Raw genomic sequence first — 72089 nt, 5'->3', positions numbered from 1 at the left:
TTTTGGGGATGTTAACAAAAAATATAATTTCTTCAATAAATATTTTTTTTCGGGGTTTTTGTTTTTCATGTCAAAAGAGATAATTTTTTTAATGGTTACTTTTTATTTTTTTGGTCTGGTTAAAAGAGTCAATTTATTCAACATAAATTTTTATTTCTTGGTCCAATAAAAAAAAAAAAATTATTCAATTAATTTTTTGTCTTGTCAAAAGAGACCTAAAATAATAAAGATTAGAGATAAGGAGAAAAAATTTAAAAAGACAGTTTTGTCATTTAAAAAGTGATAATGATTTACTTGTACATTTAGGATTAGAATTACAATTTCATTTAAAATTGTAATGTAAGTGTTGAGAAGTGGAGTGTGGATATCGCCTCTCGAAACAAAAACAAAAAAAAAATTATTATCTCTATATAAGGATTTGAAAAAAAAAAAAAAAAAAAAAAAAAAAAAAAAAAAAATTTGTGAGAGGAGTGCATAAAAAAAATTATATCTAGAGAATTTGAGGTGAACATTATATATGATGAACCAAGAGGCGAAGGGGGTGAATTTGTTCTTCCCTTCTTATCCTAGTTTTAAACACTTTGAACAATTCTATGAAGCTCCACAACTTGATGACAATGCACACAAATATCAATAGAGTGATGAAACCATAATATGTCACTGATGATTAAAGTAACTACATCGCCACAAAGACACAAGGATTTTATAAGAAAAACCCCTATCAATAGGGATAAAAAAAACCTTGGTTCTTGGGTACACACCCAATGCAAATCCACTAGTTGTAATACACACTTAGTTGTCTCTCACTCTGCATACACCCTAACTCATATTTGTGCACAAAACACTCCCCCTGTCATAAGCACCCATGCTTGGACCCTCAAAGCTCTTAATAGCATCTACAACACAATATAAAGGATGTATAAACATCATACAATGGACGTTACAAAAGATAAGAATCAAACTACAGCTCAAGGATGAAAACAGTGTTCAAACCCTAACATGTTTCTATAGAATTGAGGTATGAGATGTTAAAATGTAATGCAATTGATGTCCCCATTCTTTAATCAACAAGATACACTTGATTAAATGATAAACTCAAAGTATATAGCAAGATATAACCAATTTTGTGCCATACAATACTGGTTTCTGCAGAAAACTAATTCTGGCAAGGTCTCAAAAGTGAAATCTAGAAATGACCACAGCTTAGCCCAACCAATGGCATACACATCTCCCAAATAACAATATATACTTGCTTAGATGATAAACAAGTTATACATAGCAAGATATCAAAGTATGAAGCTCAAATCAGAAGCTTATGTAGCAGAAAACCTTAACTGTCAAAGTATGAAAGACTATATCCAAAATGACCATATTTCTTTTGAAAACTTAACTTGTATAACCTCAAATCATCAAACCAAACTTGCTCAAATGTTGTTCATGAAGTTCAAAACAAGATAATACAATGTATTACTCATATAAGAAGTTTAAACCAGAAACTAACTATAATACCACTAATTTTAAAATGATAGTCTCGGTATTTATTAATTTATTTTTATTGCATTTGTAATTGTTTAATTGATTATTTGACTAATTGTTTATGTGTTTAATTGAATTAAGTGTCACTTGGTTAATTGATTATTTGTCTATGTGTTATTTGTATTTTGTCTATGTGTTATTTATATTATTTGTTTAATTTGATTATGTACTTAAATGATGTGTTTGATTAAATATTTTATTTTATTTTATTGTATTTTATTTTATGGTTATGGTTAGTAGTAATGGGCTAACTAATTAGGTCCCATTGACTACTTGGATAAGGAGGTTTGATGGGTATGAATAATTACCCATGGATAGTTGTATATGTATAAATATAAATATATATGTATATACATATATAAAAGGGAAAGTAATTTATTAATTACTTTTATGGTAACTTTAGTATTAATATTTAATCTATGTATATCTTTATTACCATGTTCTAAATTACCTTTCAATATTATGGTAACTTAAGTGTTATTAAATAATCTGTTTATAAATAATCTGTTGTATATATTTTATTTATTTAATAAGGATGTACTTGGATTATATACGTATTAGTTACCTTTTCAATATTTATTTATTTTCTTTATTAAGTTAACTTGGATTGGGAAAAAGAATAAGGTTATTATTTGGCCTATAAATATATAACTATAGGTTGTAAAAAGGGGGTTAAACATAATATATTCTAGAGAGAGAGAGAGAGTTAGAGAGAGAAGGAGGAAGATGAAGGAAGGAGGAGAAAAACCTTTAGAGAAGAAGATCAATAAAGAAGAAGTTTAACTTTCGATCCGAAAGTTAAAGGCAAATTCTTCTTCTATCTCTTTCCCCTAGATTTGTGTTTCTATACATACCTAGGAGATTCCAAAATTCTTAAACACATAAAACTAAATAATTATATTTGTTTAATTGGATTAGAACATAAATTTTATGAAATTGGTTCATATTAGTTCTTGTTGTATGAATTGTTAAATTCAGGGATTTAATCTGGTTTCCTTTATGAATTTTTACATGTTTAAATGATGTATTTTCATATCTGTAGATTGATGGAATTTAGAAACATGCCTAGGAATCCTTAAACAATGAAGATTGAGATCATAGTAGAAATTCTGGGCAGATTCACATAACAGTGTTCGACCCGCTGCTATAGTGCTCGAGCCTTGGAGGTAGTGTAATACCCCTAATTTTAAAAGGATAGTCTCGATATTTATTTATTTGCTTTAATTGTATTTTTAATTATTTAATTGATTATTTGACTCATTGCTTATGGGTTTAATTGAATTAAGTGTTACTTGAGTATTTGATTATATGTCTATGTGTTATTTGTATTTGTCTATATGTTAATTGTTTAATTAGATTATGTACTTAAATGGTATTTTGATTAATTGTAAATTAAATGTTTTCTTTACTTTTATTATTTTATTTTATTTTTCTTTTATGGTTATGGTTAGTAGTAATGGGTCAACCAATTGGGTCCCATGAACTACTTGGATAGGAGGTTGGATGGGTATAGATTATTACCTATGGATAGTTATGTATATACATATATATATATATATATATATATATATATTATATACATATATAAAAGGAAAATTAATTTATTAATTACTTTTATGGTAACTTGGGTAGTAATATTTAATATAATGTACATGTTTTATATTTAAATAATAAAAATATACATAGATTTGATACGTGTTATGTTTTAAGTTACTTTATAATACTATGGTAACTTAAGTATTATTGGATAATCCATTAATAAATAATGGGTAATTTATTAATTACTTTTATGGTAAATTGAGTAGTAATATTTAATCTGATGAATATGTTTTATATTTAAATAATAAAAATATGTATAGATTTGATACGTGTTATGTTTTAAGTTACTTTATAATATTATGATAACTTAGGTATTATTGGATAATGCATTAATAAATAATGGATAATTTATTAATTACTTTTATGGTAACTTGGGTAATAATATTTAATCTAATGTATATGTTTTATATTTAAATAATAAAAATATACATAAATTTGATACGTGTTATATTTTAAGTTACTTTATAATATTATGGTAACTTAGGTAATATTGGATAATGCATTAATAAATAATGGGTAATTTATTAATTACTTTTATAGTAACTTGGGTAGTTATTTTTAATCTGATGTATATGTTTTATATTTAAATAATAAAAATATACATAGATTTGATACATATTATATTTTAAGTTACTTTATAATATTATAGTAACTTAGGTATTATTGGATAATCCATTAATAAATAATGGGATATGTATAATTTATTTATTTCATAAAGATATACATAAATTATATACGTAACATATTTTACTTACCTTTTAAATATTTTTATTATTATTTTTTTAAGTTGACTTGAATCGGGAAAAGGGTTAGGGTTATTTTATTTAGCCTATAAATATATAGCTATAGGTTGTAAAAGGGGGTTAGAAATATTCACGTGATGTATTTTAGAGAGAGAGAGTTAGAGAGGGAAGGAGGAAAAGGAAGGAAGGAGGAGAAAAACCCTATAGAGAGAAGATCAAGGAAGAAGAAGTGTAACTTTCGATCCGAAAGTTTAAGACAATTTCTTCTTCTATCTCTTTTCCTTTGATTCGTGTTTCTGTACATGTCTAGGAAATTTCAGGATTTATTAAACACATAAAATTAAATAATTATGCATGTTTAATTGGATTAGAATATAGGTTTTATGAATTTGGTTCATATCTGTTCTTGTGTTATGAATTAATAAATGCATGATTTTGATTTGATTTCCTGTGTGAATTTTTACATGCTTAAATTATGTATTTTTCATATCTGTGGAATGATGGAATGTAGAAACATGCCTAGGATTCCTAAACATTAAATAAGAACTAGGTTTAGGTTTAAATAAACTCAATCATAATGATGTTTGCTATTTGAATGTTTTAAACAAACAAATGGATTTAATCTTTTAAAATGTTTTAGCAATTGAGATTAAATGTGTAGGTTGAATTGGATATGGATAATGCTTATTTGATGGTATAATAAAATATCATCATGTATAAGATTCAGTTTGTGTAGGACATATGATATAGGAAGTTTAAATAAATAATAAGTTATTCATATTTTGTGATAACTTGATATCATATTATCATAGTTATTTCTGGATTGTTTGATGTATTTCCTTAATCGTTACATCAATTGTTGGATTGTGTGCTTTAATGCACCGGTATGGGACGGTGGCATTTTAGGGACGGATTAACTTATCAGTTAAGTCCTACCTATTTTATATAAGGGAATGGATTAACTAAAATGTTAAATCCTACTTATATTCAAGTCAGGTCAGCTGAACAAGTTGAATGACTTATGGAGGATTAATTTATTATATAAGGGAATGGATTAACTAAGATGTGAAGTCTTACTTATATTCAAGTCAGGTCAGCTAAACAAGTTGAATAGCTTATGGAGGATTAATTTATACTGGATAGGATGGTTACTAGATTATATATATATAAGTATGGTGTCATGATATGAGCTTCAGTCTCAGGATCAGTGGTTAGGGCGCGTATATCGCTAGGGATGTGTAGCTAGATATAGTGTAGTTGTGTACCCTGGTAGGTCTAGGTACTCATGCCCATTATATGTGCGTTTTGCATGTTGCCTACTATTCAGGTTAAGACAACCCTATAGTCTAATGAGGTTCCTTTAGTGTGTGTGTGTGTGTGTGTGTGTGTGTGTGTGTGTGTGTGTGTGTATATATATATATATATACGGCCTACTAGTTACTGTTGGATTAACTAGGATGTATACGTGTATCGGATCTCTACTTGGACTGTAGTAGAGTAGAACTTATTTGTGGGCCTAACCCACAATTTTTTTTCAGGTGTTCATCAGGAGTAGAGGTTGTTCGTGCTGAGCAGGGATCAGTCTACTTCATTCTTCCGATGCTACATAGGAGTTTCTTTATGATTCAGTTTCCTGATTTAGACAGTTATTGCTGTCATTTGTTTAGTTTGGATTTTTTTTAGGGTTCCACACAGTATGGATTCCCGAGTTGTATTTTGGAGGATCAGTTGTATCAAAAGAGTTTATTAATTAATGGAAATATATTCTGAGGTTTATTATTAGATTATCATTTTAGTTTCTTGTCAGTATTTTATTTATTCTTTTGTACTCTGTGTTCGTTTATTGCCGGTTTTGTTTTTTTGATATCCTCAGGTATTCGGGGCGTGGGCCTGGCCAACCCGCATTCGGGAATCTGGGGGTATCACAGGTAAAGCTCGAGCCATGAATGTAAAGCTCGAGCCTGAAACGAAAAGCTCACGTCATAGGTGAAAAGATCGAGCAACGAATAGGAAGCTCGAGCCTTGGACAGAAAGCTCGAGCAATTAGGATAAAAGCTTAAGCCTTACATGGAGAATTTATGTAAAAGCGTTTAAATTCATCTTAATTGATTTTGAAGGGTCCTGGACATTAAATAAGGACTAGGGATGAGTTTAAATGAATTTTAAACAAACTTAAATGCAACAGTGCATGCTATTTGAATTCTTGGAGTAATGAATGGATTTAATCTTTATTTTGTTCTAACAATTAAGATTAAATGTGTAGCATGAATTTTATATGGAGAGTGTTTACTTGACTGTATAATAAAATATCAACATGTGTAAGATTCAGTTTGTGTAGGATACAAGATGTAGGATGCTTAAAGAAGTATTAAGTTATTCCTATTTTGTGATAGCATGATATTCTATTATTATGTTAATTGTTGGATTAATTGATGTATTATTGTATTTGTAACATCGATTATTGGATTGTGTGGATGTAGTGCACCAGTATAGGATGGTGGTACTTTAGGGACGAATTAACTTATCAATTAAGTCCTACCTATTTTGTATAAGGGAATGGATTAACTAAAATGTTAAGTCTTACTTATATTCAAGTCAGGTCAGTTGAACAAGTTGAATGACTTATAGAGGATTACTTGTAGAGGATTAATTTATACTGGATAGGATGGTTACTGGATTATATATATATAATTATGGTGCCATGATATGAGCTTGAGTCTCAGGATCAGTGGTTAGGGCGCGTATATCGTCAGGGATATGTAGCTAGATATAGTGTAGTTGTGTGCCCTGGTAGGTCTAGGTACTCATGTAATACTCATAATTTCAAAAGGATAGTCTTGGTATTTATTAAATTATTTAAATTGCATTTTTTTTATTGTTTATTTTTCATTAACTTGTTTTCTTTAATTGTCCTTTTATTTGAATAATTGTTAATTGTTTTATTTTGTTTGCATTAATTGGAATTATTTGTTTAAGTGGTCAATTGTATTTTCTTGTATTAATTAGAATTAATTGTTTAAGTGTTTTTAATTAATGAGTTGTCTTTTACTATTTTACCTACTATACTTATTTAATTGATTTAATTACTTAATTCAGTGTGTATTTATTTAAATGCATAAATTAGGGTTAGGGTTTTAGGTTTCATGGTAGCCGACTTAGTATATGTAGGTTTCTTTCTTGTATTACAACTAGAATTATGGTTGTGTATTACAAACACCTATAAATATACATGTACAAGTTCTACCTAGGGTTTTAAAAATAAAACCCATACACATAGTGGAAATACAGAGAGCAATAGTTGTGGTTTTGAGAAAACAGAGAGTGGAAACTTGAGAGCTTATAGAAAGGGATAAAGGAAGGAAGCTAGGGTTGTGAGCTTCAACTAAGACTAAACCAAGAGTGACGGAGGTGGAACAACAGTCGGAAACTTCGTCGGAAAATTCAGGAGACGACAGTTTGGAGTTTCAAATTTGAAACTCAAAGGCAAGTCATTATTCTATTCCCTCTCTTTAATTCGTGTTCTGTGCATTCCTAGTAGACTCCAGGGATTTATCAAGCATTAAAATAGATTAAATTGAAGTTAATATTAAGCTTGAAAGCATGTTTGAATCAGTTGTTGAAACGTTGCATAAATCTGTTTTGTGTAAGAAGTTGCTCTGTTAATTGTTCCTTTCATTATTATGTATAAGCTTTGTTTAATAGGGATTAATGATGGATTGGATGTCTGGTAGCTAATCTAAAACTGAGTTTAAACCCTAGAACAAGTTCTTAGATCAGTTTTTGTTTTCACTAAGTTAATTTGTATGAATCTGTTGTAAGTTGCTTAAACTTTCTAATGGAGGTTATGTAATCGGGCTTAAGAACTTGTGTTTCTTTACATGTTAGGATTGGATTTCAGTGGTTTAAATTTGTCTAAGACTAAGATTGAACCTAGGATGAAGATTAAAAACATTACAGAGGCTTTGAGCTTCGCCGGAGGCAAGGAAGTTGATCAGTTTTCGCACAAACGGATCACATGGGAGTAGAGCCAGCTCACCACAAGGGTGGAGCCGCCTCTACAAGGGGTAGATCCGGCTCCACTTGTGGTGGAGGCAGCTCCACTTGTTGTGGAGGCAGCTCCTCCCCTTGTTTTGTGATTTTTTCGTGTTCTGGGTTGATTTTGGGCTAGTAAGGATTGGTTTAAGGGTTTTCAGTTGTTATGAATGGTGTATATACCTGTTACAGACATATAAAGATTTCTGAGAAGCTTGTTAATCACTGGTATGTTGAAATATGAAAAGTTAAAGGGTTAAACAATAATACATGTATGTGGAAGGTTGGATAATAACTTGAAACTTCTTACTGTTTTTCTAAACGAGTTTCTCAGTTGTGTTCTAAACATATAGTTATTTATTTGGAAAAAAGTATGCTTAGATGGACGTAATTGATATTTATTTCTACTGTTTGATTTCATCAAATACGATACTGCTGTAGAGGCGTTAAATGTGTAAATCTTATTTTAGTTATATCAAAGACTGGAATAGGAATTCTAAATGTTATATTGAATGCATAATTTTGTCATACACTTGCTAGAATATAATTATGCTAATTCTGGAGAAGGGTTGATAAGTAGCTATTACCGTTTTTGTCAACTTGATTAACTGGAGGATTGTATGTACCGGTATGGGACGGTGACATACTAGGTACGGACTAGTTCAAACACTACGTCCTACCTACTTTGGATTAAGGTACGGATTAACCATATAGGTTAAGTCCATCACCTACTTGTGTCATGTCAACAAAATAGTTGGATGACTTAATATGGTTTCAGGACGGATGATTATACATATACTAGACCACTACACAGATGGATGGTATTTTGTATTAGGAGGAGTACGAACTTTATATATTTATTATATGGTACCATGGTATGAGCTTGAGTCTTAGGACCATGGTTAGGGCACGTATATCGCCTAGGATGGATAATTGGACATAGGTGTTATTCCCTGGTAGGTCTAGGTACACATGACCACATTATTGTGCAATTTGCATGGTATCTCTACTTAGGCTGAGACAGACCTACTGGACTAGTGAGCGTCCTATAGTGTGTACTATATATATACATATGAACTACTCTAGATATTGTTGAGTCTTCCGAGGATGTATCTGCATATCGGATTACTGTTTGGATCGTAGTAGAATAGGACTTGCATGTGGGTCTAACCCACTCTTTTATTTTTCAGGTGTTCGTCAGTTCTAGGGTTAGAGCTTGGACGTGCAGAGCAGATACGGATATTCATTCCTTCGACTACGTAGGAATCTTTTCTATGTTTACCTTTAGTTTCTATTTCAGATGTTTTCTTTTGGGTTTTTTTTAATAAGGGGTCCATTGGATGCATTCCCGAGTTGTAACTTATGGAGTTTGGAGTTTGGATTTAATAGATTTCAGTAATTATATTTTGAGGATTTTAATTTAGCATTCCTTCTGTTATTAGTTTATTTCTTATTTCGTTTTGTATTCTGTGTTCGGGTACATATTAATTGTTTGATATCCCTCGGGTTTGGGCCTAGGCCTGATCAACCCGTGTCTCGAATCCGAGGGGTATCACAACTCATGCCCACTATATGTACGTTTTGCATGTTGCCTACTATTCAAGTTGAGGCAACCCTATAGTCTAGTGAAGTTCCTTTAGTGTGTATTTATATATATATATATATATATATATATATATATATATATATATATATATATACGGACTACTAGTTATTGTTAGATTGACTAGAATGTATACGTGTATCGAATCTCTTCTTGGACTGTAATAGAGTAGAACTTGTTTGTGGGTCTGACTCGCCATTTTTTTCAGGTGTTCGTTAGGAGTAAAAGTTGTTCATGCTGAGTAGGGATCAGTCTACTTCATTCTTCCGATTCTACATAGGAGATTCTTTTATACTTTGTTCTTCAGTTGTAGACAGTTATTGCTATCACTTGTTCAGATTGGTTTTTAGGGGTCCACACAGTATGGATTCCCAAGTTGTATTAATGGAGGATTTATTGTATCAAAATGATTTTATTAATGGAAATTTATTAAGAGGTTTTATTATTGGATTATTCTTTTAGTTTTCTTCCAGCAAATTATTTATTCCTATTTATTCTTTTGTACTCTGTGTTCATTTATTGTCGATTTGTTTTTGATATCCCCGGGCGTTCAGGCGTGGGCCTGGCTAACCCGCATTCCGAAATCCGGGGGTATCACAGTTGGTATCAAAGCACTCCAGGTTCAAGTGTCCTTAGGAGTGTCTTTCGTTATGTGACTTCCGCGTTGCACCTTTTAAAACTTAGAGCCCATATTAGGATTCATTGTACTCTATTTACGGTTCGTTAAGAGGAGCTGATGTCAATTATATTATGTAGTTACAAAATAGTTGGCACTGGGAAGAGGATGGGGTTTAAGGCGAAAGCGATAAAGACCCAAAGGAGTAAAGGAGTACGTTATCGATTTCTTTGCCAGAAGGCAGAATTTGAGATCGAAGGTTTAGTTCTGGGTTGGCGTTATTGTAAAAGTATAAGCCAAGGAAGGATTTAGGTGTACTTGATAGGTCACCACATATTGGGGCCAACACGACTTTAGTTAATCTCAAAAAGAGACAAACGAGGAGTAGGAGCCCGAAGAGGATCCTAATGGAGGAGATTTCAGAGTATCCAAGAGAGGGGGTACTAAATCTTGAAGATGGATGATCGCGTGAGGGTGGTCTTATTTGCTGGTAGTATAGCAAATGATATTAGTAAAAATGGGGTTGATCAATCTACAAATAATTAAACTTTCTTTTCATCTCTAAAAAAGATATATAACAAGTACTCTTCAGGAGTTTAGGGATTTGATGGAGTTCTTATCAGAACGAAAATGTATGATTTTGTATCACGTTCAGGAGAGTATGTGGATTATGTTGTAAAGTTCTAATTCACTTTATAATGCCAAGTTAGACAGTTTACATCTGCGTATAGGGAGGATGGGGGTTAAGCCCTTATTATTTGCTTAGGTAAACATATGTTACTTTTAAACTAGGTTTAAAGGATATGTTTCGAGGTTGGATGATTACTTATGAAACTATAAAAGGAAATTGTGAAACAATCTGGTAAGGTTGATTTCAAGGAGATTTTCTTTTCTAGAAAGAACGATGTCCTAAATAGGAGTATATTTTATACTATTGTGTTTGTCATACGTGTTTTATTTTCGTTGATTATTCTGGTTAATGGTATGTGGTTTAGATGTGTAATGACCCGAGTTGCATTCAACCCCGGTGCGTCAGTAGTGACCCAAACGTAAATCCAACAGTGAAACAGAATACGGAAGCAAAAGGTAAAACAACGGTCTCTAGAGAAGCAATACATCTCTAGGACACTAATGTGACCCTCAATGAGGTCATGGAACCCAAAGAAAACAAACGCGGAAGCAAGAGATCGGGAAAATAACAATTAAGCCCCTAGGGGTAAAATAGTTATTTCTGAAAATATGGATTTGGATGCCACCAAGCACACCGCTAGAAATAAAATGAAAAACTAATCAAGATGGGCTCAAGAATTGCATGATTCGGAGTCCGGATGAAGGAGAAACGATATGACGAAGAAAAATGAGCACTTAAGGCAAAAAGGGTAAAATGGTAATTTTAAACTGAAATGGGTACCCCTGTGTACACCATTGGATAGACAATGAGAAATTAACAAATATGGACTCAAGAATCATTTGATTCGGAGTCCGGACGGCAAGGATATCAAGTCCTGAAGTCGAAGGAAGGGAAACCCTATTCCGGTTCGAACCAAATCCTGACACTACTTTACTAAAACTTGAATATCTCGAGATATAAATTGAATCTGAAATTGTAATTAGTACCATTGGAAAGCTTATTATGACGCGGTCAATTTAGACTCAAGAACGGACCAATTCGGAGTTAAAACGAAGAAGAAATGATGACCCGAAGTTGGAGGTGCAGTGCTGAACCAAGACACACACACACATGAACAGTACAGACGAGCGCTCGTGCAATGGTTACAAGCACTCATAGATAAGCACGCCCAAGGCCAAATCCCACTACCCCATTTACGAGCGCTCGTGCCCCATGTACGGGCGCTCGTTCTGCAACAAGCTTAACAATTTTTTGAGTTTGAAATGTGAATTTGAGGACTTTATGGGCCTTTTTGAAAAAAAACACAAAGAATAAACCCCCCCCCCCCCCCCCAAATCATGTTTTCTACCCAACTATATAGACAGAAACAAAAAAACTCGCTGCAAAATGTCTAGAATACCCCTAGATCAGATTAAGCTCAAAACGGCGAAAATGTAACATTGCACCAAGCATGCATTTGACCCCAAATGCATTTGTAAGCTGAAACGAATATGTACGCAAACATAATAAGTGATTTTAAGGGCGCGGGAACTATCCACGGCTCCCGAAAATGGCCGATGCAAAATCCGACCCCTCGACGGCCAAAAAGGCGAAAATGAACTTGAAATGGAGATTTTGAAAACCAAAATTAACAAATGATTGGAAATTACCGTTTGGCCCTTGGCCACACTTCATACATGATTAATGAAACCCTATGAAAGAATCAAAATGGAATTCCCACACCCGATGCAAACATAGTGAAACAATAACTTGTCATTTTTCAATATTTTCATAATATTTCATGAAGTCAAAATTTACATAGAATACAAAATACATGTCATTGGCCTCCGGCCTTATCTCACACATGTCAAATATAATACAAAAAGGTGCACTTATGTACACATTACATATACGGAATCAAACTTACACATTTTGACATAAAAAGTTACAGAATACATCTCATGCTAACATTTGCATGAAATGGAAACTTAAAAGCTACAAGTCATCCACGGAATGATGAGCATCAGGAACCAAGTCTTCGTACCTGAACAAAACCCCCAGTAACTTCGGGGTGAGTAAACAAGTTTACTCGTAAAAAATGAGCATGCATAAACTCGATTTCTTCAAAGATTTTTACAGTAACTTGAAACAATTGAAAAGGGGCCATGCCACCTAACGTCTATGTCAAAGTGAGACTCAGGGAGCATCCTAAACTACTCATGCAATTGAAATGAGATACATGACATACAAGCATACCGGTTACAAGTGTACTAAACGAAGATGAAAACATGCAAGGCAAGTATACAAAACACATGTATACTAAACGATATTGGAAACACACAAAGCAAGTATACAAAACACGAGTATACTAAATGGAATCTAGATACAAGAAACAAGTGCACAGTTTCGATTATACTGAATGAGGTCTAAATACACCAACCAGGCATAATGTCTATGCAATTAAACAAGGTAGGAAATACTTCATATATCACGACAAGGTTTTTAGATCTTCAAGAGATAACACTTGAGATCTAAGGGTTTAGAGATTTTACATGTTGATATAAATCATTACATGTGGTCCATGTCACCTAGAATTTAAGTCAAGTTACATGTATAGGATCATTCCTAAGTCACGATAGCATAAGGTAACATGAAACGAGATAACTAAGAAAATTAATAAGATTGAAACAATTCAATTAACACGACAAGGACAAGGCGTGAAATCAAGGATAATGCATAATATCTATGTAATTAAACAAGAATGGAACATTTCATATAACACGAAAAAGTTCTCAAAGCTATTAACTTGAAATCTAAAATAACAAAAGTGGGTCATGCCACCTAACATCTATGTTCCAAATGAATCTATAGGATCATTCCTAAGCTACATTTCAATATTAGAACCATAAATCACAATATCAATGCAATTTAACCAACATTGGAACTTCCAATACAATGCATGAAGCACGAATTCTCAAAGTTAACATCTTGAAACTTAAAATGGGAAATCAAATAAGGAACAACAAGTTACAACATCATATAGTTATCAACTTAAAATGAAATGCGAAATCAAACAAGGTGGATACTTGGACATCACGCCGGATCAGACCGACATCACAGTTACTTTAGGGTTACTAGCCCATGGGTAACCTCCCTATATGCGCACTAGACTATAAAGGAACATTCCCCCGTACTAGAACCATGTCCTAGCCATAGTCAAACAACAATATCCCCAAGTCTCTAAAATCAACAAGTTGTCCAATAACGTATATATCAACATGTATATACAAGATAATCAACTATCTATCTTGCATACCCAAATTTGGAAACATATACAATACATACTCTAAGTCCACAACTACTATGGCATGAAAGATGTCAAAAACAAAGTGTGCATCTACATAGACTACAAACTAGTATTTATAGCACAAGTAACCCATTGATGTAAATATACCACTAATGTAAGATTAATGGTTTAATTATTTGTTTAACTATACTTGAACAATCAAACCATTCCAAGGTAAGGGTGCAAGTTCATTAACTACATTAATGAAGCTAAGTTGCAACAAGTCATGATACATGGTAAAAAGGTAAAAGCCCCATGAAATAGATGTCCAAATCATTAGAACACTAAGTATAAATTAATTAACCTAATTAATTAATTTCTCTAGAAATCAAAGTTGTCCAAAAATTCTCGAAATAATATATGTGAATGTCTATTCCACGGTGATTGCAAATATCACATCAATTTCATAAAGAGAGCAAGATAATATCATGTGGAGTTTAATTAATTTAAATTAATTAAATCTCTAAATTTCAAAAGTTGTTCAAATGATCCCAAATAAATATATAACAAGGATTAAGTCATGGCCATGCCATATATCAAGTCAAAAATGGAATACAAGCAAGTTACAATTAAGTAGAATTTAAATCAAATTAAATTCATTAAATCTCTAGATTTGAAAACTCATTCAAATGGCTACAAATAATTATATAACAAAGATTAAGTCAAGGCCATGCCATATATCAAGTCAAAAGTGAGTTATATGCAAGTCATAATTAATCATTAATTTCACAAATTGATATAAAACATGCATAAAACTTGTATTTCATACAAAAGCAAGTAAAACCACTTGGAAAGTAAATTATAACATCCCCTACCTCACTAGAGAAGAATCTCTCTAGAATCCAAGGCAATTCAATATAAAATGGCAAACCCTTCAAGGGTTATAAAGAGAAGGATAAGGGGAACAAAAAGTATTCCAAACTCTATGGTCTAAGGTGTAATACCCCTAATTTTAAAAGGATAGTCTCAGCATGTATTTATTATTTTTATTGTATTTTTGTGTGATTATTTGGTTTAATTATTTTTATTTATTGATTTGATTTAATTGTTTACCTATGTGTCATGTGTTTTAAATTGAATTAAGTTATCTTTTATTATTTAATTGGCATTTTATTGTTTAAGTGTTTTTAATTATTTAATTGGGTTATTTAATTGAAATTAATTAGTTAAGTGGATTTAATTATTTAATTGTTTTTTTTTTCATTTAATTATGGTTTAAGTTACAGTTAGCTTTGGGTTGCAAATTACGTATAGGTAAGCCGCACTATGATAACCTAGATTTCTATATGGGCCGATTGACTAGAGTTTTACATTAGGGCTTTGGCTTTAATTAAACAAGGATTAGGGTTTAGGTTTTTTACGCCTATATATACATAGTTGTAATCTGTATTAAGGGTTAGAAAAACGCTACTCACGTAACATAGATACAGAAAGTTACACAGTGAGGCTTTGAGAGAGCAGAGCAAGTTTGTGAGGTTTCCAACCGAGGCTTCAAGTTTTGGCTTAGGAGAAGGGAGGAGCAGAAGTCATAGGAGGCTAGACGATATTGCAGTGGTCGTCGGAAAGCTTAGAACAACGGCGACAAGGTTTTGTTTACAAAACTGTACAGGCAAGTTCTTATCTTCCTCCTTCCCTCTGGCTTGTGTTCTGTGCACCTAGATAACCTCTAGGGGATTAATTGGCCATTAACTGAACCATGCATGTTTTGTATATGTTTACTTGAGGATCTTTTAACCATGAAAATTTATCTGTAAAACCATTCTGTCGGGTATGTGTTCTATTCTTTGTTTTGGCATAACGTCCCACTGTTCTAACTTTTATTTTGAATCTTACTGAAATCAACTAAGGTTTGAATGGATACTAGATGTAATGTAAGACCTTCAAATTTAAATTGGAGGAAGAACAGAGGGGTTGGGATAGAACTGATGTTGCAAATTAGTTTCAGTGCCGTTCTTCAACAATGCTAGTTTCAATGGCTTGATTAAACTCTGTAATTGTTTTCAAGATTATTGTAAACAACCTTGGGGATGCTTCTAGAATAAATTAAGACTCCTATGATTAGTTTTAGAAACCAACAGAGGTGTAAGAATTGATCAGAGAGGGAGCAGACGGACTGAAACGAAGCAAAACGGGGACAGAGGCTCTCAAAGGAGGTGAGAGCCGGCTCCATGGATGTGGGAGCCAGCTCCCACAACAAGTAGAGCCGGATCTAGGGCTAAAGAGCCTGCTCCCAAAATTTGGAGCAGGCTCCCTTTTGCAATATGCATTTAATTCTTATATTTTTTAGTTTTAAGGCACTGTTTGGGCAATCTGGGTTATTAATCAGTTTTAAAATTTTAGTTGGGTGTTAAATAATAATTTTAACTTGTAACTAAGGTTTTGAATTGCATAAATTTACCCCTTAGTTTAAATGGAATTAACAGTACGCTATTTGACAACTTTGCGTACAGTTAACGGTTGGAAGGAGATTTGTTGATTAATTTTAATCTGATGGTTTAGGTTACTATAAAATGATTTTAAATTTATTTTAGATGCACGATGAAGTCTTTTAAAGTAATATATTGGACTTATGGTATAGTGGGGGCTCTGTGCTAAAGGATACAACAAAATATAAGTATATGACTTAGTACTCTGTTACCGGATGGAGGGAACTAGATCGCTTAGCTTAATTTAGCGATTTATTGGACTATAATATTATTATAGAACTAATTTTAAATACATGATAGGGTCATTGTTTTATTAGATTTGAACTATGCATGTGTTGGATGTTAATTGTTAGAATAGTTTATTCTCTGATGCAATTACATGGATTATTACTGGATTTTATTTGCTAGATTGTTAAGATTCCTTCTGCAATTATTGGATGGTGGTTTTTGGTCTGTAAATTATTGAACTGTTATATATGTTGTAGTTTACATGGATATGGAGGATTGTATGTACCGGTATGGGACGGTGACATACTAGGGACGGTTTAGCTCAAAACGCATAAACCTAACCTAATGGATTAATGGAATGGATTGAAAGATATCGAATCCTAATTGTGACTAAGTCAGATCAGCTGTAACCAAGTTGGATGACTTCCTGGATTAACGGATGGTAGTTAAGTCATATCAACTGAATAAGTTGAGTGACTAACTAGTTGGTTTATTGTATGTCAGTTTAATAAATAGTTGAACTGCTTACCCTGGATTTGGACGGACTTTATATATATGTTTATGGTACCACGAGTTGAGCTTGAGTCTCAGACTCGTTGGTTAGGGTGCGTATATGCAGTGGATGCGTAGCTGGTTATAATAGGTTGAGGTGTACCCGGTTAAGTTTAGGTACTCATGCCCACCTTTGGGTGCGTATTCGCATGTTGCCTTCTATTCAGGTTGAGACCCCTATTATAGACTAGTGAATGTCCCTTAGTGTGGATATATTTATATGTATGGACTAGATAGATATTGTGAGGTGTCTACGGTGTATTTGCGTATCGGGTCACTGTATGGATTGCAGTTAGATTAGAACTTGCTCGTGAGTCTGACCCACTCCTTCATTATTCTTTTCAGGTACAGGACGGCTCCAGCTTTAGAGCTTGATCGTGCTTGTTGAGGACAGTCTCACCTTCATCTGATTAGGTAGAACTTCTCTCGATATTTCTAGCATTATCTATTTTCAGTTTTCAGTTTCAGTTGAACTTTTGGTTAGAGGTCCATCAGTGGATTCCCAAGTTGTAACCTTAAAGTTTTGGAGGATTGGAGTTTCAATTTTCAGTTATACATGGAGGATTTTATAATTAATGTTTCTTTCAGTTTTTTTCCATCTTTATTATTTCATTTTGTCATCTGTGTTCGCTTTAAAATACTTTAATTGTTTGATATTCCCTCGGGTTTGGGCCTGGGCCTGATCAACCCGTGTCTCGGATTCGAGGGGTATCACAGTTGGTATCAGAGCACTCCAGGTTCAAGTGTCTCTAGGACGTTTCGTATTAAGACTTCCGCGTAGCGTTTTTTTTTATATAGAGCTTATGTTTAGGATTCGTTGAATTCTTTTACGGTTCGTTTAAACTCGTACTGATGTCTGTCTTTCTATGTTAACAGCATGATTAACATTGGAAGAGGACAGAACATGAACAGTCGACAGAGGAGAGCGGCACGTAGACAGCAGGAACGTCTACGACGTCGGTAAATGGAAGAAGAGCAGTAAATGCCAGGGTTTCAGGAGGAGCAGGAGGAAGTTCAATAGACTCAGGGTCGGGACAGAGATCCAGAGATTCCTCCACACCTCAATGACCTTGTTGCTCCGGCTATAGAGGCTGGGGTAACAGCTGCACTCCGGAACCAACCACAGGTTCAGCAGGCACCTGTACCAGCACCAGTGGTTCAGACGGATTCTTGGGGAAAGGCTAGAAGCTCTTTCACAAAGGGGAGTCCACCTGTGTTCTCAGGCTCAACCGATGCGAGAGCAGCTCACCAGTGGAAACAGGACATTGAGCGTCATCTTCGTTTGGTTTAGTGCACGGAGGTTCAGAAGCAGATGCTTGCTACTTTCAAGCTAGTTGGGGATGCACTACAGTGGTGGGAGTCAGTTACCACCCCAGAGGAGAGGATGACATTGTCTTATGATGAGTTCAGTGCTCGCTTTGACGAGAAATATTTTCCCTATGCAGTCACGGCAGCTATGAAGACCGAGTTTTTAAATCTACAGCAGGGGAACATGACAGTGGCGGAGTATGAGCAGCAGTTCACACGCTTGTCTCTCTTTGCACCGGAGGAGGTGGATACAGAGGAGAAGAAGCGTAACATTTTCGTCAAGGGACTGATGTGGTCTATTAAGAGAGCTATTACAGGTAGTCCAGCCTATACTACCTATGCTCAGGTGGTAGACGCCGCTCTACAACAGTATCAGTTGACTGTGGACATCAGACAGGCTCGTGATGAGAAGCGGGGTGATAAAGACTCTACTAATCAGTCAGCTGAAAAGGGGAATGGCAATGGTCACCGGCAGAATGACAAAGGCAAGTTCCAGGGGCAACAGCCTTGGAAGAAGCACAAGGGTGGTTCAGATGCTCATTGGAATGGGGCACCTATTCAGAGGCAACAGAATGGGGGACCACAGGCAGGACAGGGTCAGCCACAGGCTAACCGACAGAGGAGGCCATTTGGTACTTTCCAGGGTAGTTGTTACACTTGTGGAGAGTTTGGTCATACCACCAGGCAGTGTCCTAAAGCAGGATAGGGATAGGGACAAGACATTATGTGCAGCAGGGACAGAGGGCGCCAGTGCCTCTACCAACTCCACAGGTTCCACGGATTCAGGGACAGACACATCTGGCTTTACCGGCACCGCCGCAGACTCAGGGACAGGCACCACAGCAGTTACACTATGGCTGGGTGTATAACCCCATGCCACAGGATGTTCAGGCACCTCAGACTATTGAGGGTAAGTTTCCTATTCATGGTTTACATGGACGTGTTTTATTTGATACAGGTACTACACACTCATTTGTAGCTAGGACTTTTGTTGCTTTATCTGGGATGAGGACGAGGGTATGCACTAGACCTCAGGGTATTTCTACACCATTGGGTGATACAGCTATTTTACATGAGAGTGATGGGCCTGTGACACTAGATATTGGCAGACTCAGATTTTTATCCAATCTATTGGTCCTGGACATGCACACTTATGATGTGATACTTGGGATGGATTGGTTGTCTCGCTACCATGCCCAAGTTGATTGTTTTGATAGATCTATTATTTTTACCATACCTGGTTAGGATATGTATGTAGTAGCTATGCCACGTTCTAAAGGGGGCGGTAGCACCTATTTATTCCGTGTGGAGAAGGAAAATAAGGAGGGGATTACTGTGTCATTGGATAACATACCAATTGTACAGGATTTCCCGAATGTATTTCAGGAGATTCCACGGTTGCCACCTAGTCGCGAGATCGATTTTGTGATAGACTTGGCTCCAGGCACTGCGCCTATTACTAGGGCACCCTATAGGATGGCACCGGTAGAGATGAGAGAGCTGAGGGATCAGATTCAGCAGTTACTCAGCCAAGGTTTTATTCGTAGGAGTACATCACCTTGGGGAGCACCGGTTCTATTTGTGAAGAAGAATGATGGTTCGCTTCGTCTGTGTATAGATTACAGGGAATTGAACAAGGTTACGATTCGTAACAAGTATCCTTTACCCAGGATTGATGACTTGTTTGATCAGTTAAGGGGAGCCACATACTTCTCCAAGATTGATCTACGTTCTGGGTATCATCAGCTAAGGGTTATGGAGCAGGATGTTCCTAAGACAGCATTTCTCACGAGATATGGTTCTTATGAGTTTCGTGTTATGCCGTTTGGGACGACTAATGCACCTGCAGTATTCATGGACTTAATGAATAGAGTCTTTCGGGCTTATTTGGATCAGTTTGTTATTGTCTTTATTAATGACATCTTGATCTATTCTCGGTCGGAGGACGATCATGCTAGACATCTTCGAATAGTCTTGCAGACGCTTCGTGAGCACCAGTTATATGCCAAGTTCGAGAAGTGTGAATTTTGGCAGCGGGAGGTGAAGTTTCTGGGTCACGTGGTGTCAGAAAAGGGGATAGTAGTGGATCCGGCCAAGGTTTCAGCTGTGGTTGAGTGGGGACAGCCTACATCACCTACCGAGATTCGGAGTTTTCTCGGTCTAGCAGGATATTACAGGAGATTCATCCAGGGGTTCTCCAAGATAGCAGGACCACTCACTCATCTGACCAAGAAGGGTGTACAGTTCATGTGGGATGAACACTGTCAGCGAGCTTTTGATAAGCTGAAAAGGAAGCTGACTTCTGCACCGGTTCTGGCTACTCCGCAGAGCGGGATAGAGTATCTTGTCTACACAGATGCTTCGTTGCAGGGTCTTGGATGTGTATTGATGCAGGAGGAGCGACCGATTTCTTATGGATCTCAAAAACTTAAGCCTCATGAGCTTAATTATCCAACACATGATTTGGAGTTGGCAGCAGTGGTCTTTGCCTTGCATATTTGGAGGCATTATCTGTTGGGTGACTCCTTCAGATTATTCAGTGATCACAAGAGTCTGCAGTACTTGTTCACTCAGCGGGAGCTGAATATGAGACAGCGCAGGTGGTTGGAGTTTGTAAAAGACTACCATTTTTCTATACAATACCATCCAGGGAAAGCGAATGTGGTGGCGGATGCACTCAGTCGCCGACCTGTTGGTAGTCTTTCTGCTCTATTCACTACTGAGTGGAATGCTTTGAAGAATGTAGATGAGTTGTCAGACGCTTTTATGGCTTGCATGGTGGTTACACCTTCCGTCATTCGCAAGGTTTTACAAGCACAACTTACCGATCAGCAGTGTGTCGACAAGGTTGATCGTGCTTGTCGATGATCGGTTGATCAACTATACATCAACCTTCGCAATAGCACGAATCATTGTAAAATAGGGCTATTGGTCGGGTAAGTCGAACCACTGGGACTGCGCTAGTCTATGGCAACCTAAGAGTCTAGACTACTTTTAGAATGATGAGGGGGTATATAGAGTTTTGTTGGTTTGTCACTTATACTATGAATTGAAATATGCATTAATGAAAAACTTGCAAGAATTTAAGAGATGAAAGATGAGCAAAGAAGACTAAGGAAGTGAATCCGCCTCCATCCCTATACACATGCTAGATTAGACCTAAATTAGGGGAAAAACAACATATGATGGTCAAAAACTACATAGCAACACATAGTTGCCATGTAAGTAATCAAGAGGTACATTAGGTCTCAAACAAGTATAATCCATCAAAAGGGTAAACATGTTGAGACTACCTAACTAAGGTGTAGCTTATACACGTTTACTTAAATGAAAGACTATCAAATTCTTGACAAAATGATGAAGCACATGGAGCTAGAGATTAAGCATACACTATCAAAGGATTTCCTAAGCAATGGTCTATCAAAGTCACCTATCAACATGCCATTAAATCATTTCATAACCTTGTTTCCATTCTCACCATGTAAACTCAAGCAAAAAGATTAATACAAGACATCACCTAGCATAAGATAATGAGATTGAAGAAATCATCCATACTTATATAAACATTCATTACACCAAATGAAGTGCTCTTAGTTATGAAAAAGACCATAAATATACATTGCAATCCCCCAATATAGACTACCCTAGGACATGCTTACAAGGGAGGGACTTCATCACCTCCCTAGAGAAAGAGTTAGTTACCCATTGCTAAGCTAGAAGAAGGAAGAAGCTCCATCTTCATGGCCATTTTCGTGCAACCTTCTTGGAGCTTGAAGAACACACCTCTTTTGCTCTCTTCTCTCTCCTCTAATCTTGTAGAAAATGTAGGATAGCAAATGTGTGGCCTTTGGTAGCTTTTTATTCTCCAACAAAACCCTCTCTCTCCTCCAAGGAACACCTCCAACCACTTCATAAAGAAGGAAGATGGCATTGAGGAAACCAATGTGCAAGTGGCTGAAATTGAGCCATTTCCGAGTGCAATCTGCCTGATTTTCGAGCACTCGAAAAGTGGTCGCGAGCACTCTAAATTAGTGCAATGTGCAACATGCTCTTCTTGCTTAGCGCTGACCTACTTTGGCAAAACTGCTATAACTTTGTGCCCCGAACTCCGAATGATGATCTGTTTCAAGATTTGGAGAGCTGATTCAGTGCTTTAAAAACTTCATGTTTTCATGAAGACCCAATTCTCAAGTATGGTTGGTCGAAAATGGGGAGAAAGGCAGTACTTCAGTGCTGCCAGGCAGTTCTGCGCACCTCTGTTACGAAGATCATAACTCTCTGCTCCGAACTCCGAATGATAAACTGCTTGAAGATTTGGAAAGCTGATTCAGAGATATAAATCTTTCATGTTATGATGGAAGTCCAGTTCTTGAGTTTGCTAGGTCGAAAATGACAACAAAAGTCAGGATCACTGCTGCCAGAAATTCAGAAATGGCATCCTTTTTGTTCAAAATTCCACAAGGCATCATTTTTGCTTCCTTTTTGCACTTTAACCTGAAAATGCATAAAAACATGCAAATGGAGTTAATCTACATAAAATAATCAATAACTGGACTTTGTTAATGTAATTTAGGGCGCTTGAATATACAGTATTCAGTGCTTATCACACCCCCAAACTTACATTTTGTTAGTCCCTTAGCAAAACCAAAATGCAAAGCTCAATGGAATGAAAACATGGGAATACAATTACAAAAATATTCACCATGGCAAAGATAAACATAAACATAGCTCAAACACAACTTGAAACAGATAAGGAGCTGGAGACGGGATCATTGGGAAGACTACCTTGCATATATGAAGCATTGATACAAAAATTGGGAACAACCATTTCAACATGCATGCATCAACATCATAGTCCATATAAATAATTCAATTGTCATCTCTTAAATGGAAATAACTCAAACTCCAGTGAAAGTGAATTGGATTCTCAACATGCGGCTTTTACTTTCTTTTCCAATTCCACAGCACAAGTTTTCAAATCATTGAATTCCCCTTTAAATGAGGTCCCTAAGGCATGATTTTATTTACAAGACAACTTTTGTTGCTTGTTGACAATTTATTGCAACTCATAAGCGACACATAGAATGGTTGTGCAATGCTGAAGTCCCTTAAGCTTTCTAACCAACCTATGTAGCAAGCGTTAGGCCAACAGCTCCCAAACCAGATGGCTTTAGGGTGTTAAGTGTAGAGACACTCCTAGGGCTTAATAGCTCAAGTTGGAAAGGCTACGAACTCCAACGAACCATGTTTATTACAAATTTTTTTTTTTTTTTGAATGACCGTGCAATGTTTAAGTCCCTTAAGCTTTCTAACCAACCCTTGTAGCAAGCGTTAGGCCAACAACTCCCAAACCAGACGGCTTTAGGGTGCTAAGTGTAGAGACACTCCTAGGGCTTAATAGCTCGAGTTGGAAAGGCTACGAACGTCAACTGGTCAAATTTATTTATTTATTTATTTATATATATATATTTTTTTAATAGAAACATGCCAAAGGTATCCATCTATCAGGTTCATCAAATCAGATTAACTAGGCCAAGGTCAAGGTCAATCAAGTTGCATGCCTCACAGTTAAGTTTCCAATGTGCATCTGTGCATTGTGAAGCTTATAAGAGTGTAAATCCAGCAAGAATCTAATTGAGGCATTTATACAGACTACATTGTATTTGCATGATCACATCAAATTTAAATTTCTTCATTTTCAAAAATTTCTCAATTGCTTCTATACACAAGGTATTAAACATATGCTTTGTCTCCGACAAGTTCCAAGTTACACTATCATTGCTTTACAAAAATATGATACCAAAACTATGCCAAGAATGTTTTGATGCACCCCCAAACTTAAACCACACAGTGTCCTCAATGTGGGACATGGATGTAAGTTAGAGACAAAAATGACAAAGAGTAAAAAAAAGGAACAACAATACCCAGGGGGAGGAAACAGCATCTTGATACAAAAACCCCTAAACTTGAATTGGACTGCGCAACCTAGAGAGCATCATGAAGAACAAAAAGAAACAACCACAAACAGCATTAATAGCACAAGCATAAATATAGGAAAAGAATGTACCGAAAGTCAACAGAACAGAAAGAATTTGCATTGCAAAAAGAGTTTACATGATTACAAAAAGAGCTGTACAGGGATCATGTCTACTAGAGCAACCTATACATAGCAAATTCTTACAGTTCAAAAGGAAAACAAAAGATACAAGAGAAATAGGTACATATGAAACAAAAAGAGAAGGTCCAACACTCGCAACAAGCTACGGTCCAGAGGGTAAACGGGCGAGGATGGAATGGAGGAGAGATTGAGTCTTACGCCGTTCAGCGGAGGCCAAACGACGTTCCTCAGTGGCGACACGACGGTCTTCAGCAGCAAGACGACGATCTTCTTCAGCATGTGAAGAAGTCTCACACAGTCCGAGTGTACGCGGACAAAGAATTCTCAAAACGATCCAGTCGCTCATGAATACCGGCAAAGCTAGCCTGGATGAAAGCCTGGTCCTGGTGAGAGTCGACCGGAGGCTCTACCCTTGCAGCGGCTGCTGCGGTGGAAGCATCCTCAGAAGGAGGAGGAGGTGGAGCGTGGATGAACAGAGGGGCAGCAGGCTGAGGGGTACTAGAATGGCTAAGAACATTGATCCACCGGCGCTGGGTAAAAATTTTAATCTTTTCGCCTTTTGGTTCATGGGGAGGAACAATGAAACCCTTGTGCTGAAAGAGCCGAGTGATGAAAAACGGCAAAGGCAATTTGCGATTTTCAACTCGCGGAACCCGTACATTATGAGCATCATGCCAAAACTTCATAAATGTGGTCCAAATGAGCTCTGGGATGGAGAACCATTGGCCTTGGTCCATGGCATATAAGGCTTGCAAAAGGAGGCCCCGACGCTCGGTGCTATGCACCAAAGGGCAGACATTGTGCTTGAAGACAGTGTCAATGAACCACAGGTGTTCCGGAAGATTGGTTTTGCGGATAAAAGACCGGGGCCTAGTAGGATCGTCAACAGTGCAAATGGCAGCGGCAATCTGCTCCACAGTTAATGTATCCGGCTCCTCATATAAAGGGAGATTCTCACGATTGACAATGTCATCGGGGCACTCAATGGGGCAACCAGAAACCTGAATGATGTCAGTCATAGTGAAAGCATAGGTGGTGCCATCAATGGATGTAGTGAGAGAAATGGGTGGCTCTTCAGGGCATTGGAGATTCTGGTAGAAGAGGCGCACTACACGGGGGTAGGCAACCCTGGCAAGGGGTGCGCAAATGTGCTGCAGACGTCGGTTAGTCAATTCGGTGACAGCCCACGAAGTAGTGGGTAGAATGTCAAAGGCATCCGTGAGCGGAAATGAGAGTTCGTAGTTGAGGTGTTTGCGATCCCAAGGATCACGTGGTCGCTCACGATTGACAGCACGGGCACCCAAAGAAGGTCAAGGAGGGCGAGAAGAACCGGCACGAGACATTTAGAGAGGTGGACTTGGTTGAGGACTTTCAGCGAGCACCTGGCGTGCACCACAAAAGAGAGAATGGGAAGATGAGTGGGAGGGATGAAGAAAACCAAAAATTTTTGACAATCAAACCAAGTTCTAGCATAGAGCACTCAGCAACCACAAACAATACAACCTCCACAATGCATTCCCATCCTCCGTATAACGGAAATAAAGGCAATGAATTGAGAAAAAAAAAAAAATGAAGCTCACATACCTTGCGTAGAAGAAAAAGAATGGAGGCACATGGAGTGAATGCATGCATGAATGAGAGGGAAAACGGGGAAGGTGGGGTAGAAGGGAGAGAAGGTTGTATGTGGTGGGTGGCCAAAGGTGAGGGGTTAGAGGGAGAGATTAAGAGAGAGGCCGAGAGGTGAGGGGGAAGGAGATTGAGTTGGTGGTTGTGAGGTGAGGGGGATGGTGAAGGTGGTTTGGTTGAGAGGGTTGAAGAAAGGTGGATGGTGAAGGGGGTTTGGTTGAGAGGGTTGTGGGGGTTTAAAAGAGAGGAGGGAGCTTAGGTCGAGAGAGAGAGGTTGTGTGGTTTTAAAAGAGAGAGGGAAGCTTGGTTCGAGCACTCGAAGGGTGTCTTCGAGTGCTCGAAATTGGGGCAGTGGCCTCGGCTGAGGATGGGGCATGGTGCTCTACACTTCGAGCACTCGAAATGGGACTTCGAGTGCTCGAAGTCTTGGCAGTGAGGTTTGCTGTGGCATGAGAGGTGGCGGTGTGTGAAGTGGGGGTTGGTTGGTTGTGTGGGGTGGAGGTGCATGGTGTGAAGAATGGTGGTGAGTTGGTGGTAGAGTGAATGGTGAAGATGGTTGGAGAGGAGGAAGAAAGGTGGTAAGGTTGGGGTGTAGAAGGAGGTGTGGGTTGTGTTGTTTGATAATTGGGTTGGTGGTGTGAGGTTGAGGGGCATGGTGGAGATTGGTGATGAGTTAGGTGAGAAGGCTGCGTGGGTTTGCATGCATGCATGCATGGATGTGTTGGGTGGTGAAGGTGGTTAGTTTGGGTTGAGGGAGTGGTGCATGGTGTAGGGGTTGGGGTTGCATGGTTGAGTGTGGATGAGGTTTGTTTGGTTTGAGTGGCCGAGAGTGAGGGTGGTGGATGGTGGGTTGGTGAGGATGATGTCGGGATGGGGAGGTGGGGTTGAGGTGGAAATGGTGTGGTGTGTGAGGTTGGAATGGGTTTGCATGCAAGATGGGCATACAGGAGGCATGGTGTGCATGCGTGGAGGTGGTGAGGTGATTGGAGGGTGGCTGGTTGAGGGGCATGCATGCATAGGCTTGCATGCATGCATGCAGGGTTGTGGGTTGATTGATTCGAGTGCTCGAACTGAGCCTGCGAGCACTCGAATTGAAGGCAGCCGAGAGAGGTTGTAAGATGGATGCAGGTTGGTGGTTTGTGGAAGTTGGTCTGCATGGGTTGGGGGGGTGGTTTGTTGATGGAGGTCGAGCACTCGAAGCTTGGTCTTCGAGTGCTCGAAATTTGGGCAGTGAGTTGGGTTAAGAAACTTGGGCACTCGGAAGGGGGTTGGGATTGCTCGAAAGTAAGGCAGAGAGTTGGGGTCTTTGGGTGAGAGAATTTCGAGCACTCGAAGTTCAACTTCGAGGGCTCGAAGCCTGGACAGTAAGCTCCACTGATGAGTGCATGTGAGTGCAAAGTTTATGAGGGCATTTGAAGAGCAATCAAGCTGTTGCATGCAGTGGCTTGAGTGTTAGGGAGGAGGAGTTCAGATGAATGAAGCTTGGGAGGAAAACTGGAGCACTCAAAGCTTGTATGAGGATTAAAACAATGCATGAATGCAATGCAATGGTGCTTTAATGCAACATGTGAACCTAAACTCTAACATTTCTTGACCATTTCATGCAATGCAAGTTCTGGAACCTGAACTTAATACAATGCGAGTTCCTTTGCATGCATGAATAAACTGTGCATCATGTTGGCATCAAAGCTGCATGCATTATGATTATGAGCATGATAAAAATATGTATATATATAAAGAGGTGATTAATGATTATTTATTTATTTATTTATTTATTGATTTATATATATATATTTATATATATGCCAATGGAAAACTTTCCAAGCCTTGATACATTGCAACATGATGCAAAATGGATGGAATTCTCAAAAATGAATATTTCAAGCATAGAGAATTTTTGAAAATTTTGCATGTCAGTCCTAAATTCAAGCCATGCATGGAAAATTTGAAACTTGGCACATTATTCCAATCCAATGCATGGATGATTTTGAGAAAAAGTTGGAAAACTTTTTGACTTCTCTCTAATGCATGGATGATTTTGAGAAACCATGATCCAACAATGCATTGAAGATAAGAGGCTATGCATGTGAGAGCCATGTCGAAAGTCCGAGAAAATTGCCTGATAGAGCCAAAAACTTCCGGGAATGAAAACAAGAATTAAGAAGGTCTAAGAAGCCAGTCTAAAAATGTGGAACACAACTTAAGATAGTTCCAGAGAAAGTTAAATTTTGGCATTTCTACACCGTTTCCCAGAAAATTTGCAAGGCACGAGCAATTTCAAAGAGAAGGAAGCTTGGAAATTGAAAGAATTGCTTCCCTTGCTTTGCTAAATTTATTGTCGATAACTAGACAAAGCTAGATCAGGCACTAATCCTCATAAATTGGATCCGTCAAGAGGACTTCCTCAACTTTTCGGGTTAGGATGGTGCCGTCAATGCAAGGCTTAAGCCTTTGGCCATTTACCTTGAAGAGTGATCCACTTACAGGATCATGAAGTTCGATTGCTCCATGAGGAAAGACGGTAGTGACAATGTATGGACCATCCCATCTTGACCGGAGTTTACCGGGAAAGAGTTTCAAGCGGGAATTGAAAAGCCAGACCTTTTGTCCCGGGGTAAAAGACTTCTTGATGATGTGTTTGTCATGAAAAGCTTTAGTCTTTGCCTTGTAAATTTTTGCGCTTTCATACGCGTCATTACGCAATTCCTTAAGTTCATTTAATTGCAACGCACGATTAGAGCCGGCTTGTTTAAGATCAAAATTGAACCTTTTTATGGCCCAATAAGCACGGTGCTCTAATTCTACTGGGAGATGACATGCTTTGCCAAAGACAAGTCGATATGGTGACATGCTAATGGGTGTCTTATAAGCTGTCCGGTAAGCCCAAAACGCATCGTTTAGCCTTACTGACCAATCGTTGCGGTCCGGTCTAACCGTTTTTTCCAAAATGTGCTTAATCTCCCGGTTAGAAATCTCTACTTGACCACTCGTTTGAGGGTGGTAAGGTGTAGCAACCTTATGAATGACGGAATACCTAGCAAGGACGGATTTTAGATAACGATTTCGGAAATGAGATCCGCCATCACTAATGATTGCTCGGGGAGTACCAAAATGACTAAAGATGTGAGACTGAATGAAATGGATCACGACTTTATGATCATCGGTTTTGGTAGCCTCGGCTTCAACCTATTTAGACACATAATCCACCGCTACAAGGATGTACTCATAGCCATAAGAAGATGGAAATGGTCCCATGAAGTCAATCCCCCACACATCAAAAATTTCAACAATTAAAATGTTGGTGAGGGGCATCATGTCTCTACGGGACATGGATCCAAGTTTTTGACATCGTTCACATGATTTGCAAAAATTGTATGCATCCCGAAACAAGGTAGGCCAAAAGAATCCGCTTTGAAGAACTTTGTTAGCGGTCTTTTTGGCACTAAAATGGCCTCCACAAGCAAGAGTATGGCAAAAATTTAGAATGCTGGTGGCCTCGGTTTCAGGGATGCATCGCCGTATGATTTGGTCCGGGCAATACTTGAATAGTTCCGGATCTTCCCAAAAGAAATGCTTGACTTAGGAGAAAAACCGGTCCCTCTCTTGTTTGGACCAATGAGCTGGAATTTTGCCAACCGCAAGATAATTGACAATATCCGCAAACCATGGAAGAGTAGAATGTGAAACTTGAAGAAGTTGCTCATCCGGAAAGGAATCACGGATGGCTGCGAATTCTGAAGATTTCTCAATAAGTAAGCGAGAGAGATGATCGGCGACAACATTGTCGGTCCCTTTTTTGTCCCGATGTCAATGTCAAACTCTTGAAGTAAGAGGATCCATCGAATTAAATGGGGTTTTGTCTCTTTTTTCGCTAACAAATGCCTAAGAGCGGCATGATCTGAAAAGACGATGACCTTAGAGCCAAGAAGATAAGAGCGAAATTTATCCAAGGCGTACACCACAGCTAGCAATTCTTTTTCAGTGGTGGTGTAGTTCAATTGGGCATCGCAGAGAGTTTTGCTAGCATAATAAATGACATGTGGAAGTTTATCCACACGTTGGCCCAAAACCGCCCCTAATGCATAGTCGGATGCATCACACATGATCTCAAAGGGAAGAGACCAATTAGGGGGTTTCATGATTGGGGCGGAGGAGAGGAGAATGCGAAGTTTAATGAAAGCTTCCATGCAAGCATCATCAAAATTGAACGAAATATCCTTGGCTAAGAGATTACACAAGGGCCGTGAGATTTTGCTAAAATCTTTGATGAAGCGACGATAAAATCCGGTATGGCCAAGAAAAGAACGGATTTGACGGACTGAATTCGGAGGAGGAAGATTAGAGATTAACTCAACTTTTGCCTTGTCTACCTCGATTCCCCGCTTAGAAATGACATGTCCTAAAACAATGCCTTCTTGGACCATGAAGTGGCTTTTCTCCCAACTTAGAATGAGATTCGTCTCTTTGCATCTTTGGAGCACAAGAGATAAATTTTTGAGACACGAGTCAAAGGAGGAGCCAAATACGAAAAAATCGTCCTTGAAAACTTCCAAGAACCTTTCAACCATATCGGAGAATATGGACATCATGCACCTTTGGAACGTTGCCGGTGCATTGCATAGACCAAAAGGCATGCGTCGATAGGCAAAAGTACCAAAGGGACAGGTGAATATTGTTTTCTCTTGATCTTGGGGGGCGACTGCCACTTGGTTATAGCCGGAATAACCATCAAGAAAATAATAGAAGCTTTGGCCGGCTAACCTTTCTAGGATTTGATCAATAAATGGGAGTAGGAAATGATCCTTCCTAGTTGATGAATTGAGTTTCCGATAGTCAATGCACACACGCCACCCGGTGGTGGTTCGTTGTGGCACAAGCTCACCCACTGAATTTTCAACAACGGTGAGCCCGGATTTCTTGGGGACAACTTGTGTGGGGCTCACCCACTTGCTATCAGAGATAGGATAGATGATTCCCGCATCTAGCAATTTGATCACCTCTTTCATGACCACTTCCTTCATATTTGGATTTAACCGGCGCTGGACCTCTCTAGTAGGCTTTGCGTCATCCTCCATATGAATACGGTGCATACAAATGGAGGGGTCAATTCCTTTCAAATCTGCCACTGTCCAACCAATAGCTTCTTTATGCTCTTGGAGCACCGCTAAAAGGTTGGTCTCTTGGTCGTTTTGAAGATCCGAGGCAATAATGACCGGAAGGGTTTGCTTTGGACCAAGGAACACATACTTGAGATGGGCCGGGAGCAGCTTAAGCTCAAGTTGTGGTGGAGATAACAATGATGGGACAGGAGGAGTGGTGGAAAGTTGGGGAAGTGGTTCTTTTGGGATTTTCCAAGGAGGTACATCCATGATAGCATTAATATCAAGCAAGGAATTTACTTCTTGAATGGCTTGGTCAACATCAAAGTTTGAGAAGTCAAAATGGGACATGCAAGTTTCAAGAGGATCTTTGCTTAGAATGAAGGGGAGAGATTCTTCGACCACTTCATCGATGACATCCACAAGAAAACAATCATCCTCATTGGAGGGATGTTGAGTTGCATGAAAGATGTGGAGTTTGACTTGCATGTTTCCAAAAGCAATGTCCATCACCCTGGTTCGGCAATTAATTGATGCATTAGCCGTGGCTAAAAATGGCCTACCAAGGATCACGGGAATGTGCTTTTTTGGGTCATGGACCGGTTCTGTATCAAGAACCACAAAATCTACCGGGAAGTAGAATTTGTCCACTTTGATGATAACGTCCTCGAGAATACCTCGTGGATGCTTGACCGATCTATCGGCAAGTTGCAAAACCACGGAAGTCGGCTTAAGATCTCCCAAACCAAGTTGTAGGTAGACTGAGTATGGAATTAAATTCACATTAGCTCCTAAGTCAAGGAGGGCCCTCTCGATTTTACTGTCACCAATGACGCAAGAGATTGTGGGGGCACCCGGATCCTTATACTTCGGGGGAGTGTTGTGCTGAATGATAGCACTAACATTTTCAGTCAACCTCACTTTTTTTGGCAAATGATTTTTAGAAGTGCACTTTTGAGTGCACAAATCTTTGAGAAATTTTGCATAGGGAGGGAGTTGCTTGATAGCATCCAAGAGGGGCAAGTTAATCTTCACTTGCTTGAAAACTTCCCACATGTCTTGAATTTTACAATTCTTGTTCCCAAAATGTGTCGACTCTTGAAGACGTTGAGGAAACGGAGCTTTTGGCTCATAATTAGTTTCCACATTTGGGGTGACATGTGTGGGATTTCCGTGAATGGCATTTGGACAAGAATTTGGATTAGAAGAGCTTGGATTCGGATATTTCAAAGGAGAAAATTCCTCACTTTTGTCTCCCTCGACCTTGTTGTCAACCACTCTACCACTCCGAAGGGTGGTGATAGCTTGAACTTGTTCATGAGAAGGCCCACTCGGAGGAGGGGTTTCGTCAATCACATGCATTCCTCTAGGATTTTCAAAAGGTTGAAAGGGAAGCTTGCCCTTGTCCTTTTGAAGCAATTGATTCACCGAGTTAGCTATTTGGCCCACTTGATTTTCGAGATTAGCTATGGATTGAGTATGAAAGTGAACCATCTGGAGAGTAGGCTGCAAGGATATCAAGAGTTGCTTGTTGGCATCCATTATTTGCTTATTTAATGATTCCATCATTTGCTTGTTTGCAGCTACTATCTCGTCAGTTGGACACACAGGAGGTTGATTAGAGACATTTGGATTGTAGGGAGGACGGTAGCTTAAAGAGGCTTGGAAAGGTCTACCTTGATATTGAGAAGAGGGCTGATTTTGTCGCCCTTGGTTTTGGAATTGGGAATTTTGTGGGGCTTGTTGCCGCCACGAGAAATTCGGATGATCTCGCCAACCTGGATTGTAGGTGTTGGAATATGGATTGTTCCCGGGCCGCGAGAACATGGCATTAGCTTGCTCTTGGTTGGGATTGGAAAATTGCTCCGGTGTGGGGCAATCTTCCGAGAGATGGAATGGACTAGTACATGAAGCACAAACTGAACTTGCCGAATTTTGAGACAATGAAGGAGGAAGATGTGGTGCCATCAATTGGTAGAATTTATGAGCGATGGCATCCACTTGAGATGATTCCTCCCTTATTGATTTTGGTTGACAAGGGTTGGTGTTGTTTGGAGTGGTTGAGGTCGGAGCCCTACGAGAATTGTGTTGAAGTGAATTTTCACTCAAATTCTCAAGTAAGGTCCAAGCCTCATCCGCATTCTTGGACATGAACATCCCACCACACGAAGAGTCAATCATGAATCTATGGGTTTCGGTCAAGCCAGCATAGAAAGCTTGCACTAATTGCCATTTTGGGATCAAATGATGAGGACATTTTCGAAGAAGATCTTGTAGCCTTTCCCAAGTCTCGTGGAGTTATTCTCCATCAACTTGAGAAAAGCTTAGAATGGAACGCCTCATTTGGTTGGTTTTACTCACCGGACAATACTTCTTAAGAAATTCTTGTTGCAATTGAGCCCAAGAAGTAATAGAGTTAGGAGCGAGGGAGTTCAACCAATATTTTGCCCTATCCTTTAGGGAGAATGGGAAAAGATGGAGATGAAGTGCATTGTCAGGAAATCCTCTCAACCGAATGGTCGAACAGATTTCAAGGAACTCATCGAGATGCTTATATGGATCTTCATTATCAAAACCATGAAAAGAAGGAAGCATTTGGATGGTACTAGATTTGATCTCATATTGAGCTGCATCGATGTTTGGCATCACTATGCAAGATGGAGAGGCATAGGTGGTAGGGATGAAATGATCTCTAAGAGTCATTGGCTCGATATTAGGAATTTCAACCCTTTCATTCCCCGGATTTCCTATATTATCCCCCATTGTATTAAATTCAGATTCAAGATCCCGTGAAAGAGTAGGTTCCCTAGGGTTCCGTCTAAGAGTTCTTTCAAGAGAGTTAATATCAATGGGAGAATCGATTGTGGGTAAGGAAAGCGACCTACAACCGAACATCAACAACAAAGCATATACTCAACAAAGCAATTCATCAACCACAACTCCACATACGATGTTCCCTTTCTCCTCAATTATCAAGACAGAAAATAAATGGCCACGACAAAGACCGATGCTTGAACACAAAATTAAAACAGGATAAGAGCCGCAACAAGGGCTTCACAACTAAACTAAAACTAAATTTAACACATGCACGATATTCACAATTCGAAACTAGAAGTCACGAGACTTACCTGGGGTCCTCTAGACTTACAATTTGCTAGCAATCCCACGGTGAGCTTCGAGTCCCTAGAATCTTACAACACGAAGATGATCAAAACATACAAGGAATATTCACAAAACACAATATTCACAATCAAACTAAAATTAACCCTAAACTTTGGTTGCTAAACCGTTTGCAGTCCCCGGCAACGGCGCCAAAAATTGATCGGTTGATCAACTATACATCAACCTTCGCAATAGCACGAATCATTGTAAAATAGGGCTATTGGTCGGGTAAGTCGAACCACTGGGACTGCGCTAGTCTATGGCAACCTAAGAGTCTAGACTACTTTTAGAATGATGAGGGGGTATATAGAGTTTTGTTGGTTTGTCACTTATACTATGAATTGAAATATGCATTAATGAAAAACTTGCAAGAATTTAAGAGATGAAAGATGAGCAAAGAAGACTAAGGAAGTGAATCCACCTCCATCCCTATACACATGCTAGATTAGACCTAAATTAGGGGAAAAACAACATATGATGGTCAAAAACTACATAGCAACACATAGTTGCCATGTAAGTAATCAAGAGGTACATTAGGTCTCAAACAAGTATAATCCATCAAAAGGGTAAACATGTTAAGACTACCTAACTAAGGTGTAGCTTATACACGTTTACTTAAATGAAAGACTATCAAATTCTTGACAAAATGATGAAGCACATGGAGCTAGAGATTAAGCATACACCATCAAAGGATTTCCTAAGCAATGGTCTATCAAAGTCACCTATCAACATGCCATTAAATCATTTCATAACCTTGTTTCCATTCTCACCATGTAAACTCAAGCAAAAATATTAATACAAGACATCACCTAACATAAGATAATGAGCTTGAAGAAATCATCCATACTTATATAAACATTCATTACACCAAATGAAGTGCTCTTAGCTATGAAAAAGACCATAAATATACATTGCAATCCCCCAATATAGACTACCCTAGGACATACTTACAAGGGAGGGACTTCATCACCTCCCTAGAGAAAGAGTTAGTTACCCATTGCTAAGCTAGAAGAAGGAAGAAGCTCCATCTTCATGGCCATTTTCGTTCAACCTTCTTGGAGCTTGAAGAACACACCTCTTTTGCTCTCTTCTCTCTCCTCTAATCTTGTAGAAAATGTAGGATAGCAAATGTGTGGCCTTTGGTAGCTTTTTATTCTCCAACAAAACCCTCTCTCTCCTCCAAGGAACACCTCCAATCACTTCATAAAGAAGGAAGATGGCATTGAGGAAACCAATGTGCAAGTGGCTGAAATTGAGCCATTTCTGAGTGCAATCTGCCTGATTTTCGAGCACTCGAAAAGTGGTCTCGAGCACTCGAAATTAGTGCAATGTGCAACATGCTCTTCTTGCTTAGCACTGACCTACTTTGGCAAAACTGTTATAACTTTGTGCCCCGAACTCCGAATGATGATCTGTTTGAAGATTTGGAGAGCTGATTCAGTGCTTTAAAAACTTCATGTTTTGATGAAGACCCAATTCTCAAGTCTGGTTGGTCGAAAATGGGGAGAAAGGCAGTACTTCAGTGCTGCCAGGCAGTTCTGCGCACCTCTGTTACGAAGATCATAACTCTCTGCTCCGAACTCCGAATGATGAACCACTTGAAGATTTAGAAAGCTGATTCAGAGATCTAAATCTTTCATGTTATGATGGAAGTCCAGTTCTTGAGTTTGCTAGGTCGAAAATGGCGACAAAAGTCAGGATCACTGCTGCCAGAAATTCAGAAATGGCATCCTTTTTGTTCAAAATTCCACAAGGCATCATTTTTGCTTCCTTTTTGCACTTTAACCTAAAAATGCATAAAAACATGCAAATGGAGTTAATCTACATAAAATAATCAATAACTGGACTTTGTCAATGTAATTTAGGGCGCTTGAATATATAGTATTCAGCGCTTATCAGTCGAGGACAGTCTCATCTTCATCTGATTACGTAGAACTTCTCTCGATATTTCTAGCATTATCTATTTTCAGTTTTCAGTTTCAGTTGAACTTTTGGTTAGGGGTCCATCAGTGGATTCCCAAGTTGTAACCTTGAAGTTTTGGAGGATTGGAGTTTCAATTTTCAGTTATACATGGAGGATTTTATAATTAATGTTTCTTTCAGTTTTTTTCCATCTTTATTATTTCATTTTGTCATCTGTGTTCGCTTTAAAATACTTTAATTGTTTGATATTCCCTCGGGTTTGGGCCTAGGCCTGATCAACCCGTGTCTCGGATTCGAGGGGTATCACATAAGGTGAGTGGATGGGCCTCAAAAATCAAGGTCAAGGCCTAAGCATTAAGCTCCTCTAATGGTGGCTAGGGTTTATGGTGAGGAAGAGAATGAGATAATGAGATGAAGTGTGAGTGGAGGAAATAGAAATCCTCCACTCACTATGTGATCTTACACCATGGTCAACACACACAAGTCTTGGTCAATTGCACAAAAACCCTTCTTTAAAACCATAATCCCAAAGTGGCCCAAAAATAATTGCAAGACTAAATTATGAGCCTACACTTGTCACAAATCCAAGGCTTCTTCCTAGGCTTAATCTTAAGCCTACACTTGCACCAATCCTAGGCCAACAAGTGGATAAATCTCCACCCTCCACATGTCATCATCCAAGGTATCTAAGTGTCTCCACACAAATGTCAACAAGTGGACCAATGAGAGTGTGACACTTGTCACACTTTTCAAAAATTGTAAAAAGGTCCTTTTTGAAAATATCTTCCAAATTAAATTGTAAAATGGTCCCTAAGATGAAAAATAATTACTTTAAGTAATTACACAAGTAACCCCAAAAAACAAGAAGTTTCCAAAGAAAGTGTGCATCTACACCCCCAAGGAAGAAAGTGAACAAATGGCATACATTTCTAAGAAAGTAAAAATACACATGGCATGGATTTTAAAGAACATGGATGCATGCAAAACCGGAATCGAAAACTGAGGTTGTGCCAACAAATTGACATACGAGAAAAGGACGAAAAGTGAATAGTGTCCGAAAAGTTAAAATACGAAAATGACTTAGTCTTCAAAGGAAGTTGTCAAACCAATGGAAAGAGTCTCGAAAACCATTTCCAAGCACTCGAGACGACACCTAGTGACGAGAAACAGAACTCAGAAAAAGAAAATTAAACGAAAAAAATTTATCCGTAAAATTTGAGAAAAAGGAAAGGAAGAAAAATGACCGGGTCATTATAAGTTAGGGACACAAGTATGTGATCAGCCAACTATTGGTTTTAATAACATGGAGTCATAGCGTTATTTACGCTAGATTTGTGAGCATGCGGTCATAGGATTTGGTAGATACACATAAATCTAGTCAATCTATTGGACCTGGACATGTGTCATTATGGTATGCTATTTGGGATGGGATAGTTAAACCATCACTACGAGTTAAATAAGCTAGAATGATTCGTTTGTTATACTTTACACTAGGTATGCATTTGTATCATATTACAACGCCATGATAATGGTGGCTGTTAATATTTCGGTATTCATGAGGTTGTGGTAAATAAAGATCACTGTAACGCCACGATAGTTTATTAGAGGTGTTGGATTTGCAGAACATCTTTTTGAAAAATTCCAGAAGTTGTTACTAAGTCGGAAGGAGGATTTAGTACTGGTTTAGGTACTGATTGGAATGACACCGAATGAGGATAGTAGGCTGAATAAATCTTTATCAGTCTATTCTTAATCAAGAATTTATTCACGATAGTGTATCATTAGGAGGAGTTACTGATGTTGCACATGGAGGAGGAAACTAAGTCTTTTCATTTATATAAATAATATGGAATTATTTTTAGGTCACAATTCACAACAATTCGTTAAAAAAGCAAGGGGTGTCAAAGACAAGATGGTGAGACTATATGTGTGTTTTGCATGTTGCCTACTATTCAGGTTGAGGCAACCCTATAGTCTAGTGAAGTTCCTTTAGTGTGTATTTATATATATATACGGACTACTAGTTTTTGTTGGATTGACTAGGATGTATATGTGTATCGAATCTCTGCTAGGACTGTAGTAAAGTAGAACTTGTTTGTGGGCCAGACCCACAATTTTTTTTCCAGGTGTTCGTCAGGAGTAAAGGGTGTTCATGCTGAGTAGGGATCAATCTACTTCATTCTTCCGATTCTACAAAGGAGATTCTTTTATGCTTTGTTCTTCAGTTCTAAACAGTTATTGCTGTCACTTGTTCAGATTGGTTTTTAGGGGTCCACACAGTATAGATTCCCGAGTTGTATTAATGGAGGATTTACTATATCAAAATGATTTTATTAATGGAAATTTATTAAGAGGTTTTATTATTGGATTATTCTTTTAGTTTTCTTTCAGCAAATTATTTATTCATATTTATTCTTTTGCACTCTGTGCTCATTTATTACCGATTTGTTTTTTATATCCCCGGGTGTTCGGGCGTGGGCCTGGCCAACCCGCATTCGAAAATTCGGAGGTATCACAATAACATACTTAATGTGTGAGACACAAAAATATATTGTAGTGAGAATATGAGAGAAAACGTGGTTTCTGCAACTGTGTATTGTCAAACCAAATATGTCTGAGCCTTCAAGAACCCATGTGGATGCCTCACACCAGAAATGAGCTTCTGAACTAGGTTGTTGCTCTAGAAAATCAACACACAAAATTGATCATTATCTTCAATTGTATACACTCACAAACATATTTCTTAGATGAATTTCAGCTCACTTAATAGATCAAATCTCATAAAATGTTTATGTTCTTGATTGTCTCAAGTGTCATACACAAAGTGACTCAATATAGGGCTCTCACAACTCACACAAGAGGCACACTAACCGAATTCTATAACAGTATATATATAGTGATTTTCATTTGCTGATGTAACCCTATTTTCAAGATAAAATTGAGGCAATCCTCCAATCATTGGAGAGGAAATTTTTTGACATTCCTTTAAGTGAATGGACCACACAGCCCTTGCCAACTCACTTTTTTTTTGTCCACTAGTGTACACACCTTTAGCGTTTCACATACACACTCATACTAGTTGTAAAGAGAAACAATTGTAAACTTTATGCCTAAGCAATGAAATGTGGATCATCATATCTCTCTCACTATTATCACAATACACGTGACAGATATGTGCACTATATACAATGAAAAGACCAAAATTCCCCTTTAAAGGACACTTTTTCTTTTTTTTTTCTTTAGTTGGTACTCACACACACATGTCTCTTCTGAGACTTGAACCCCTGACCTCCCTTTGGAAAGTAAAAGACTGATACCGCTAGGCTACTGGCCCGTTGGTCCTCTAAAGGACACTTGTCAATATATATATCAAAATACTGTGTTACAACCTATGTATACAATTTACATGTATTTCTCTAAGCTCAAAATAACAATGTAGCATCCAAGACAAATACAAAAAGTCCATACATATGCTTGAAATGACAGAACTACCCCTGGCAGTGATAAATTCCATAATACACTCAAAACACCATAAAACTCACTATGATGGCATATAAACATGATCTATGATACAATGTACCTTCTTTATAGAATTTCAAATGATCTTAGCATACTAAATTGACTATAATAACCCTGAGATTGTAAGCAAAATTACTGAAATACCCTTGTTAAGACATATGCTATTGAATTCACATAAAACTGTTAATGAGCCTATATACAATTTGTAATTTTGATATTTTATGCACAAAACCATAATGCATCATCCAATACAAGTGTGAAATGACAATTCAAAAGCTAATAATTACATAAATACCCCTGTGCTGGACAATTTTCAATTTTGATCACCAGAAGTTGTATGAATCATAAATAGGCTAAAGTATCTATGTTTTGTGCTATCAGTCTTGTATAATAGAGACAACAGGACATTCATTATCTTAGATCTTGACTTTTGGATAATTCAAAGACTAATCACTCCAATGCACTCCAAGCCCTTTTCATAAGGGTTCTTAGTTTGTCTGAGTTCTCTATGGTATCAGAATTAATTTCCTCATTTCCTTCTTGTGATGCCTTTGTTTTCGATGTTGTCGTTTTGGTATGACGATTGTTAAGGGGTATTCACGGTTTCGTATTCAATTAGGCCAGGGGGTTTTCTTTCTGTGGTTATGGTGGTATATCCTCCATGTAACCGATCTCTGGTCTTATTTTCCATTCGATCGCCTTCTTTTGCCCTTTGTTTGGTTGGCTTTCCAGCGGCGATATCTGGATTCTGTTTTAGGGGTTGTTCTTTGTTGGCCGCTACTAGGGCTTCCTAGTCGGTTCCGATAGTGGCGGCGCTCTTGGTTGGTGCGACTGTGAATTCGGTGGAGATTGCGTAGTTAGGACAGGTTCTGGTAGGACCGACTGGGTCAGTCCCACGTGGGGTACTTAATTACCTCGCAGTCCCAACCTATCACTTTTTTCCTTGATCTGGTGTTTCACGTGGCCATTCTTCAGGTTCTATTGCATTTTATGGCTCGGACTCAGCCGCATTTTTCAGCAGCTGCTTTTAATGACATCATCAAGCATATTTGTGATTGGGAAGTTTTGCTTGGTGCCCAAATGTTGACTAGGTTCTCTGCTTTTCTAGTATGTTCTCTTGTCAAGATATATCATCTTGGCTATCTCTGTTACTTTCTTGGTTATTCTATGGTTGTCTACTTACACCGAAAGAGAAGGTTGGGGGTGTTCTTATGTTGTCAGGTTATCTCTTTTGTTTTTCTTGGGTTTATGGGGTCCTCTTTGATTGCTCAAATGAATGGTCTGACACTTACGCGTTAGAAGTAAAAGCCAGTTCACTTATCGACTGAAGATACTGTTCAAGGGGTGACTATGTGCTGTAACAGTTTGTTTGGAAAAGTTTGGTCATTGAAGGCTATTACTTTAGCTGGTGCTAAGTACACATTTGGAAGGCTGTTCCAAAAGTTGTGGCCCAAAGAAAGACAGACTAAAGCCCTATCCACACGTCTTATTGTTTATAAAGTTGTAGGGAATTTGTTTCAACTTGTCTTTCCGGATAGTTCGGTTCGTCTTAGGATCATTCAAGGCTATCCATGGTTGTTTGATGGGCATCTGCTTGTGCTTAAAGAATGGGAGGATGGACTTCTACTCTCTAAGTCGTCGTTTCATCTATCGCCATTTTGGATACGGCTTTTGGATGTTCCAGCTAATTACCTCTATGAAAAGGTTAGTCGTCACATTGCCGATACGTTTGGATGGTGTTTAAAGGTGGAGCTTTGGGACAAGGGAATGATCGAGAGCAAAGAAACTTTGCTAGTTGATAGTAGGGTTCTCCGCCTAAAGGTGGAATTGGATATTACTAAATCGCTTCATCGAAATGTTAGGCTGTTGGGGCCGTCAGATACGGATTTTTAGGTTCAAGTCTGATATGAAAAGCTTCTGTCATTGTGTTTTGCTTGCGGGCTTATTCGGCATAATTGGAAGGTTTGTACTATTGGTGAGCCTCGGCCCCCCTGTGGAGTTGATGGAGTATGGGCCTTAGTTAGGTGTGGAAGGATACTTGGGAAAGGATATTTGGAATCCCGAAGGTAATAGGGCTGAATCTTTGGCTATGAGTAATGGGAAGAATTAGTTCTATGTGGAGGGTGAGCAATCGGATGGTTTCTTTGGTGGTCTCCCTCTGGATAGGCATCGTGGTAGGATTCATTTTGATCATGTTCCTATTGTGGAAGGAACGTTATCTACTATGGGTGAGGTTGCGTTGGGAGCTAATGGTGATGGTAAAGGTGAATGTTCAAATGCTCCACTAGTGGTTTCTCCTATGGGTGCTAAGGAGGTTGTGGGTTCTGGGTTGTCTGATGAGTGTGGTCAGGTCGGTGTGGGCGTGTCTGGTCAAGTCGATAATGGAATGTAATACCCCGATATTTTAAAAGATTTATTAATTGGGATAAATTAATTTTATTTTAATTTTATTTTTTTTAAATGATTTATTTGATTTAATTGGGTTTAATTAATTTTATTTTATATTATTTTATATGATTTGTTTTTATCTAGTTGAGTGCTTAAACTAATTGTCTTGTTTTAATTAAATTATACTTCGTGATTGATATGATGATTGTTGTGTGTGTATTTAATTATTGATATGTTGATTTTATTGGTATGGTGTGACTTGATTGTAATTTCTTATTTTGTTTATTTGCTTCATGTAATTAGTTTTAATTTAAGCGTTTATTTAATTATTTTATTTATTTAAATTAATTGGAGTGGGCTTGGACCAAAGGATATGGTCTTGGGCTTGAATGAAATTTTATTGAGTTAATTAATAAAGCCCATGGTTTTGTGATTATTTAAATAATCAATTTTGTAATTATTAATATGTATTTAATTAAATATAAATATAATTACTTAATAAGTGTTATGGAAGAATATATATATATATTTATTTATTTATTTCTGGATATATATAGGTATATATGATATAATTAATTAATAATTAATTATGGAAAGTAATATGCATATATATAATATGTGTGTCTAGATATATATATTAGTTAATGAGTATTAGTTTCCTTTTATTTAGTAGTCCTACTTGGAATAGGATTTGGATTTTAATGGGTGTATAAATATACACATAAGGCTTTAGGATTAAAAGTTTTCTACGTTAGAAAATAAGAGAGGTGGAGAGAGAGAAGAAGAGAAGGCTAACAAGGAGGAGGCCGAATCTGAAAAAGAGGACGTTGGATTTGGAAGAGGAAATCAAGGCTTAAAGCGTCGGTTTCGTTTCGAAACCTTCAAGCGAGTTCTCTCTAACTTTCCTCTTAAAACTTATAAGGATTTCACCTTGAGTATCAAAATCTAAGGTTAAATTTATTGATTAAAGGATGATTAGAACAGAATATTTAAAATATGAATTATTATATTTTATTTTTAGAATTTTAGATTTTTATTGTTGTATATATGTGTTGTATATTTTGTTTACATCAATAGATAGGCTGGTTCTGGACTCAAGAGGGTTAATTAGTGTTTTTAAAATTTCTAGAATTTTTCTTAAATTTTCTGGAATTTTCTGATATTTTTCTGATATTTTTGGTAATTTATTAGACTTTATTTTTATATATTTATTGGAATTATATATATATATATATATAATACATATATGCACACTGGAGGCGACGTCTGTAGTTGGTGTAACAATAGGTTGTAATCCTATGTGGGATGGCGCATGGAATGATGGTGTGAATGCTAATCTAGGTTGTTAAAAAAGTTTGATATAAGTGGATTGATCTAGTGCATCGCGGTACATTGAAGTATGGTGCACATGTGAATCTAGACCATGGATTAGGTTTGGTCAACAGAAGATTAATCTGGTGTGGGTGCATTTGTCTGAGCTCAAGTGAATTAATCCAATGTGGGCGCGCTCACAGTAGTGTTTGAGCTCAGCCAATTAGTTTTGCCTGTTTATGACATAAAATTAAAACGGTCATAACTTAGTCATTTTAAATCGAAATTGGGTCATTCTTAAGCTCAAATTCAAGGATTTTTCGTGCTCTTTCCAATGGTACCAATTTCATTATCAGATTCCTATCATACTAAGAGATAATTACATTTTAGTGAAATGACGTTGAAAAATTATTTAAACTGATATGGAGTATTTATGGGAAACTATTTCTGACGATATTTAGTAGCATTTAAATTGCGTAAATATAATTAAATTAATATATTGTTATGGAAATAAGTGTGTGTGTGTGTGTATGTATATATATATATATATATATATATATATATATATATATATATATATATATAATTATTTATATATGTGTATATACGGTTTAATTGTTTAGGATAAGTATGGAGGGATGTGTGTATATATATATATTGATATATATGTATATTTATGATTTAAATAATCAAATATTATTATGGATGGTATTATACATATTTATATATTATATAATATATCTGTATGTATATATATATATATATCAATTAAGATGATTATTATTATTATTCTTATTTGATATATCTGGAGAGCCTGGTTAGCAAATTTGCGAGATGCTTATAATCTGCAGGAGATGTTTACGTATGAATTAGCTTACTATTAAGTTTAAAGTTGAGTTGTAGGTATGGATGAGTTGTTATAGGTGTAAATATAGTGCCTAAATATTTGTATGAATAAAATACTTACATAGGAAGCATGGATGAGTTGCTAGTTTAAAAGTATAAAATATATACTTGTGGAGGCATGGTTGAATTACCAATGTATAAATAAATATACTTATGGAGGCATGGTTGAATTGTCAAGGTACAAGTATATATACTTAGGAAGGTATGGTTGAGTTGCCAATATATAAATAAATATATTTATAATGGCATGGTTGATTTGCCAAAGTATAAGTTAATGGCTATGGGTATTAGGTGTTTAAATTACATCTATGATTATTGTAGGTATAAGTTGGATTAAGATTAGATAATCTTAAATTAGAATAATTAGTTGCATGTTAGTGTATTATTTTATATATATTAATAAAATAATATTGGTAGAGACATTGATGATTTACTGTATGGTTTAAATAATTAAATTCATTATTGGATTTTGGATTAAATATAATTTTCTTTGAATTTTATTTTATTATTTAAATGATTAAATAATTATTTAAAATGGAGTTAAGGTTTAAGGAGTTTCTCTTCAAAAGAGAACGAGTTTTGAATTGGTTTAGATATGATTATGTTTTAATCATGGTTTAATTGTTTTGAAAATTAATGAAACTATTAATGGATGTGAAGGTTATACCATATACAATTATTTATGCATGTGCGTATCATTGTTTATTAAACTTAAAACTTTATTAGGTTCAGTTTTGATCAGAAATGATCTACTTATTGATTTTCAGAGGTCTGGTAGAGTGAACTTGCTTGTAGGGTTTAACCCACGATTTATTTTTCAGGTTATTAGTAGGGGTGTTCAAAAAATCCGGTAAACCGAAAAACCAGACTGGACCGTACTGAGTGTTTGGGCTAGTTGTATAGCGGTTTGGTCTGGTCATGGGCCCAAAATTATAAAACCGTAATTCTTCGGTCTGGTCCTGGTTTAGAGTCGCGTCGGACCAGACCAGCCCAGACCGAACCGTTAATATGTTATATAATATATATATTTATATATGTATATCATATTCTAAACCTAAATCAAGTAAATTCTCACGTGCCCCTTTTCTTTCTTTTGTTCTTTAAATTCCTTAAATTTCTTTTTAAAAAAGTCAAATTTCCCTTTTCAAATATATCTCAATTTTCAATTTTCTTTCATTTCAAATATATCTCAATTTTCTTTCCTTTATTTCTTATTAAAATTCTTTTTTTTTTTTTTTTTTTTGGCGTGTTATATCAATGTTAGTTGATATATATATATATATATATATATATATATATATATATATATATATATAACTTTGCCCCTTCTAAATTAAAATATAATAAAAGGGAAATCAACTGAAACCGACAAACCAAACTGAACCAACCCGGTTTTTTGTGGTTTGGTTTGGTTTGGTTCCATGCACTTTATGGTTTGGTTTGGTTTCAAAAATGATGGAACCGTCATAAATGGTTTGGTCTCAAAATACTCCAAATTCGGTCCAAACCGGACTGTGCACACCCCTAGTTATTAGAAGTTCAAGTCTCAAGGTTGAGGATTCGTAATTGGAGGACTTATCTATTCTTTCTATTTTATTTCAAAGTATGATAGTATTACTTCAGCAATTATTAATGGATTTACAGATAGTGGATTTTGGTTAAGGGGTTCTTGAGTTACGGATTCCCGAGTAGTAACCATTGACAAGTTATTAATGAAAATTTTTATTTATTAGTTTTCATCAGCGTATTATTTATTCTTTTTATTTCATTTTATACTCTGTACTTGTTTGAAATACTTTAATTATTTTGATATCCTCTGATTTTGTGCGCGGACTTGATCAACCCGTGTTCCGAAATTAGGGGGTATCACATGTAATGCATGGTTCCCCCTCTCAGTGCTTTATTGCTTCAGCCCATTTTGAGGAGCCAGTTCAATGTGTGCCGTCTATTTCCCAGGGCCAAGGGCGGGTGTTGCCTTTATCAAGGTGGGATCAACTTTCCAAAGGTGGTCGTAAAGGTAAGGGTCTGGTTGTGTCCCGTAAAGGCCAATCTTCTGATTCTTCGGCATCATCTCAAAGCCAGGGCTCTTCTCCCGCGAGGATCAGCGGTAAGCGTCAGCCACTCACGCCTAGTTCTGCACCGGGATCTAGTCCGATAGATGGGAAGAAGCCTAAGGTTTCATTGGTTCCTCCTAAGACTGGTTTGTTTACAGATCAGTTTTCGTTTGGTGTTGTGGGTAACTTTCCACTTGTTACGCATATTGGGGATTTTGGTTATTCTGAATCGTCTCCATCACAGTCTTTTGCTATGCAGTTAGAGCTTTTGGTTGGTGATGCTCAGCCTCGGGCTGCCGATTCAAACTAATCTGTTGGAAGTCTTGTTTTTTCGAGTATTGTGGTTCTTTTGTTTTGTTGGGTTGTTCAGTTTATTTGTTTTAGTTGTGATTTGTGTTTTGTTGTTCTATTTCTTATAAATGTTGTAGGGCGTTCTATTGCCAGGAAAATAAACATGTACAGAGGCCTCTAATAATAAATGAATTCCAAATGACATCTACTGTATGTAGAATGACTAAAATGCCCATGTGGATACGTAAGTGACCAGTTGGTGACCATACAATTTATACTGAAGAATTAGACTATGAGTGACACACAAGTCTTCCTTATGACATTTTAAAGGCAAACCATAAATGATTACTGGAACCAACAATATAATTGATTATATACACGAAAAAAAATAGTGTGAGAGGATACCAAGACTCAATCACTGGAAAAAAAAATCTTATCTACAAAAATTGATCGGAGAACATTATATAATTGATTATATTTACAAACACAAAAAAATAAAAAATAAAAAAAATAAAAATAAAAATTTAATAAGAACATTACTAACTCAATATAAGGATATGAAAAAATGTATGTATGAGAGAGAGGAGTGTGTATCATCGTTCATTCCCTATATATATATATATATATATATATATATATATTATACACAAAAAAAAAAAAAAAAAAAAAAAAAAAAAAAAATTGAGAGAGGAGTGTGTACCAGGGTTCAATCCATGTAAGAAAAAAAAAAATGCGCCTACATCCAATCAAAATCAAGATGGAAAGAATAATATGAGAGAGTACTATAACCAAGAATTGACACGGGCTCAATCAATTCCATAAAAATTAAGAAATAAAAATCTTGTGTACAAGAATTGAAAAGGATTGGGTAAAGGTAATAGATTTGAAAAATAATTCTAATTAGAATTATTATAATATACTTATAATATATATTGAAAAAAAATGTTCTAGAGAGAATATAATTATTATTTAGGGATGAATTATAAAGACAATATAATTTGAAAAAAGATAATAGGATTGAAAAGGAAATATTTTGAGTTTTAATCTGTAGGTGCAAAAATTCGTCAATTTTGAAAAGTCAAAGAATAATTACCACACGCTCAATGAAAACAATAAACTAGAGAGAATGAGAGTCAAATGTATTATCTTTATTGAACGTCTAAGCCTTTATTTATACAGATTGGTGAAAGAATTAGGCTTGTACTCGTATTACTTGCCCCCCACAAATCTTCCATAGTTGATTGTTTTCTTCTACAACTCTTCCATATAAGAATCCTACTGTAATAGCAATTCTGGTGGTTGGTGAATTTACACAAATGGGCTTTCTCCAAAGCGAATTATGGGTTGGGCCAAGGATGGGCAATTGGGATGGCCTTCTTACTTGTTGGGCCGAGAAATGAAGTCTTTGCTTGCATTGGGCTTGCTTCTTTGGGATCTCAGGATCGGCCGCCCATGAGAGTCATGGTGAAAAAAGCCTCTTGATGAGATAGTTGACTCTAAATCAACAGCGAAATTTTTTCCCTCCACACTATCGTATTTATTTTAGTTGAAATTAAAATTAGGAATCCGAATAGAATAGGAATCTAAATTGGAATACAGAATAAACAAATACAAAATAATAGGATTAAATGTTGTCTTAGAATTTAAAAAATAAAATAAAATAAAATAAATAGGAGAGTATAATATGAATCCAAGTAAAATACGAATCTAAATTGGAAACCCAACTAAATTAGTAATTGATATTTTATTTTATTTTATTTTATTTATTATAAAATAATAAATACAATAATGTACTTCATAGTATTTTATTTTAGTTGAAATTAAAATTAGTTATTTTTATTTATCTGTTGTCTTAGAAGAAAAAAAAAAATAGAAGAGTATAATAGGAATCTGAGTAGAATAGGAATCCAAATTGAAAACCCAACTAAATTAGTAATTGGTATTTTATTCTAATTTTGTTTATTTTATAATAAATAACAAATACGATAATGTACTGAAATACGATAATGTATCTCATAGTATTTTATTTTAGTTGAAATTAAAATTACTTATTTTATTTATGTGTTGTTTAGAAGGAAAAAAAAAAAATAATAGGAGAGTATAATAGAGAATAGGAATGTAAATTGGAAACCAACTAAATTAGTAATTAGTATTTTATTTTGATTTATTTATAAGTCAATGATTAGGAATCCGAATAAAATAGGAATTTATATTGGAAACCAAACTAAATTAGTAATTGGCATTTTGTTTTAGTTTATTTTATTTATTAATCAATGATGAGTAATCCAAGTAAAATACGAATCTAAAATGGAAACCCAATTAAAGTAGTAATTGATATTTTATTTTAGGCAAAAGAGCAAAAAAAAAAAAACCCTCAAACTATCTCATTGTTGCATAATGCCCCCTGAACTATTTTTGGGACCAAGTTGTCCCCCTTGAATTATCAAAAGCAAAATATCCCCTTAAAGGCTACCGGAAGTTAGTTTCTGACCAACTGAAGAGCACAATTACTAATTTACCCTTAAACTAAATTAGTAATTGGCATTTTATTTTAGTAGCTATTTTATTTTAGTTTATTTTTTTTATAAGTCAATGATGTGTAATCCAAGTAAAAAACGAATCTAAAATGGAAGCCCAATTAAAGTAGTAATTGATATTTTATTTTAGGCAAAAGAGCAACAAAAATCCTTCAAATTATCTTATTGTTGCGTAATGCCCCCTGAACTATTTTTGGGAGTAAGTTGTCCCCCTTAAATTATCAAAAGTAAGTAAAATGCTCTCTTAAAGGCCATCGGAAGTTAGTTTCTGGCCAACTGAAGGGCACAATTACTAATTTAACCTTACTTTTTAATTTATTATAAAAAATCAAATGATATGACCACTTTGCCCATATCTTCTTTCCCCTTTCAATTTTTTTTGTCTTTTTCCTTTCTAACACGTGGCTGTTTGGTTCCAGAACCACCGCGCAAGGTGGAAGACCAAGCAGCTGGAGAGAGACTTCAGCGTCCTCAAAGCACAATTACGAGTCTCTCATAGAGGTGAATATATAGTGTCCGAACTATACATAGGACATAATTTATGAACTTTTTTGTTTTACTTTTCTGTAGAAAAATAATAATAAAATAAAAACTCGTACTTCTCTCAACTCTGTTAGGGTTAGGGTTTGCTTTTGGTTGGATGGAAAATAATATTTAGAAAATTGAAGTAAAAAAATGAAGTGATGAAAAAAAAAAAAAAAAAAAAAAAAGAATTTATTTATTTCTTTTTAAGGTTGTTCAAAATTAATCATAAATAAGGATGTTCAAAATCAAAAAAGGTTAGACAGTAAACATCTAATCTTTCTGAGATCTCTTATATATGGTTAGGCATTTTTAAAGTTTTTAAAATTATTCTTACAAATTCAAAAAATATAAATGTTTTTCAGCGAATTATAAAAGATGGTTATTTAGTTATCATTTTTAAATTTAGGAAATAGTTTTAAGAAGTGGTTAATAAACAAATTTTTATACAATTTTTAAATTTTCAGTTCTCGTACACGTGTTTAACATACTCTAAAATTAGAATCAATATTTTTCAAAAAAGTTTTGAAAATTAAAATAGATGAAACTTACAAGAAAAAAGGGAATTTTTTTCAACTTCTTCTCTTTTGTTTCATAAGATAAATAGAAAATCGGGCATATTCATTAACATGATAATAAATCGGGCATATATGATATTACGATTATTTAATAATGATGTCAGCTTCATTGACATAACATAAAATAGTAAGAAATGTTCGAATTGCTTGCGAGTTTTAAAGGGAATTTTTGTCAACTTGGCATATGAATTGCTTGTGAAGAAGAAAGGGCAAAAAAAAAATTGAAAGGGGAAAGCAGATATGGGCAAAGTGGTCATTTCATAATAGCATGTATTTTGATTTTTTATTATAAATTAAAAAGTAAGTGTAAATTAGTAATTGTGTTCTTCAATTGGTCGGAAACTAACTTCCGGTGACCTTTAAGAGGACATTTTACTTACTTTTAATAGTTCAAGGAAATAACTTGCTCCCAAAAATAATTCATAAGGACATAATGCAACAATGTGATACTTTGAGGGTTTTTTTTTTTTTTGCTCTTTTGTCTTTATTTTATTTTTAAATCAATGATTTGAATCACCTTAAAACTTTTAATAATACTAGTCAAAGACACCTGCAAGGTGAAATTAATTTTTAATCTTATTTTTAAAAAGAAATTACAGAATAATCAAATACAAAATAATCTTTTGATTTTACACATATGATAACTTCTTACATATTGATTGGGACTTGGACCAAAGTTGTGAAGTTAATAATAAATAATAAATAATAAATTATAAGAAGATGAAAAATAAAAACCGACACACTTTCATTCTAAAGTGATTATCTAGACCTATGTATAAAATAGTTAAAAATATATAAAACAAGTTGCTTTCCCAAATAAGAAGTTTTTTTGTTATGCATTTTTTTTTTTTTTTAGCCAAGAAGTATTAGATTTTAAATTAATAGATGTAAAAAGACAAATTTGACACTTCTAAGGCACTATATTCACTTGATTATCAAGACATGTGCATGTCGCTGTTGTAAACTTGTAATCTAATACGCTTTCATTCTACAACAGTCATCCGCTCGAAACTTGAAAGAAAAATGTAATTCAGATGAGAAGTTACAATTGACATAAATATCTAACAACCTGATCACAACGATGAAAAATTATAAAGAAATCAACAACAATAAATTAAAATAAACAAAAATACATAAATAAGAGAATTAAATATGAAAAATCATAAAAAAATCTAACTGCTTCCTCCAAAGCTACTTAAAAGCTACCACAAAAATTATAATTATATTTAGTCAATATAAGTTATATTCACATTTTATATACTATTAGAAATAATTGAAGAAATATAAACCATAAGAAAGCAAAAATTATAATTTCAAAAGAATTCAAAATTATAATTAATTCCTAAACTATTTATTGCTCTTTCAAAATCTAAGAATTCCTAAATTATCTATTACTCTTCTTTTAAAAGTTCTTGGTGGGGGTTTGTTGCACACCGACCCAAAGTTTGCACTAAAAGATAGTAGTGTAGAGTTATGATGAATGTGGCCAAGTTTTACATTTAGAAATTGCCACCACTACCTTTCACTAAAAATATAGCTAGGGCAAGTAGGTATCGTCCCAAGGGATTAATGAGTCGTACTAGATTAAGAAATCAAGATTAGGGTTAGTAGGTTGAGTGATCAAAATAGTGGTTGGTTGGTTAAATTACACTAGATGCAAATTAAACTAAACTAAACAATAATGCAATAAAGAGAATAAAAGAGAGAGAAATCTTGGGGTTTAGAGATCACCACTAAGTATAACTTTTCTACACCCTTAATGAATGATTAATGAGGAGAAAAAACATATATTGCAACAAAGTGTGTGTGTGAGATTGTTTCAACAAGCATGGATGACAAATTAAGCATATATTATCTAGGCAATATGGTGGATAGCACAACATATCAAATTAAGCCATTAATCCTTTCTTTAAACTCACAATCCAAACACATCACAAGGTTAGAGATATATGTTACTTGCTTTCATAAATATGGAACATCAACAACAAGCATGGATTGTCTTCCCATTTAACATCTAAACTACAACTAGACTACAATTACGCTAATGACATGAAATTAAACTAATTAAACTAAGGGAGAGGTATAATCCATCAAGAAATGAGTATGAACCATCAAATAAACCACAAGAACATTCCATTAAGCACTATATCTTGACAATCTCTAAATCTATAGTATTAATACACATAGACATAAACCATACAAATCATTGAATAAACAAGATTTATATATATAAAAGTGTCAAAACATGTATCACAATACAAATCCCCTCAAAAATACATAAATCAAGATGTAGAAAGCATGCTTAGGGTTAACTCTAACCCCAAGAGGATGTCTAGCTACTCATGGATGATGCCCTCCAACCCTCAAGGGCAAGCTTCATAAAAGAAATCTGCTCCTTGTTTGATGAAGAACCTCCAATGATGTCTCTAGCCTCCTCCTCTCCCTTGCTTCCTCACTAAGAATTCTTTAAAAAATCTCCCTTCTAAGTATCTCCAAAATTCCTTGCCAAAAAGTGGCTCATATTCCTTATATAGGTAGGTCAAATATCACCCCAAATGAGCTGGGCTCGTACACCAAATATTCCTCCAATGATTGGATATGAGACAACTTTTAATGAGCTGGAATTTGGATTTTCTCGGGATTTGGGAAGTTCGATTGATCGAACTTGTGGTGAGATCGATCGAACATGGCTGAGATCTATCGAATTGAAGCTGGATCGATCCTCTATGGCGGCGCCTTTTTGGATAATAAAAAAAATTTGAGATATTTTTGGAAAAAGAACAAAAGTGGTTGGTAAGGTGGTACAGCTGGATATGATCAATCATTTGGATAAGGACAAGATGGTTCGATCGATCAGAGAATGAATTTGGATCGATCGAATTTTGAGATCTTTGAATAGGGACAAACATGGCTCAGATCCATCTTGAAGTGCTGAGATCGATGAAAGTTGGATCGATCGAACTTTTCTTGAAATCGATCGAAGTTGCTGAAATTCTACCTTTTGCTTCATTTTGCTCTACTTTGCTCATTTCTTTGATTCATCCCAGAATTGCTTCATTTCTGCTCTTATTTGGCTGAGTCAGCTTATTTTAGGGATAAGTACCTGAAAATGGAAATAACATGAAATCAATCTAAAGCGGGAAAATAAGATAGATAAAGTTTCTAAAATATCTAAGTTTAAGGGGTTTAAATACGCACTTTTCAGCACTCATCACACTCCCAAACTTAAATATTGCTAGTCCCTAGCAATGAACTAGAAAGTAAAGGAATGAAATGAACAACTATATAACTATGAACTAGAAAGCAATAAATGGATAACGCCACTTTCGTAGGGAATACGATTGCATTTAACATATGCAACAAGCCTTTTAAACCCCTAGGTTACCCCTAATGGACGAGTGAAGTCTCGTGAGGGTTTCCAGAAATGATACTCACAAACATTAAGCTCATTCTTTCAAAAGAGGCACCAATATTGCAAACAAGCATTGGGAGAAAACTACCTCAAGTATGCAATTTTTCAAACATTTCCAAGCAATCTCCCAAAATCTCAACATCAAGCAAGCAAGTATGGTCCTCCACACATCAAGAAAATGATCATGCAAATCAAAACAACTCTAGAATCCTTTTTTAGTGGACCGGCATCAAATATATTGTTATCTTAGCCAACAAAAGAATTAATCACATCCTTACCCTCAAACTAGCACACAAATCTAGTACCGATCATCAAGACAAAAAGTGAACCTTTTATTAAAGTTTTATTATTCTAGGTGCGCTTATTCTTTTCACTCGATTTTATTTATTTATTTATTTATTTATTTATTTTCTTCATAGGATCAAAGATGGAAGCATAGTGCAATGTGTTAATCTATTAAGCTTTCTAGCGATCCATGAGGTCGAGCGTTAGGTCAATGACTCCTAAACCAGACGGCTTTAGGGCACTAGGTGTTCAAACACCCCTAAGGACTTATAAGCTCAAATCAACTAGACTACAAATCAAGACAACCTCCATCTAATCATTTCCCACTTCTCACTTTTTAGGAGAAGTCCTCACTTTTTTATTATTTTTGCAACTTTTTCTTTTCTTTTTTTTTTTTTTTTTAAAAAAATTCAATTATTAGCCTAGAGTTTGGGCCCTCCACCTTTCGGTGCGAGAGTTCAGTACTTGATAAGGCTAGAATCCCGGCTACTTAGTGAAAAGGGGTTGTTATCCACCTTTATTAAGAATAAAAGCTTTCAATGCACTACTAACCCAATTGGGATATAACCAATTCAATAATCAACGAAGTATGTACCCTACAAATGAATGCTAGTGTGCGCCGGTGCTAATGTAGAATACTAAAGTAAATCTCAAAACAATCACAGAATCAGGATGATGTGGACCACAAGTGTAAGCATGATATCAATCTTTCGAAAAATTTACTCCTAAATGACATCTACAAGGCATACAAGGAGTATTGGACCCTCAAGTCAAGCAATTTTAAAATTTTAAGCAATATAGTCCTCAAAAGATCAAAATCATAGCTAGTCATGGACCAATCATAGAAAATCCCTCAAATACACAAGTCATACTCAAAATTTTGAATTTAAAAACAAACACTGCAAAGCACCATTACCCCCAAACTTAAATGGTACAGTGTCCTCAATGTGCAAAGAGAACAAAAAGGAAAGAGTATACCAGTGCAACTAAGGCAAAGAATGGCTGGGACAAAAGTATCCAAAGTGGGTATCATAGCCCCCCAAACTTAGGATTAATTGTGGTCCTGAAATTTTGGCACTTGGATAAAACTTATCAGATAACAAAAGGGATAATAACAGTGCACAGTGGACATACAAGTGTAAATGGGATAGCAACTGAAAATAGAGAGAGATATAAGGGTGGTCCTGAAAATTTTGGGCAGTACTCTCTCACTGAAGTCACTGGGATGCATCTGATGGAGTCAAATAGATAGATATAAGAATATGAAAATAGGACATCCATAAAGAAAGCATATATAAACCAAAAATAAAGTACAGTACATCCAGTATCAAAGCCGATAGACACGGCTGCAAAAATAATATAACAGTATCAAAAATATGTGGATATCACAGATATATATAAGAGGAGTAAGAAGAATGGAAAGATCAAGTGGAAGAGGTAGGATGGGCAGGTCGCGCTCCGCGGATGTCTCTGGATAGATCTCTGAATGCGGTCATGACATCCGTGCAGAGGGAAGCAATGTCAGCTCTAATGGAGACAGTCTCTACGCGGATAGATACCACGGCATCCTCCAGAGTCTGAAGTCGCTCTCCAAAGTCGGGTATGTGAGCAGGAGCCTCAGGTGTGGATGGATCGGGAGAATGATGATCCTGAGCCTGCTCCTCATCTTGAACGGGTGACCCAACTGGAGAGTGTTGCGTTAGGGCCTCTGCAGGCTACTCCAAATCAATATCCATGTGTACGGCAGCCGGATCAACTGCGACGTCGTCCGCCGCCGGGTCTGCTGCTGCGGCTGCCGCCTGCTCCATCTCCTCTTTCTCTAACTCCTCAGTTACCTCGACAGTATCGTCCCAGAGACTCTTGATAAGGGCATTGTAGCTCTTATCCCAGTCTTTCTTCTTGAAAGAATAGGCCCCAAACTCAGTCTGCTCCCGTGCCTGGAAAGGATAGCGCTAGTCTCTAAGAATCTGTATAATGAGATGGCCGAATGGGAGATACTTAGCCCTTTTGGGCTTGGCCTTGCTGATGTGGTCGACATACAACTTCATCATGACGCTCCAGATGAGCACTGGGATAGACAGCCAATGCCCTATATAGAATGCATACAAAGCTGTCAGATAGTCGCCACGCCTCTGTGTTTTGTGGCCGGCCATGAAGATGTTACGGAACAAAATAGAGTCGAAAAACAACAAGTCATCTGGAAGATAGGTCCGAGTGGCGAAGGTCTCGCCACCGGCATAGTGACCTGTGAGTAAAATGGCCATGTCTGTATATGATGGCCTGTAGAGAGTGAGATATGTGTCATATAGCTCTAGAGGGTAGACATGTGGACAGTAGCATGATCTGGACAATGTGTCCATAGTGATGCGGATTGGGTAGCCGTCGATGGTGGTTCGCAGCTCCACCAGGTTACTCGGGGCAGGCCAGAGGTTCTGGAAGAACATCCGGACCAACCTCGGGTACACTGGGTATGAGACAGGGGCTAGTATGGCTAAGATGCCCCTCCAGAATATATCATCATATGCTGATCAAGTAAGCACCGATCGGGAAAAGAAGTCTGTATCGAAGACCGACTCGTGTGCCACTTGAAGGCGTGAGTATCTATGTAATAGCCGGTCTAACTGCTAGGTTGGCTAAGCTGGCAGTGGTGATGGAGATGGTATGTGCTCAGCCTCAGCGTCAGCCTGTGAAGAAGATGCCTCGGCGGAAGACTGTAGTCTGCTATCATATAAGGGAGACTGAGGTGGCATGGGCTCTGCAGGCTCCTCCTAAATGGGGTCCTGGGCATGAGATGGACCTGCCTCGTCGTCCAAACTCTGCCTGCCCCTGCGGTGATAGTGTCCGCGAGTTACAGTCTTGACCCTAGCCACGGCCTGCAAAATAAAAGGAAAACTTACAAAATGGGAGTTAGTGCCAGCATAAAGAATTAAAGCACAGTTGATAGAATCATGTATGTCAAATAGGATAGACAAAATAGATAAGGAACATGAATCTATGCAAGTGACAAGGAATGAGTGACCTGATGTGAAGCATGCTAGACAGTATAAGTATCGAATGCATCCAATGTGAAAAACACAGGCATTGGGCATATATGAGATAGCATGAAACACAAGAGATGGTGTGTGAAATGTGTGAAGCAAATCTGCAAAGTTCGATCGATCACAAAAATGTGAGATCAATGCAAGTTCGATCAATTAAGAATAAGTGAGATCGATCTGTTACAGATCGATCGAATAAAAAGTTTGATCGATCGAACTGTGAAGTGAAACTCGAAAACTCACAGATCTGTGACGTGGATGGCACGGGGCCTTCACGAACATGGTCGTGGGCCCATCTATACAACAAATCAACCTATTGGGTCACTTGATTCGACCCATATCTCCCAAAATCAAATCAAAATCAAGAAAATATAAAACATATATACATATATATACAAAGAGCTCAAAGCTTCATCAATGGAGATATTCATTATGAAAACAACCTAGATCTAATAGTTAAAGCATGTGTTCATGAAATCGAAGCTTGAATCAAAGAGGTGAGGTCTCGGATCTTACCGGAATCGAGAGAGAAGGTGAGATAAAGATGAGGTCCTAGATCCGAGAGGAGAGAGAGAGATTCAACGCTTGGGATGCTCGTCGGAGTCTCGCAAGAGGTGGAGGAGAGTTGGGATGCAGTGGCGAAATGGGCACGAGGGTTTGAGATCGATTCTTGTGAAATCGATCGAATGACCCTGAATCGATTTTTAAAAACATTCCCTTGCCAGTTCGATCGATCGAACTGAATCCTCAGATCGATCGAATTGACATCGATCTCTCCTCTTAAGTGACAAAATATTTTTGGAATTTTTTGAAAAATAAAAATAAAAAATAAATAAAAGTAAAAATATTTTTAGGTTGTTTTATTATTATTATTATTATTATTATTGGAAAATAAAAATAAAAATGGCAATAAAAATAAATAATGAAATATTTTTTTGGAATTTTTGAAATTAAGAAATTAAAACAAAGTCAAAATTGAAAAACAAAGAACAAAAATCGATCTCTCTAAGATCGATCTCAAAATACTTTCGATCGATCGAGAATGCATAGAATTGAAGAAATGTTCGATCGATGGGACAGAGAGGCTTTTGGATGCAGGTTCAAAATTTTTCTAAGTGTTGGAACTACTGATCAATCCAAGTTAAAGTTGGATCGATCGAAGAACTAAAGATCGATCTAGGAACAAGTTCGAACGATGGGACAGAGAGCTGAAATATGCAGGTTTTGTTCGAACCATTGGACTGAGAGTGATTTGGATGCAGGTGGGGAGTTCGATCGATCGAACTCATTTTGAGATTGATCGAACTTATGCAAAATGCTCAATTTCAACATGAAAGTGCATGCAATCCTAATCACAGTTCCTAGTAATGCATATGAACCCAAAGACAATATCTAGACTTTGCAAGAAATGTAATTAAAGATAGAAATGAGGGAGGAATACGGTTTTGACACCCTACGAAATGTCTTGCTAGTCTTTAACGTCTCTAGCAAGACGTTGGGCTCTTTTAGCCCGGATCAAATATCTTATAATGCATCCCCTCCTTGATGGGGTGATAAGTGTTTTGAACTCCACCCAACAAATGGTTCCCTAGAGAACTTGTTGGATTAAGCTCAAAAGATGTTTTCGGTCCTTGGTCAAAACAATCTTTGGGCTTCCACGCCCTTTCAAAACAAGATTTTGAAACAATTTTCTTTGAATGCAGGGTTGAAGATGGACTTTTTGGAACTTTGGTTTCACTCAAAAACTCTATTCCTTCACTTTTAAGGTCATGACATTTTTCTCCAACATTAACCTCTTCATGCTTGTCAAATGAGTTGGGGGTTGGATTGAAAATATTCAACTTTACCTTCATGTGGCCAAATGAGATATTCATTATCCCCGTCCTATAATTAATGTTGCCATTCGCGGTTGCCAAGAAAGAACGGCCAAGGATAATGGGAATTTGGCTCTTAGGATTTGGGACCGGTTCCGTGTCAATGACAACAAAATCAACGGGAAAGAAGAATTTATCAATTTTAATCAAACCATCCTTAATAATACCCCTAGGCTTTTTGATGGATCGGTCGGCAAGTTGTAAAACCACCGACGTCGGTTTCAAGTCTCCTAAACCTAATTTGACATATACTGAGTATGAAAGAAGGTTAACACTTACTCCTAGGTCAAGAAGAACCCGATTAATGATATGATCACCAATGATGCATGAAGTGGTAGGTGAACCGGGGTCCTTAAACTTTGGAAGAGTGTTATGTTGCAAAATTGAGCTTACTTGCTCGGTTAAGAACACTTTTCTAGGTGCTTGGCTTTTGTTCTTCCTCTTTTGGTTGCACAAGTCTTTTAAGAACTTGGCATAAGCCGGAATTTGCTTAATTGCATCCAAAAGTGGAAGATTGACTTTCACTTGCCTAACACTTCTATGATTTCATTTGCTTTGGCATTTTGCTTGTCATTTGAAATGGATCATTTTAAGGCATCAGGAAATGGAGCTTTTGGTTCAAAAACCTTTTCAGAAATTTTCTTTGAAGTCTCTTCAACACAAAAAGTTTTGAAATCATTTTGCAAATCTTTCTTTTCAAAATCACTTTTCAAATCACTTTTCAACACATTCTCATTTGAAAAATCATGCATATGGAATGAAGGAGGAATACGATATGAAACGGGACGGGTGTCAACTTTTGGTTACACCGGTTCACTCTCTTCATTGGACATACCCACTTGGTTGTCCACAATCTTCCCACTTCTCAAGGTAGTCATCGCTTTGACATACTCTATTGTGTGACCTTTTGATGAGGAATGAGTCTTCACAACACATTGTTGCTTTGGTGGGGCATTCAAAGGCATTTTTCCTTTCTCTCTAGCATTCAAAGTGCTAGCTATTTGCCCTACTTGGGTTTCTAGCTTTGCAATGGATTGAGAGTAAGAGTGAAGTAATTGTGTGTTTGCCTCTAAAGTGCCCAAGGCAGTCAAAACTTTCTCTTCAAAAGCGGGACTTCTAACATTTCCTTGGGAATATGATTGATTGAGAAAATGAGAATTAGAGAATTAGTTTCCTTGTGATTGGAATGGCCTATATCCTTGGGAACCTTGGCCTTGTAGTGGTGGTGGAATGTAGTTTCCTTGAAAACCACCTTAGGAAGGGTTTGAGCCCTCCCCTTGGCTTTTCCAAGAGAAGTTTGGGTGATTTCTCCAACTAGGATTATAGTGATTGCCATAAGGATTGTTCCCTTGATTCATAAATGTTGCATTTACTTGTTCATGATGCTCACTTTGCACATGTCCATGGGGACAATTGGAAGTAGAATGTAAAACACTTGAACAAGTCATACATGTTTCATTAGATGCATGATGAGAATGGTTAGGGAAGGAAGATACTTGATTTGCCGAGTTTTAGTTGATCAAGAATTTATCAAACCTTTGAGATAATGATTTCATCTCGGCGGCAATTTCAATGGAGTGGTCGACTTGATGTAAGCCAACACTCTTCCTACCACTAGAATTTCTACCATTCTTCGAAGATAAAGTTCGATGCAAAGAATTTTCACTCATGCTCTCATAAAGACGCCACACGTCATCCTCATGCCTATCAATGTAAGAGCCACCCATGGAAGCATCAACCATGCCCTTGTAATTATCCGATAAGCTCCCAAAGAAATATTAAACTAATTGCCATTTGGGCATGTCATGATGTGGACACTTCCTAAGCAATTCATTAAAGTGTTCCCATGCCTCATGAAATGTTTCCCCATCCCCATATGAAAATTCCCTAATTGAAGTTCTCATGGCATTGGTCTTAGAAACCGGATAGTACTTCTTCAAGAACTCTTGTTGTATTTCTGCCCAAGAAGTTATTGAAAAAGGCCTAAGATTGTTCAACCAATATTTTGCCTTGTCTTTGAAGGTGAATGGAAAAAGTTTAAGCCTTTAGACCTCTTCCGGCATGTCCGTGTATCTCACAGTGGAACATACTTCAAGAAACTCATCCAAATGCCTGTAAGGTTCTTCACTTGGAAGTCCATGATAATTAGGAAGCATTTGTATGGTTTGTGGGCTGATTTCATAGTGGTGTGCTCTAAATGATGGCAATTGAATGCATGTGGGTGCATTGTATTCATTAGGCACATAGTGATCTCTTAAAGCAAGGGGAGGATTAACAATTGGAGGTGCAACATGAGCACCTTGATTACCTTGAATGATGGGATGTGGTGGAGCATAGATTGGCCTCGGCATTCCCAATGGAACTTGGCCTTGTTGTTGTGGTGGATGAACAAATGGCCTCGGCATGCCTAATGGTACTTGCATGTTATCATGATGCATATTAAGGTGGAGGATACCTTGTTGGTCTATGTGACCAAGGTCCTCCACATGGTCCTCATTGTGTCCTTCCATTGATGAAATGGATTAACTAGAACTACCTCTTCCCCTAGGGTTTCGAACAACAGATTCAAGATGAAAATTTAAAGGGACAAGAGTGGGTCTCAATGATCTACAACCATGCATGCACAATGCAACACAACAAGCAATAATGATAAACACTTCACAACAATTCAATCAACAAACTTCCTCCACATACAATGTTCCTATACTCCCACGCTTTCAAAAGTATGCAAAGAACAATAAAATACCTCTACCTGGGCTCACAATTTATCTAAGAATTGAAATACAAGCCTCCACACGGGCTGACGATTTAATTAGAGGTTGAGTAAGAAAAAGCTCACAATGGTCCTTTAACATTTCAACTCTAATTTTTTTAGCTTTTAGCTTAGCAATTTTTTTATGATTTTAGCATTTTTCCTTGCTTGCTTAGCTCCTTTGGTTGGATGCTCCTTTGCTCACCTTCCTAGCTCAATGCTCCTAGTCAAACCAGAACAAACACAATAAGTAACAAAAATTGAAATGAAAATAAAGTAAAGACACGATCAAAGGAGTACTAATTCCTAATTGATTCCACAAATATGATGTTATCAATCAATCAATCCCCGGCAACGGCGCCAAAAACTTGGTGGGGGTTTGTCTCACACCGACCCAAAGTTTGCACTAAAAGATAATGGTGTAGAGCTATGATGAATGTGGCCAAGTTTTACATTTAGAAATTGCCACTACTAACTTTCACCAAAAATATAGCTAGGGCAAGTAGGGATCGTCCCAAAGGATTAATGAGTCGTACTAGGTTAAGGAATCAAGATTAGGGTTAGTAGGTCGAGTGATCAAAATAGTGGTTGGTTGGTTGAATTACACTAGATGCAAATTAAACAAAAGTAAACAATAATTCAATAAAGAGAATAAAAAGGAGAACAATCTTGGGGTTTAGAGATCACCACTAAGCATAACTTTTCTACACCTTTAATGAATGATTAATGAGGAGAAAAAACATGTATTGCAACAAAGTGTGTGTGTGAGGTTGTTTCAACAAGCATGGATGACAAATTAAGCATATATTGTCTAAGCAATATGGTGGATAGCACAACATATCAAATTAAGCCATTAACCCTTTCTTTAAGCTCACAATCTAAACACATCACAAGGTTAGAGATATATGTTACTTGCTTTTATAAGTATGGAACATCAACAACAAGCATGGATTTAACATCTAAACTACAACTAGACTACAATTAAGCTAATGACATGAAATTAAACTAATTAAACTAAGGGAGAGGTATAATCCATCAAGAAATGAGTATAAACCATCAAATAAACCACAAAAATATTTCATTAAGCACTATGTCTTGACAATCTCTAGATCTATAGCATTAATACACATAGACATGCATCAACAACACAAGAAATAGAAACAAACACATGATGTAGTATTCTATCATACATAGACATATGGATAGAATGAAATAATCAATTGGAAGCATTAAACCATACAAATCATTGAATAAACAAGATCTATATATATATAAGTGTCAAAACTTGTATCACAATACAAATCCCCTCAAAAATACATAAATCAAGATGTAGAAAGCATGCTTAGGGCTAACTTTAGCCCCAAGAGGATGTCTAGCCTGATGAGCGCTGAAAAGTGCGTATTTAAACCCCTTAAGCTTAGGCATTCTAATACCTTTATCTATCTTACTTTACCGTTTTAGATTGATTTCGTATTATTTCCATTTTCAGGCACTTATCCCGAAAATAAGCTAACTCAGCCAAATAAGAGCTTAATTGAAGCAATTCTGGGATTAAACAAAGAAAGAAGCAAAGTGGAGAAAGAAGGAAGTAAATGAAGCCAAATGTGGGAAGTAGCAAAGTTCGATCGATCCAAGTTCAAGGTTCGATCGATTGAATAATGATCGATCTCAGCACTTCAAGATAGATCCAAGCCTAGACCCAAAAGTATAAAGTCCAAAAGTTCGATCGATCCAACACCATCCTTCGATCGATCAAACATTTTTGTCCTTATTCAAATGATTAATCATATCCACAACTGTACCACCCACTAACCACTTTTGTCCTTTTCCCATAAATATCTCCCAAAATATCTCGGATTTGTCTTTTCCCAAAAAGCTCAGCCAGTTGGATTGATCCAGCCTAAGTTCAATAGATCTCAACCAGTTCGATCGATCCAAGACCAAGGTTCGATCGATCGAACTTCCTCTAGTGCGAAAAAGTTTAAATTCCATCTCATTGAAAGTTGTCCTTTATCCAATCATTAGGGAATTTTATGCACGACCCCAGCTCATTTTGGGTGTCATTTTGACCTACCTATATAAGGATAAGGATTGCTTTTTTACAAGGGAGCCAATATTATTTTTCATATCATCTCTTGGAGAAGAAGCATATAGGAGGAGGCTAGAGACACCATTGGAGTTCTTCATCAACAAGGAGCAGATTTCAACCATGGAGTTAGCCCTTGAGGGTTGGAGCAACATCACCATGAGTGGCTAGACATCCTCTTGGGGCTAGAGTTAGCCCCAAGCATGCTTTCTATATCTTAATCTTGTGTATTATTGAGGGATTAGTGTTGTAATTAATGTTTTGACATTTTGATATATATAGATCTTGTTTATTCAATGATTTATGTGGTTTAATGCTTCCAATTGATCATTTCATTCTATCCATATGTCTATGTATGCTAGAATAGATGTTCATGTGTTTGCCTCTATTTCTTAAGTTATTGATGCATGTCTATGTGTATTAATGCTATAAATTTAGAGATTGTCAAAACATTGTGCTAAACAGAATGCTCTTGTGATTTTCTAGATGGTCCATGCTCATTTCTTGATGGATTATGCCTCTCCCTTAGCTTAATTAGTTTAATTTTATGTCATTAACTTAATTGTAGTGTAGGGATAGCATAGTTGTTTGATGAGAGGACAATCCATGCTAGTTGTTTGATGTTCCATACTTTTGAATGCAAGTAGCATATGTCAAGTAGCATATGTCTCTAACTTTGTGGTGTATTTGGCTTGTAAGCTTAATGAAAGGATTAATGACTTGCTAGATATGTTGTGCTTTTCACATACTATTTAGATAATATATACTTAATTGCTAGATATATTGTGCTTTTCACATGTTGGTTAGACAATGTATGCTTAATTGGTCACCCTTGCTAATTGAATCAACCAAGCACGCACACACACCATTATTGCAACACACAATACCCTCATTAGTCACTAGTTAGAAGGGTAGAAAAGCATTGCTTGGTGGTGACCTCTAAACCCCAAGATTTCTCTCTCTCTTACTTACTCTTTGTTACATTCGATTACTTAGCTTAATTTAGTTGCTCTATAGTTTAATTAGCCAACCACCCCTTTGTTTGATCACTCGACCTACTAGCCCTAATTGTGATTCCACAGTCAAGTACGACTCCAATCCCTTGGGACGATCCCTACTCACTCTTGCTACTTTAGTAGTAGTGTTGGTAGTGGTTTTTATAAATTTAAACTTGACTCAAAAGGCTTTTCTTGAACCGCACATTCACTACATCAATTTGACGTGTAGGAACGGCTTTTACCGACCGTCATAGCCACTCATAGATGATATCCTCCAACCCTCAGGAGCAAGCTCCATGGAAGAAATCTGCTCCTTGTTTGATGAAGAACCTCCAATGGTGTCTCTAGCCTCCTCCTCTCCTTTGCTTCCTCACTAAGAATTCTCTAAAAAATCTCCCCTCTAAGTATCTCCAAAAGTCCTTTCCAAAAAATGGCTCATATTCTTTATATAGGTAGATCAAATATCACCCCAAATGAGCTGGGCTCGTACACCAAATATTCCTCTAATGATTGGATATGAGACAATTTTTAATGAGCTGGAATTTAGATTTTCTCGGGATTTGGGAAGTTCGATTGATCGAACTTGTGGCGAGATCGATCAAATATGGCTGAGATCTATCGAATTGAAGCTGGATCGATCCTCTATGGCGGCGCCTTTTTGAATAAAAACAAATCTGAGATATTTTGAAGATATTTTTGGGAAAAGGACAAAAGTGGTTAGTAGGGTGATACAGCTGGATAAGATCAATCATTTGGATAAGGACAAGATGGTTCGATCGATCAGAGAATGAATTTGGATCGATCGAACTTTGAGATCTTTGAATAGGGACAAACATGGCTCAGATCCATCTTGAAGTGCTGAGATCGATGAAAGTTAGATCGATCGAACTTTTCTTGAGATCGATCGAGTTGCTGAAATTCTACCTTTTGCTTCATTTTGCTCTACTTTGCTCCTTTCTTTGATTCATCCCAAAATTGTTTCATTTCTGCTCTTATTTGGCTTAGTTAGCTTATTTTAGGGATAAGTACCTGAAATGGAAATAACATGAAATCAATCTAAAGCGGAAAAATAAGATAGATAAAGGTTCTAGAATACCTAAATTTAAGGGGTTTAAATGCGCACTTTTCAGCGCTCATCAGTTCTCAATGTTTTATCATTGGGAAAACTACATGTAGATAGAGTTAGCTACTGTCTCTTTCTCTTCGAGGGAAGATATTAATCATAGAGAAAATGGAATTTCCACAATAACTGCAAATCCATCCAATATCATTTGAAAATACAAATTCTTGTTGTGCCCCCAAAATTTATTTTGGTTTGAATCAGTAGAGGAAATAAGCAAATGATTCTATTGATACATTCAAGTAAATAAACATTTTACAATTAGTAAGCTGGATTTATTGTCATAATCTGCATTTCTAAATAACAAATTGATCAATTTTAAAAGTTGATTTTTCACTTTGATTGAATTAAGAAAAATAATTACAAATGCATCAAGAATTATTGTTAAGGTCTAAAATGCCCTCTAAGCTTTTATTCCAAAATACCAAAAAATCCTTTTTAAAATTATATAATTTTCTAATATTAAAATAGATAATTTAAAACTAGTTTGACTATCATTTAATTCAAACTGCTCAAGAATGCGATGCAAATTCTTTACCATGTAAGATTTTTGTTCAAAAAGCAATGATAGTTCATCTTTTTAATTCTATAGAAGAGATAAAATCCAATGATTTGTCTTTCAATAAAGGACGTCTAAAAGGTTGCTCTCATAATCTATATATATATATATTTAAATTTATATTCTAACTTAGAACAGAATAGTTCTTGTCTAATAAAAAAGATGCAAACTGTCATTTGACTAAATAGATCAGAGAATTCATCCAAATTTGCTATAACTATTGCAGATTTTTTTTCCAAGTATAAATTCATTCTTAAATAATTTTATTTTATCTTACAATTAGTATTTACCATATTATGTAAATGTCTTGATAATACCTTATCTTGGACTCCCATCTCCTTTAAATTATATTTAGAGTAATTAAAACCTTTTTTTTCAGCTTTGGTATATGTCAAACTTCTGGTCATAATTAACACTTGCTAAATTTAGCACCTTAATATCAACTATTAGTATTAAGCAACGTTATAGTTTCTTTTCTTTTTTTCTTTTTTTTTTAGTATTTTGGAAATATATAATTATTGATTATAAGAAGGTAATTTTGGTATTTTACAATAAGGGCTTGGAGGATATTTTGGGTCTTAATAATAATTCTTGATGCATTTATAATTATTTTATTTGATTTAATCAAATTGAAAAATAAACTTTTAAAATAGACTATTTTGTTATTTAGGACTCCTAACTCTACTTATATGTGTAGTTTTCCCTTTATCATTTTTGTATATCTCATTTATTCTTCAAATGAATCATTATCAGGTATCACTTCTTTGAGTTGTTCCACCACAAAAGTATCTTTCACCACTTCTTTTTAGTTTTGTCTATCTTCACTAGAATTGAATGATTTTCCTTTGCAACTTGTCACTTTATTAATGAATTCATTCGTCTCTTTATCGTACAAAAAGAACAAATTTACTGTAAAACTATTGATATACATGGTAATTGAAAATTTAATTATCAACAAAGATACTAGGTTAAGATTAAACCTAAAAAAATGGATTACAACTTTCTGAATGGTTAATTAGCTTATATTTTAATACAAGTCCCATTATATTTGACACATAAATAGCCACTAAATTGGAATACCGAATTGTCAAATACAAAATAATAGGAATAAATGTTGTCTTAGAATTTAAAAAAATAATAGGAGAGAATAATATGAATCTGAGTAAAATACGAATCTAAATTGGAAACCCAACTAAATTAGTAATTGGCATTTTATTTTAGTTTATTTTATTTATTATAAAATAATAAATACAATAATGTATTGAAAATTCAATAATGTACTGAAAAAATATAATGTACCTCATAGTATTTAATTTTAGTTGAAATTAAAACTAGTTATTTTATTTATCTATTGTCTTAGAAGAAAAAATAAATTAAAAAATTAGAAGAGTATAACAGGAATCTGAGTAGAATAGGAATCTAAATTGAAAACCCAACTAAATTAGTAATTGGTATTTTATTCTAATTTAGTTTATTTTATAATAAATAACAAATACGATAATGTACTGAAAATTCAATAATATATTGAAATACGACAATGTACTAAAAATTCAATAATGTACTGAAATATGATAATGTATCTCATAGTATTTTATTTTAGTTGAAATTAAAATTAGTTATTTTATTTATGTGTTGTTTAGGGAAAAAAGAAAAAAAAAAAGAAAAAAAAAAAGGAGAGTATAATAGAGAATAGGAATCTAAATTGGAAACCAACTAAATTAGTAATTAGTATTTTATTTTAATTTATTCGAAAGTCAATGATTAGGAATCCGAATAAAACAGGAATTTAAATTAAAAACCAAACTAAATTAGTAATTGGCATTTTACTTTAGTAGCTATTTTATTTTAGTTTATTTATTTATAAGTCAATGATGAGTAATTGTAATGAATCAGTCCTTTTCCTTTCTTTTCTTTTCTCAGATTTTTACGAATATTTTTTTTTTTTTTTTCGTTGATCTTTTCCTTTCTGAGTTCGGTTTCTCATCACTTAGTGTCATCTTGAGTGCTCGGGGATGGTATTCGAGACTCTTTTATTTGGATTGACAACTTCCTTTGTGAACCGAGTCATTTCCACATTTTCACTTTTTGGACACTATTCACTTTTTGTCATTTTCCCTATTTTGTCTTTTCTCCTTTTGTCACTTTGTTGGCATAACCTCACTTTTTATGTTCGAAATTAGTTTTTGACTTCACGTATCTTCATTCTAAGTGGTTTTCACGAAATACGTATCTTTATTTTTGCAGAAAAGTACTCTGGTTACTCCCGGTGTCTATAGGGGCATGGATGCACAGTTCTTCAGAAACATTTTTTTTTTCTTAGGGTATTTTTCATAAATATTTTTTGGAGATATTTTATTTCAGAGGTTTTTAAGAAAATATTTTTGGAAGATATTTTCATTCTGGGTCATTAGTGCAGTTATCACCTTTTGGATGGGCCATTATGCAATTAATGAAAGTTATTTCAAAGATGCCCTGTTTTGAGCCTGAATCCGCGTACGGGATTCATTTTTACTTTTCATCGAGTCGCGTACTCTTAGAATTTCCTTCTGGTCATTTTTCCCAAATTTCAAGGTTTCCGGCCCCAATTGCCGCTAAACTTGTTTAGGGCATGTCTTTCTGCTCGGGACTTAGTTTTTGACGCTGTTTCTTCCGTTATTCATATTTTCTTTTTTCGATTCTTTTTCATTCACAGAATTTTGCCGTTTGAGCGCGTTTACTCAAATTTCACTTTTCCAAACCTGGCGGCTTGGCCGGATTCCATGGTAGCCATAGGCGGCCACCTTCTCTTTTCTCTTTTTGAGCCTCCTCCCCTTAGTGAAAAGTCATAGTGCCTTTGTGTTTTATGTTTGTCTTAACGACGCACATCTTTCCCCCTTATTAGAATATATTTTTGGCCAATTTTTGAGTTCGGGTTTGAGGCCAATTTAGGATTTTGGTATGTCCTCTTTGGAGTTTTATGTTCTCCGTGTTGTCCTCGACAAAACCTCGAAGTTTCGTCGGTTTCGGAGCGGTTTCATTTTGGTGGCTTTTGAGATTTTCATCTCAAATTGAGGTAGAGGATGTTATAGTTTATATTTTTGTTATCTTGCATGCTATTGATACTTATACAACTTATATGCATGCTTTTGTTCATAATCTAGAATTTAATTTAATTATTTTCTATATTTAAGATTTAATTCTCATGATGATATTTAATTTAGAATTAAATTGTGACATGCTAGTAAATTAGGCTTTGGTATGTTTATTGACATATATTAAGTTGGGATTATTTGAATAAGAATTGCACTTTTTATTTAATAATTTTCTTTTGTGAAGTTTAATTTTCATGGTCGTACCTTGCATTAAATTAACTTGTAATATGCTTTTAAATTAAGTCTTGGCATGTTCTTTAACATAATTTAATTCGAGAGCATTTAGATAAGTTTGAAAATATAAATATTTTAATTAAAATGATTAATTAAAATCTATTTAAAGGTTCCATTGGCTTAATTAAGTTTTTAACTTGATATTTGTGATGACTAGGACTTGAAGACTATCATATATTAATTTGGGACCATTTGATGTTGTTTTAGAATTTAGGGATTTGATTATTATGAATTAATTAAATTCCATTTTTATTGTTCCAATGGCCTAATTAAGTTTTTGAATCGATATATATAATGATCAAGTTATGTTGTATAACATGTATTAATTAGGGATCATTTGATTGGGATTTGAAACCTAGAGAAATTAATTAGTTTATTTAATTAACTTTTGTTTCTATTGCATTAATGATTTAATCATGTGTTGACATTGGTTATATGTTTAAATCATGATTTTAGACTTGTATTAGATTCTTCAGTTTATGTTTTCAATATTGAATGATATTGTTATAGCGTGTAACGAATCGCACACTGAAGATTCGACATATGATGTTATTATAGCGTGTAACGAATCGCACTCTGAAGATTCAACATTTATCATCCTATAGTAGTTATGGATTTAGAGCATGTATGGTGTGGTTTCAACCTACTTGTATATGGAATGTAACTTCTTGTTTTATATATTTCGTATATAAGTTGTTAACTTATTTATTTTGGAGTCACTTGGGACATTGTTACAAAGATATGGCTAGAGTTTGGCTCTAGTACGGGACGTATGAGTTCTTCCTATTTTATAATGCGCACTAGGGTGGTCTTCCCAGCGGGTTAATGCCCGAAATAACCGTTTTGATCTTGGTTTATACCAAGACGTGATGTCTAAGTCTTCCACTATTTGTTTTCGCATTCAATTCCAAGTTGACAACCAATGTTTAATTATGACTTGTGGTTTTGGTTATTGGCGATTTAATGTTGTTAAGTACATTTATGCATTATGATTTTTAATGACTTATCGCAGGTTTTAATGTTGTTAAGTACATTCAAACATTATAATTTTTAATGAATTATTGCAAACTTTGATGTTGTTAAGTACATCTATGTTAAAATGTTCAAATGTAGCTTAGGAATGATCCTATAGATTCATTTGGAACATAGACGTTAGGTGGCATGACCTACTTTGGTCATTTTCGTGTTTTAGATTTCAAGTTGATTCTTTGAGAATCTATATCTTGTTACTTTGTATAGCATGCTCCTATGTTGTTGAAATTGCACGAATGATGGGTTTTATGCTAGAAATGTTCTAAAGTAGCTTAGGATGCTCCCTGAATCTTACTTTTAACATAGGCGTTAGGTGGCATAACCTTTTAAATTGTTTTAAATTAATGTGATAATCTTGTAAAACGTTAGGTCTTTGCATACTTATCTCCTACGAGTAGCTTTATGTTACTCACCCCAAAGTTACCGGGATTATTTTTCAGGCACAGGATTCAAGATTTGGGGATTTGCATTTGCCTTGGGTGAATTGTAGATTCGAAGTTCGTTTAAATATATTCTTGTTCACATGCAAGTATTGGCATGTTTGAGTTTTGCCTTTGAAATGTAATTTTTTTCCAACTTGGAAGCTTGGCATGTCAAATTTTGTAAATGAATTGTAATAAGGCCATGGGCCATTGTAGCGTATTTAAAATGCCATTTTACACTTGCGTGTATGTACACATCATCACATAATAGCATATAATACAATTTGATCATACTATGAGGGATTCAGATGAGACTTAGGAACTTCTCTTCATTTTTTTTGGTGCATAGCAGGTTCATATGCACTTTCTCGAGCTATTTCCGCCGACTGATGGCTTTTTGGTTTTATTTGTACATTAAAAACTCAGTTCCAATAACCAATTTCAATTCTGAGCCACAAACCGGTCAACCGATTTGTCATTTCGGTCAACCGAAATGAAGGTTCATTTCCTTTC

The 72089-nt window shown here is 36.0% G+C and overlaps 1 pseudogene; it reads left to right on the top strand.

Annotated features, from left to right (window-relative positions):
- The first annotated feature begins 61042 nt into the window (after positions 1–61042).
- On the top strand, positions 61043–61141 carry LOC132310806 (small nucleolar RNA R71; annotated as a pseudogene).
- The last annotated feature ends 10948 nt before the right edge of the window (positions 61142–72089 follow it).

Source organism: Cornus florida, unplaced genomic scaffold (genome assembly GCF_030987335.1).
Source record: "Cornus florida cultivar Cherokee Brave unplaced genomic scaffold, ASM3098733v1 CherokeeBrave_3.0.0_Hap2_Chr05, whole genome shotgun sequence".
NCBI classification, from domain to species: Eukaryota; Viridiplantae; Streptophyta; class Magnoliopsida; order Cornales; family Cornaceae; genus Cornus; species Cornus florida.
The sequence above is the reverse complement of the archived record's forward strand: the minus strand, read 5'-3'. Positions and strand labels throughout refer to the sequence as shown.